This window comes from Phytophthora cinnamomi, assembly GCF_018691715.1.
Source record: "Phytophthora cinnamomi strain GKB4 chromosome Unknown Contig35, whole genome shotgun sequence".
Lineage (NCBI taxonomy): Eukaryota > Oomycota > Peronosporomycetes > Peronosporales > Peronosporaceae > Phytophthora > Phytophthora cinnamomi.
Window position 1 is genome coordinate 21,336 of NW_027150968.1, and position 67,627 is coordinate 88,962.

The window sequence follows — 67,627 nt, forward strand, 5'->3', positions numbered from 1 at the left end:
TGAGCGGCCGTTCTTGCAAGAATTTCAATTTGAGTGTTTTCTCGTCTCCATTAAAAATAGTGAACCACTATGCAGCGCAGTCATTGTTTCACACGATTTGCAAGGGTATTCCAGTTTTCTGATGATGTTGGAACGATTGCGAACTACCTTTTAGATAACTCCCGTTACAGCTTTGATGAGCTTAAGCTGCTCGTGCAAAATGCAATCACCGAAGAACAACTACAGCTGCTTTGGGAGTACGTCATTTTGTGCCGTTTTGCTTATACATGCACAAATTCACTCTCGGGCGAACTAGATTTATGCAGCAACACCATGGGCTTAATTAACAATGCAGTCCACCAGTCATGAAAACCTCTTTTTTTTATTCATTGAAATGATAAATCCTTATTTGCCAATCATTTGCTGCCTCTGTTTAACCTCAGTAGTACTACTAGGTATTGTGCGGATTCCACAGCAATCGTACAACTGCAAATCAACACTACGTAGTCTCGATGTGCATGTACTTCGTAAGCAGGATGATGTCTATTGTGGCCTTCACTGGTAACTACAGCGAAAATCGTCGCACTTTAGCAAGTTCCGTAGACAATACTGCGGATTGTCTTGACCATGACGTCACCCCACGCCATTATGCCAGTGGAGAGCTCTTGCAGCGCGTCATCCGGGACTGGGAACTGAGGTCGGTGAATTCGCAAGAATGCCGAGCCTCTCATGGTCACTACAAGCTCGTCTTCACAGCCGCTACATTTCGTCGATGGTTTTCTTCTCGCACTAAAGACGACAGTTGCTGAAATATCTTTACGGACACGCTTGGCTGGGTTGTACGGATAGAGTTTGTCTTCATCAACAGAATCGATCGCCACGATCCCATACTTCTCCTCCAGATCCATCTTTGGGAAAAGCAGCGAACTTGTTTCCATGGTGATACCATTTCGAACACTCGACAACACTCGTGCATTGTACATGCTACCGTCAACAGAATCGTAGTCATCCCTGACCGTAATGTGGCCCAGCCGCTCGGTTATACTGATCTCCATATTAGTCAGATAATACACGGCTGCGTCGTACACTTGTTTCAGTGACTTGACTCCAGGGAATTGCACAATTTCGAAGCGCACACCGCAGAAATCGCCCTCCTCAGACTCAAACAGTTCGTCCGAATACGTTGTCTTATCCACATCCACAAAGTGTCTGGGGTCCATAACGAAATTGTAGCCATTGCGAAGTTTCTCCTCTCGAATAGCCATGAGCTTGGCCCTGCGCTGGTTCACGTCCTTCGGGAGGCAAATGCGAGTGTAGAGCGGGTGGGTTCGCTGATTTCCCTATTGCAAAAGACATTGTGAATTCTAGATTCGAAGACAAGGTCTCCGTGTATACACTTACGAGACACCGACTCACAGCCGATTGTATTTCAGCCACCTGAAGGTGCTTCTTCCTGGCACTGCCGCGCAGCTTCGCGTTCTCCTCTTCGGTTTGCTTGAGCATGGCGTCAACGTCGGATTCTTGTCCAGGCTCTGGTGACCGGATCTTCAGCACGGCCACCTGCGATTCGAGCCTGCGAACCTCTTGGCGCAACTCTATGGCTTCCTCCTACATAGAGGCAAAAAGCAACAAACTTTGCCTGAAGCGATCGAGTTGCAGTATCCGCACCAATTTGTCGGCAGCTTACCCGTCGAACAGCGTATGTGCACTTGCGTCGTTTGTGTGCACTCTGCCCAGGCTCATTAGTTTGCCCTCCGGAGCTGTAGTCCTCGGCCACCATTGTTTTTTACCTGCTCAGGGAAATTGCGAAGTGAACACACGCGGCTTGTATCAATAAATACTCGTACCGCAACATTACGAATCACTATGACCCAATCAACCGATTACAGTATCGCTGGCCATCGGATGGTACTCCAGATGTTAAACGCCGCGTGGTCAACATGGACCGACAATCCAAGTTGACGCGCATGACTCGTAAGCGCTTATAAGGACCGAGCCAATTCACCATTGGCCCGACTAGATTTGATTACTACAGTAACTGAGCACTGAACGTAACGTAATACCATCGAATCTGATTACCTATCATTAACTGTGTAATAGTTTTACTTGAACTGGAGTACTACTACCGTCTTACTCCGCATACATGGCGTGTGCGTTGTAAATGAATATAACACTGCACATGTTTTGTATTCGTTTATTACACCTATGTGTTATACATTGAATTAATGTGTGAACTCGGACGAAAGTCGTGGGTCCAAGAATCTGACTTGGTTGTTTAGGCCTGACCCTCCTAATCAACTGGCCAGGGTTTAAACCCGCCTGTGTGCAGTTCACATGATATGTAGCTTTAGTAACGGGTCTTTCTTTCCTCGGTGGCTGCGTTGAAAACGCAGATTTTCTTTAATTAAATATATGTTTACTTAAGTGAAAGTTCTTTAGTAAAATGCGCGTATATTGCTATTAGACGATAAAGCCCTCCACCTTCACTTCAAAGTATGTCCCTAAGGGAGCTAAATACACCGTCTGTACTGGGTTGTCGACACTGTACTGAAATCTCGATACCAGTTTGTTCTGCTCGTCCACAGTACTTACCTCGATGTTCCAGTTATGCTTGTGAGCAGCAGCATAAAGCTCGAGTTCAGCGGGTTCTTGTGTGCCAGCTGGAATGCCTTCTATGTAGTCATCATCGAAACGACCATCTAGATCAGACAGCGTCTTCATGTAGTTCGTCAGGTCGTTCACGAATTCAGCAACATGTGTGCCAATATCGTGAAGAAGACGCAGGTCTTGCGATCATGTGGTAGATACCACAACGGAGCTGCGATATCGAGTCGCTCTCTATCATCTGCATCCGTTTAGATGCTTGTAGTGTTCATTCCAAACTTCCATGTCCACATCTGCAGCAAGCAGATGTGGACATGGAAGGTGCAAGGCATCGGGGGAAAAGTCTCGCTTCGGAACAAGTCCACATAGTGCAAAAGCCCGCTTGATGCTGTCTACACTTTTTGATGCCACCCAATCCAATGTCCACTGAGCTACAGTGGAGTAGCGAGGCACCTTGGGGTTGCCAGCTTTCGTTTGAAATGCAGGCTCCTTCAGTGCGCGACACAGATAGTCGTCGTACTGGTCTCTGTAGTACTCTTGATAACTTCTGTTGACAGCCACGTCGTGGGGTTGTAACATGATAGTCATGTTTGACGGTACTACCAGAACAAAGACGTTGTATGCCTCAAGTCGCTTGGAATCAGTAAGCTTCACATGACCGTCGTATGAGTCGATTATGTAAAGCACAGGTTCGTGGTACAGCTGCGTCTCCTTCCTACCACACACCACCCTCAGTGCGTGGTCAAGAAGAATGTCAGCGCTCCACATGACAGTGGCATTGACATCTTCCATGACACCAGGCGGGCACGTTGGCTCATTTTTCAACTTGGAGAACAGCAGATGAGGTGTCGGCACCTTCCCATCTCCCGTTAACGTGAACGTCGCAATGAATCGTCGATGACTGGAGCCACCTTCCGAAGGCGGACCTCACGTGAACCCCACGTCGTGATCATTGAGTTAGGTTCCGTCTCAAAGTAGCGAGGTACTTGTTCCATGTAACGGGGTTATACGCACAAGTGGCTACGAGCCACTTGTGATTTTAACATATAAAATACCTGTTAAAAGTTTTAGATACTTCCTCACCTTGGTGTAAGTCACACCAATGGATACATTGAAGTGGGCCACCACAATGAGTGGTCCACACCTACCCAAAGATCCTATTGTTAGAAAGCAGCATCTTTCTACCACTTAGAGACGTGCATATTGGTGGGGCTCTGACAGCCAGCCGCTGTTAACCCCTTTCATAGATGATAAACAGTTTTAGCAGATTTAGGAGGAAGATCAATTTACAAACAATACAGTTCTCATTTTACCTAACCTAAGTCACTTGGGGTCTTTATTTGATTTATATTATACTTGTGTACTCAAGTATAACTAACTCAAGTCATTATAAAGTACTTACGCTTCCTCATACACGTAGCGCTACGTGTAAGCTAAAGTAGTGAGTCAAGTTAGACCCACTACAGTCCATGTTGAAGATGTTGCTCGATTTGATGTTGTGAGTTTCGATGAGGTGTTGTACTTGCTGGATAAAATCACGGCAAGTCTGTGGCGCGTCATCGGGTAAGGTTCGCTCTGTTGTTTGACGTCGGGAGACAAGATTTCGGCGACGTTTAAATCTAGCCAGCTAGCCTGAAGACGCATGAAAATCCGGTGCGGCGTCATCACCACCGTGCAGAAGACGATAGATGTTTTTGGTTTGCAGTCGAATATAGGTGTCCTTGACTCGAAGTCCCTTTGCATTACGGGCTGTAACCCAACTGAATAGCTTTTCTTCCTGTTCACCGTGCGTCGGCTTGCAGCCTGCACCCGTAAGCCGAAGTCGTCGAGACACACGAGTCGCTACTCGGCGATTCTTTAGCGCTTCTTTCATCTTGTCCTCGATGTCATGCCAGCCACGTATTGTCTCCGCAGGAACGCCGTGCGTTGCACTAAGATCTTCAAATCAGTGGCCGTTTACACCTTTCTGGTAGTCAGTCTGCTAGGGTAGCAAGTTTTTGCGTGATGGTGTAGCTGCGTCGTTCGTTGCTCATGATGCTGCTTATTTAGAAATGAAAAGAAGTGAAGAGCAACGCGAACGATCAGATTGACTGCCACTAGAGACCGCTATTGCCGGTAGAGATGTTTTAATGGCTCTGAGCCTAGAGTGTTGAGGGTGGTCAGGAATTGTTCAACAACCATGTGTTCTATTAAGCAATGTGTTCAACACGGGGCTTTCGAGGTGCTTGTGTGATACTGATAATCTCTTTTGAACACATACGCCTTATATGCGGGGTAAGACGGTAGTTAGTACACGTGAATACTCAAGCGTTGACGAATGGCGACGAACCTAGCTTTCGCACGCTCTGTCGTTGAGGTGGGATCCCGCTTGCGAGCTCCTTTGGCTCGGTTTCTGCGTGCTGATTGGCGGAATCGTGAAGGATGCGAGGTGATTGGTTAAATGCATCTTACTAGACCAGTACATGTGGGTGCAACTCATGTTGTGAGTGGATCGGAGGCATAATTTACATCGTGGAGATACGAGTACATGTAGTGTTTCACTCGTCAGCTCGAGGTCAGTTTGACGTGACAGCCCGACTTCGTGGAGTACATGCAGTACTATGGTTCATCGGTCCTCGCAAACCACTCCGAGCTGCCCGACCTGACATCAGCTACGAGCCTATCCGCGCATTGGGAGCCCTTTTGGCCCGTGGGGTCCAAAATTTTCAATCTTGGTACACACTCGTGGTCGAGGTTGGGAAAGCGCGTGACTGGGGGAATAATGCAGGGATGCTGGACTGGAAGGCTCGTGAGTGGTCCAGACCTCCAGAGTGTGATTCATCTTGTGCGTGGCGGTTGCAGATCGTTTGGCAAGCGCCGAGTACAAACTGTAAACGGTGGAGCGGGACGACCCGAATCGAGCGCGTCAATTGTCCGTGTGCGTGTGGCTGCTCCTCGGACGGTGGTGACGATCGATTCACGCGAACTGTTGGGACTACTGCGAGCGGCCAATATTCCCTCAATCACTGTAGGTGAGTAACTACCGGATCCATCCATCGGCGTCAGCCTCTTCAAAGTGCTCGAGCGGGCCCGACGGAACTTCCCTTCTCTAACTCTCCCACCGACCCCGCATCGAATGAGTGATACATGTAGGTACGGGTTTAACACTGCAGGACATCTACTGTATCTACGCACCGCTGAAACTTCGCGAGTTGGGCATCCTGTACACAATCAGCAATTATCAATTGAGGGACGCAGTGGTTGGACAACAAAGTAAAAGCATCGCGAAGAACCTAACATGCAGGTTTACATCCCCATGTGTAGTGCAAGCACTTGGAAGTTGTGATCGACTGACAAGTTTAATCGTAATAATGAACTGCAAAATCTTTCCGAACCAACTATCGCTTTGAGCGTGTAGTAACCTGCATCAAGACTGCGTGAAGAACACGCATCGCTTCGGCTGCAGTTGGCCTCTTCATGGGATCCATGGACACACAGCTAAGACCCAGTGTCGCTATTTCTTGTGGGCCAGCCTCCGAGAACTCAACACTCAACGTCCCAGTCGCTACTCGATGAAGGACCACCAAAGGAGACAACTGTTGATTCGATCCTGGGCGCTGCTTCGCGTGGGAGTAAGGAATGCTATGTGTCGAAAGCTCGGACAACACGACACCAAATGAAAACAAGTCGGCCTTTTCATCATACGCACTTCCAACCATAACTTCAGGAGCCATCCACAGCGAAGTGCCCACGTCCGCCGTCATGGCTCTGTCGGCTCGTTCCCGAGAGACTCCAAAGTCGGTTAGCTTCGCTCCCAGCGCTTCATTCAGCAAGATATTCTTCGACTTGAGGTCGCGATGGATCACAGGAATCTCGCGGGAATGCAAGTACGCGAGCGCGTGCGCCACTTGCAGCGCGATCTTGAGTTTATCAGCGTCGAACCCGGTCGGACGCTTCTCCTCTTCATATCTGTCCATGAGTCCTCTCAAATCCCCTCCATCCATGTACTCCAAGACGGCGCAAAAGTCCTCGCGCGAGCTCCACGCCACGCCAATAAACTGCACAATGTTGGGGTGGCTCATGGTCGCGGCCATCTTGATCTCCTTCATGAAAGTCACCACGTCGCTCATCGTCTTCACAGCCACTGGCTGCCCATTGTAGGTACCTTTGTACACCTTACCAAATGCTCCACGACTAATAAACTCATGCACAACCACTTTCTCGCGGGGTATCCGTGCCTTGTTGATGACCTTATCGTCCGTGTAGAACTCAGTGAAGGAGGCCCCTGACAACGTCGAAGTCTCGGACCCCGGAGTGCTCACTACACTCTTCTCCGTGGCTGGTTCCTGCGAGTTGTAGTCGAAAGCCTCCATCAACTCTGTACCGTTCTCACTGCCCTGGTACTCCCCACTGAGCTTGTCACGTAGTGGACCCAGCATTTTCGGGACCCCGGGCTTCGACAGGAGGTGCGCCGCCTTCTCCGAGAGCTTCCGCTCCTGACTGTTGAGCTTGTCCTTGAGTCGCTCCTGCGTGTGTGTCAGGTGCTCCCCCACTGCGGTGTAGCTGTTGACGATGGCGGCTTCGCAGTGCTCGAAGTGGTTCGAGAGCTTCTGCTCGTGCGAGTTGAGCTTGTCCTTGACGCGCTCGTGTGTGCGGGTCAGCGACTCCCCCACGGCCGTGCAGTGGTCCACCACGTACTCGTCGAGCTTGTCGGAGATTTTGCGGACGACTTTGCCCACTCGCGTGTGGAATGGCGACGACGACTCCATGGCGAGTGGCGATGAGGTCACGTCGGACAGCGAGCAAGAGCGCGAATGAGAGTGTGGAGCCGACATACGACGCCGCAACATGCTGCGGGTCAGAGATTTGAGAAAAAAGAGCCTTCCTTCGTCATTTAGGGAGAGGCCATGCGGCTCCGTTCCGACGTGAAGCCACCAAGACGGAGGAAGCGGTCTCCTTCAGCTGGCAAATCCAATTCACGAAGGAGACTTTAGGTTCGCTGTTGACGGGCCTTGTCTGCAAATCCAGACACGACCAACAGTGACGCAAAGGAATGGATTCCTTCGGTTTGACTGTTTCCAATCTCGCGTTTTCCAGGTTGTCGTCACAGAGACAGTAAACGCGCATTTGAGGGTCTGGCGTCGCACGTAATCCTTTCAATCCATTCGAGTGCTTCTAAATCGCACTCGGGGTGTGGGTGTCGACCGGCTGCCGTTGCTTCCACGATAGCCTATCGTCGATCATCGACTCGATAGGGAGCGATGTAGCCATTTGCAGCGCGTTACACGCACTGCAGGAATACATGTCGTGCAGTACCGGTACAGTACCGTGTAATTGGCCTACCTAGTCAAAAATCCCAGCAGCGCCCGTAGTCCGAAGAGGTCGTTGAGGACTGCTGCCAGCTAATATAACGTCGCGGTTATTTGGTTCGACATCTTCAACTCGTATTGCTGCTTTCACCCATCACGCGCCTAGAGTGCGCAGTAAGCGTTTCATCTCTAGTTCTTGTTTGTTTCTTGACAAGTCCGCCGGTGCCAATCGCCGAAATGCCGATCGTTAATTCCAGTACACGCAGTGATGTTGGCAACGCTATCTCCAGGCTGTATTGAATAGACTGCAGCATCTTCGTCTCCGCCGTGCTTTTTCCTGTGGGCATCACACCATCGTACCGTTTTCCGGTACACCTCGCTGATTGCTCAAACCTACCATGTACCAATTCTCCGGTACAGTCTGTTAAAACACGGCGTGCGTGGTCGGTCGGTCGGTCATTTCCACCTGCACCACCCCACCACACCACCCCATCCACGGAAGCCATGCCCGTGCAGGCGCTGCTGCTGGACATGGACGGCGTGCTGGCCGAGGTGTCGCAGTCCTACCGCCAGGCCATCGTGGACACGGCGCGCCACTTCGGCGTGGGCGTCACGCACGAGGACATCGACCAGCAGAAGCTGGCGGGCAACGCCAACAACGACTGGCAGCTCACGCACCGCCTCGTGCTCGAGGGCCTGGGCGCCACTGCCAATACTGCGCCCTCGCTGGAGGCCGTGACGGCCCAGTTCGAGGCGCTCTACCAAGGCGAGGGCGCCACCCCGGGGCTCTGCGAGCTCGAGACGCTGCTCACGCCCAAGGGCCTGCTGCGCGAGCTGCACCGCCGCCTGCCCAAGGGCATGGCCGTGGTCACGGGCCGCCCGCGCAAGGACTGCGTCAAGTTCCTGCGCGCACACGGCGTCGAGGACCTGTTCCCCGTGCAGATCTGCATGGAGGACGGCCCGCCCAAGCCGTCGCCCGAGCCCGTGCTGCTGGCGCTCAAGGCGCTGGGCGTGAGCGCCGAGCACGCCGCCATGGTGGGCGACACCGTGGACGACATCATCGCCGGCCGCAAGGCCGGCACGCTCGCCTACGGCGTGCTGACGCCGCAGGTGTTCGCCAAGTCGGTGCTGGAGCAGACGCCCGCGGCCATCGGCAAGGTGCTCGAGCAGGTCGGCGCCTCCGTGGTGCTGAACCCCGGCCTCGCCGAGCTGCTGGACCTGATCCCGGCTCCGTCCGCCGACGCGGCCGTGAGTGGAGCTGTGACGACGAACGGGTCGAGCGGCGCACGCGAGGCCAACATCTCTCGAGTCACAAAGGAGACGTCCATCAACGTTAAGCTGTCGCTAGACGGCACTGGCAAGTCCAAGGTGAGGAGGCACTTGGTGTGTGCAGGAGTGTGTGAAGGAGTCACTTACATTGTCGCTACTTTTGTGCCGTGCTGTAGGTGAGCTCGGGTATTGGCTTTTTGGACCACATGCTGACGGCGCTGGCCAAGCACAGCCGCTTCGACCTGGAGCTCGAGTGCAAGGGCGACACGTGGATCGACGACCACCACACCACGGAGGACTGCGCGCTGACGCTGGGCGAGGCCTTTGACGCGGCGCTAGGCGACCGCGCGGGCATCGCTCGGTTCGGGTCGGCCTGCGTGCCCCTGGACGAGGCGCTGTCGCGCGCCATCGTGGACATCTCCAGCCGCGCGCACAGCGAGATCAACCTGCAGCTGGTGCGCCCGAGTGTGGGCGAGCTCTCGTGCGAGATGATCACGCACTTCTTCGAGTCGTTCGCGAGCGCCGCGCGGCTCACGCTGCACGTGGACGTGCTGCGCGGCCGCAACGACCACCACCGCGCCGAGGCGTCCTTCAAGGCGCTGGCGGTCGCGCTGCGCACTGCCGTCAAGCACGACGCCACCGCCGGCGTGCCGAGCACCAAGGGCGTCCTAGCATAAGTGGAGCGGCCCGGTCCTGGGCTGGACGCTGCATTAGTGTACGTTAGGGTCTCCATTCAGGACGTCAGGCCGAATCGAATATGCTGTTAGAAGGACACTTCAACGTCAACTGAAGAGTGCAGTACCTAGCAGGCTGAGTCAGTGTTGTGGGCAGGTACATGTACCCGTTGTCCTACGAACAGCTGAAAGGCGACTTGATCTGATGAACAATCGGCGCGTGAGCTCGATGACGCAGCCGCGGCCAACACGCTCCCGCAAGTTGCGGTACAGGAGCGTGTTGCGGGCTGCAACTCGAGACCAATTCAACAATTGCAGGGTTCAGCTGGTAAAGCGGGAAGCGGAGCCACTTGCATTGAGCGTCGTGCCCTCTTCGCCACCGGTTGACCATGTTGGCTCGGGCGCGATCGGGAGGCCCTGAGCGCGGCCATTTGACTTGCATCGCCGACTTGGAGACCGCCCCGCTCAAGTCACTTTCGAATCTGCGCTCTCGCCTTCACCTCAAGTTTGCCTATCGCAATGGTCTCGCTGCCCCGCTTCGCCTTCGCCGCCTCGACCCTGCTGCTTGCGTCGGTCGTCTCCGCCGCCGACGAGTGCTCGGCCAGCGTGAGCGAGTCCGTGATCGCTAAGATCGACAACAGCTCGTACTATGACACCTGCGCCGTGGCGGACGAGGGCGTGACCTTCAACGTGTCCACGCTCTTCGACGTGCTCAACTTCACCTCGTCCGAGTTCATCCAGTTCTGCAACTCGTCCACGTGCCTCGAGCCCGTGCACGAAATGGTGCACTCGATCCCAGTCGACTGCCTCATCCTGTACGAGGGCACCGAGCGCAACCTGTCGGAAGAGGTGAATGCGCTGCACGAGGAGTGCCACAAGGCCCTGGGCACGGACGACGACGGTGACGACACCACCGACAGCGACGACATGTCCATGTCGATGTCCATGAGCATGAGCGGGATGGACATGGGAGGCACCAGCACCACCACCAGCTCTAGCTCCAAGGCGAGCTCCTCCAGTGCGGCGTCGACCGTCACGGGCGCCTTCGTTGCGGCTGCGGTCGCCGGTTGTGCCACGCTGGTGGCGCTGCTGTAAAGCTACGGTATTTTTCCACCACGACGATCCCGCAGTAGCTTCGTAGACGGACCAAGTCGGCTTACATTAATATCAACGACGTTCTAGTAGCCTCAGTGTGGCGTTCGTTTGCAGCGTTTAGTTCGTAGGCAAAAGTCAAAGACAGGAGGGGGTCGGAATGGACTGCAATTCTTCGTTAACTAATTTTCTAATACCTATCAACTCGAAGTCTAGCAGCAATTTCCTGCTCGAGGATATCGACGAGTGTGGATCTACGCCAGGAAGACAGCGACGATGGCGGCCGAGACGATCGAGCCCGCCGCCATCACCACGGACGACGCACCGCTCGAAGAACCGGACGTAGCCGAGCTCGAGCCGTGAGTGTGTCCTCCCATGTCCATCCCACTCATCGACATGGCCATGCTGTGGGTCGTGCTGCCCTCCGCCGCCTCGAGGACCTCGTGGCACTCGTGGTGCAGCGCGTCGACCTCCTCCGACAGGTTGCGCGCCGAGCCTTCGTAGTTGACGAGGCAGTCCACAGAGCCCATGAGCTCGTGGAGCGGCTCGAGGCACGAGGACGAGTTGCAGAAGGCCAGGAACTCCGAGTCCGTGAAGTTGAGCACGTCGAAGACCGACGAGACATTAAAGGTGGTGCCCTCGGCGCACGTGTTGAAGTAGGTGCTGTTATCGATGGTGGAGATGAAGGTTTCGCTCACGTCGGCCGAGCACTCCTGGGCCGAGGCGACAGCAGCCGAAGCGACCAGCAGCGTCGAGGCAGCGAGCGCGAACTTGGAACCAGCCATTGTGAACGAGGGAGTCGTGTGCTGAAGGGGTCTTGCTTGCGAGGCGTGAGGAGAAATTGGAAGTGACCATCTCGGCGAGAGATTAAAGTCGCCGGTGGGGATTAACGCGGTGCCGGCATGGGTACTTTACCCGCTGGGAAGCGATTGTTGATTAGGCGGAACTCCAGCTGTCACTCGCTCGACTGCAACGCGATTGCAGCGTCCATTCCTTTGGCTGTAGAAGCCAGTCGCGTAACAATTCTTGTTGAATTGGCATGCCGGCTCCCTCAGGTTCGGTCGGTCGCAGTTCGAAGGCGTCGTTCACGTTGCTGAATCTCGATCAAACTGGTGCTGCAAGACTGCATCCAGCCCAGGTCAATTGTGCTGGCCTTCAGTCCCAATACCGGTACCAAAGCTCGCGGCCTTCGTTCAGGTAAGCAATCAGGGAAGCCGGAAAATATATTTATTGAAAATATATTTAATTTTTTCCGTTCTGATAATTTATTCGGCGTATGAACTGATTTCCATCACGATATTTATTTTCTCGCATGACAGTTTGTCTTGCGTTTTATATGGTGATCTTTTCGATGTTTACAATATTCCAGCAAGGCATTTTGAAATGTCGCAACAGGTATTTATTTAACGAAACGACAAAAATAGGTCGTATAAATATAATTGTCGGCTTCCCTGGGGGTAATGCATGGTCAATTGTCGGGATAGGCACAACATCGTTGGCAAAAGTACATCATGGACTGGTGCATGCTCGTTAACTACGGCGTCGGCCTTTGCTCAATTTTCTCTTCACCAATAATGTGGTTGTCAGCCAACGCATCTTCAATTAAAAACGTGAACGAAATGCCACCTTCCTCGATTGTCCTCTTTCCAACCAAACAAACAATGGCTTGACACCGTTGATGCCGAGCATGTCGGTCTTGACAACGGGTTGCGAGCAGATGGGCAAACTGTAGAAAACCTTCTTCCTACCTCCCTTCTCGCCACCGAGCGTACTCCCCTGTATGAATTTCACACTGCGCGTACTGTACACGAACACCAAGCCGATCCCGAGCGCGATCCCATGAATGCCGTGTTTGAAATTTCCCCGTGTCGGCCGAGCTCTTGATCGAGCATGTGTACTGTCTCCAACAGTTTAGACACGGAGCTTTTTGGTTTCTACAGTCATGCCTGAGGAGCAGCCACCGTTTGTGGTCTTTCCAGCACTAGGATAGCGGTTGCGCTGCTTGGCCGATCACGTCGTTCCTTAATCACGCGGACCCTGCGGTCGGGACACCATTTGTCGGAGAATTCAGGCAGAACGCCCTTGAGCCAGGAAGCGCATTCCAGCCGACTGCGATGTGTCTTTAGGTGATGGTCACCTTGGTCATGAACAACTTTGTAGTCGAGAAATTCTAATTGATGACCAGCTTGCCCATCAGCAACTACTACAGTAGTCGCAGTATCTGGGGCGACAAGTCTGTGGCGAAAAATACTTGTGAGTTGTTTGCCATCTTCACACTGGACAGCAGCAGCCACGACGCCGACTAGTACAATAGAGCTCTGCTTCCTCTTTCGTCGTCGCAGCCTGTTGAATGATGGTTCAAGTACCATCAGGCCAGGCATCCATGGCGGCGTGAGAACTTATCTCCGATAAGGTCGTTTACGGCGAAGAATACTCGACTCGGTACCAGTTGCTTGCCATCTCCCGCGCTGCCTGACGGACATGACCAGCACGCGGACTAATACATTATAGAGCCCTTCCACCTCTTTCGTCTGCTGGGCGATGGCCGAGGTGCCATCGGGCAGCGTATCTTTGGCGGCGCGATAGCTTCTCGGACGATAAGGTCCTCCGCATGCTGGACCAGGAAAAGACCTTACCAAGAGATGGTTGCCGTTTTCTGCTTCGTCGGGAGTCGCACGCCCTGGACTATAAGAGCTCCCGTTATAATAAGGTCTCCTATACAAACACCAAGATGTCCACACGCCCTTTCACTGTTCGTCGTCGCGTCGTACCACCGGAGCAAGACGGGCAACTTCAACGCCAGCTTGCCAGCGACAAGCTCCAGCAATCGACGGACTCGACAGAAGCTCGCTGTCAGGCGCCTTCGACCGCGCGAGCTCGGCTCGCAATGCAACGTGCGTGTCCCTTAGCAGAACTCCCGCGCACGCAGTCTTCCGTCTCTTAATTGTATGTAGCAGGCGATGATGATGCTCAGCGCCTGACCTGGGCCGTCGGCCAGTGCTTGGCAGGCTTGCAGCGCGGCGCGCCAGTCCTGGCACAAACGGCAAATCGCAGACGCGCCGTCTTCGGATCGCGAGGTGCGACTCGCGCTATGTTGGAGTTGCAATTGCACCCCTCAAATGGAATGTGGCTGCGAACATGGATACGTATTTCTTGGGATGGCGGTTTCCGTGTCTAGCCTAGGTTGGCTTACTAACCGCCAGGAAGATACCGTACGCGGAGACGTCCGTCCGTATCCAGTAAGCTTAGGGGGTCTTTACTGTTCGCAGGCGTGTTGGTTGCCGCCAGCACGCGCGCGCTTCTCGCCTCCTGTTTGTCATCGAGTGCAACCGCCGGAGGCTATCCACGATGTTTGTTCTCCGCGCGGGGAGCTGCAGGCTATGCAAGGGCAACATACAGAGCGCGGTGCAAAGATTCTTCATGCCACGGGGTCCAGATGTTCCTCCAGCGGCTTCCGCACCTGGAATATTCACACGCACCTGTTAACGTTGGCGAGGTGATGGCATCAGCAGACCCGGGTGCGCGGCACAGTTGGATGGCGGCGAAGCCACCTTCCAACAGACGCACGCTGGGACGCGGGGATATACGGCGCTGGACACAATCAGTGGCGATCCCCTCGATCCCACGGGTGCGTCAAGACATCCCCTGCATTCTGCGCCTATGTGGGCATACGGAGCCGCCAGCGGAGACCGTTGCATACTTAGCGCCGGATGTCGATGGCGTGAAGCATCCTCGACCACCTTAGCCATGTGATGAGTCCTGCATAAGAACCCCACTTGTCCGCACTGTCGGCATGGTGTCGGTTGAGTTGACGAGCAACGGAGACCTAGGGCGGTCATGAAACCTTGGGCGGTCATGATCGCTAGCCGCTATGCGCTCACGAAGTGTAGTTTGGTCGATTAGATGGAGGGAAGCTAGGAAGCATGTTGAGTTGGGTTTAAGAGAAAATAGATATACAACGCTCCACTGTTTATAAACTAATGCATACAGCTCTATCACTCACGATAACAAGTCCTATCGAGGTTAAAGCTCGATGATTACAGGTACAGCAAAACAGGTTGGTCGTTCTGGATGCGGTACTGGTCCTGGGACTGGTCCGCGGGCGCGGCCGATGCGGAGGGGTTCTCGTCGACAAACAGGCACTGCAGCACGTCGAGGATCTCGTGGTCCGACACGTTGGCGGCCTGCGGGACGCTCACGTGCTGCTCGGTGGCGCTGGTCGAGGTGGTGGAGCTGATGCTGCTGGTGACGCTGCTGCTGCTGCTAACCGTGCTCATCGACCACGGGGCGTACTCGGCCACCGACAGCGGGCTCGGGCGGGTGAGCGGCGCGCGGAGCTGCGGCGGGGCAGCGGCGCGGGCGGCGGCCACGGCTCCGGGCGGGTGCTGCGTGCGCAGGTGGCGCGTGAGGTTGCCGGCAGTGCTGAAGGTCTTGCCACAGCCTTCGACGACGCAGATGTGCGCGACGCTGCCGAGGTGGTTCTGCAGGTGGCGCGCGAGCTTCTCCGACTTGGTGAAGATGCGCGTGCAGCCCTCGACGGGGCACTCGAGCTTCTTGAGCAGGTGGAGGCGGCGGTGGCGCGCCAGGTTGCCCGACGTGCTGAAGCGCTTGGCGCACGAGCGGATCGCGCACTGGTAGGGCTTCTCGCCCGTGTGGGTCTTCATGTGCTCGCGCAGCGTGAACTTGCGCTGGAAGCGGCCGTTGCACGAGGGCACGGGGCACTGGAACGGGCGCTCGCGCTCCTGCGCCGAGGCAGGCGCGGCCGCGGGGGCGGCGGAGGGGACGGCGGCGGCAGTGGTAGCGTCAGTCTTGAGGTGGTCCATGATGACGAGAAGGGTGTTTTCAATTGCTTTTTGCTAGTGCAGGCGGTCACGGACGCGGTGGTCGCTGTGAGGTGGAAGGCAAGTTTGAAAGTGAGCTCACCCAGAGGCGCTCCGTATCCGCCAGCTCGCGCTACCCTGCCCTGCCCTGGCCTGCCGCTGCCCGGTCCATCGGGCCGAGCAGTGTACAGTGTACCGCTGCTGTGGTCCGCTGTGACTTGCCCTGGCAGCAGGCCGCGGCCAGCCGGTTTGCCCAGGTTTGTCTCGTCCGTGTCCGTCGCCATGGCTTGAATGGTCTCCAGGCGGGATGCCAGGCTGTACGCGGGTCGCCGAGCAGAGACGGCGGCCTCGTGGTGTTGTCAAGCAAGTCGCAGCGAGGATAAACGCGCCCCGCGAACTTGAATCTCGCGAGTCCACCGAGAAAGCAAAGGCAACCGTAGTGCAGAGCAGCGAGGCGCACGTCCCCCTCCGTTCGCGAAAGCCATGTGGGCCACAGGGTAGACAGGGGCTCCACCATCTTCGTGGAAACCTTGGCGCGTTGACTTGCCGATTGGAAGAGCTGCCGATCTCTATGGTGAAATACACTGTCGAACCCCGAGGAAGTGGGCGGACAGCAAATGTGCCCTACTCAAACTGTATAACCCGGGAAGGTGGGAGTAGCTGGCACTGGCAGGCGGCGAGACCGCTTCAACGAGTGAGCCAGTGCTTGGTCTCCGCTGTTGGCTGCCTGCCAACATCCAGCTCGTAGCCATCGGAGAAAAGGCCGCAACACGAGCGTGGCTGTCGTTACCAACAGCAGCGACCAAGCCTACAGAAAAGTAGAGAAGGGCCCGCGTCGACATGGTCGCCGAAGAAGCCTATGCACGAACGTGGCTACACGTCGAGCAGATGACGTTCCACACCGTTGCCACGAACTCACGCGTCTATCCAAGGTAGGCGAGAGCTTTTCCCTCGGCGCGCCGCCCTGGGAAAAATATCGTGACGTTGCTGCTCGCAGAACCTCCAACCCTCGCTTACGGGCACCACCTTTGCCATTTGCGGCTGTATGTGTACACATCCCAACCTGTAATAGCGCTCGAACACGCGTGAAATTCGCCCCAAAGTTTGCGCGCCTAGCAAGATGCCGCAGCCTTTGCATTCACTTCGCTTAGCTTCTCAACCGATGGGCAAACCATAAAATTGAACCGGTGCGGCTGTAATTTCGTAACGCGCTTTACATGTAACTGCGACCCCTTTGAAGCTATGCGCGCGCAGCTCGACTACCGGTGATACCGTGGCATCACTACCAATTCCAACCTTGGTTGCAGCTGGAATGGTGACTTCCAGCCGACGTGCTGGTGTGAATTGGTCAGTGGTACGAAAGCTCGCAAGATACAGCTCAGCGCCCCTCACACAGTGTGCGAGGGGCGCAGCCTCCAGCCGAACGCCAAAATGTTGATGCTACATGTGTACTGCGTGCGGCGGCCCTGCAGCAGACCAGGCTGCGAAAGCCGGTTAGGCTCACCTTGCATCCCAGCAGCGGCGGTCCGTGAGATGCGCCGCCCGCCGCGTTAGCTGAAGCGGTCTTTCCGCTGGTTCTCTTGACTCACCCGCTTGGCTACACGAGCGCTTTGTCAGCACGGTGGACAGGCCCGTATGTAACCTGCCCCCGCGCGGGGGTAACGTGAGATGCTCGCTCGCTCACTCACCACAGCACGCGTCCCGCGTCGCGCGGTGAATCCGCCGCCACCGCGCGTGTGGACGACGGCCTCCCAGAATCATCGGGCGTGTCCGGTTGCCCTTGATGAAGCAGCGTCGCGCCCTTCTATTGGAAGGGAACCGAAGGCCAACGCGCTGCTTTGCCGCTGCATCCCGCTGATTACATGCTGCGAGGTCACCGCGGACGCAAACCGAGGCCCGCTCCCACTGAAGAAGGCATCTGTTTTCAAATACACGCCAAGCAGCGTGAAACAGCTTTCGGAGCCCGGTGGACAGGTACCATTAGGTGTACACAGCGCAAACGGTATCCGAAGTATCCGCTCGCTCGACAAGTCGCAGTAGCGACACTCCCTTGGGTGGATATCTTCCATGTCGACTCCAACACATGTGTCGAGACGGTAACTTCGACGGCGCTACGAACACCTGCCTGTACTGCAAGCTGCAGGTCGCAGCGTGAAGGCGCGCGCCATCGTGTTGACTCGCTGCAGCGATGCAGCTCGCATAATCAGCGCCAAGAGGCCGCCAGGCCCACACAAGCGCCGCGCTCTCTGGGCTGTTCAAACGTGACCAGCTGCAGCTGGAGCGATGTGTGCCTTCACCTCCAAGTTGAGTGTGCTGAGGTTGCCCGTGTTGCAGCCTCAACACGGCTTGAACAGCCCCATTCCTGCCCAGCAGAGGGGAAGGGGGAGCCTTCTTGGCCAGCAGCGCCCTCGGACAGGAGATCCACCTGCCGATCGCAAGCGGCCAATGGAGGCGCTGATTGCCGAGCCAAAAATTTGTCCCATGTATTACTCAGTGAGCGAGTGATGGCCTTTCGCATTATGGTATTGTCGATTATCGATTACGTCCGCCGTCTGGTCGTAGCGGCATTCAAATCGCCGGCTGGGTGCTGCAGCTACGTTGCCACGCTCGACTTGATCCCTTCAACACCGCTCGGATAGCCGCGCCGAGGTGCTTTTGCTCGGCTTTTTTCGCCTTGCAGGGCCGATTTGCTACAACCGCGCGAAAGCTGGATTACCCGGCGGCGAAAGCTCAGCGAGGCAGCGAGGAAAGGCGAGCTGAGCCACTCGCCTTCAACGTGAGCCTTCTGCCTGTATGGTTTCGGGGAGGCGGGCGCCACCCGAGCGAGCCAACGCGGCGCTCGGCTCGAGTTTCTTTGGCGCGTTCAACGTCAGACATCCCAACTGCGAGCTAGATTTGCAAGGCCTCGCTCGCTTGCTCGCTCGCCGCGGGCCTGCCAAATGAAACTCGGCGTCCATCGCTTGAAACCTTCACGCTGTAATTAAACAATCGGCGCCGCTCAACGCGGGAGCGTCACTTGAAGCGCTCAGGTTACATACAAATAGCGAGCAAAGCTGCGCGGAGGTTGCTCTGTCCGCGCAAAAAGCCAACATGGATCGAACAGCGTGTTTGAACTGCAAAGCTAGCATAGCGTGCACGCTTCGACTCAAAACGCGGGGCGCGGCGAGTCAACTCTGACAGTACTTCTTGGCTCTGCAAGTCCTCTCGGTTGAGAATCGCTGACAAAAAAAAGATCTGTATTTGCTTCCACAAGCAAGATCTGGTCTTCATAACGCGGCGTGGATTGATAGTTTACGAATAATGCTTGGCATAACGCTGCCACCGATCTCTTTACATCCTACACAGCCTAAAACTCGTACGTGGCGGCAAGGTACGGCGCCTGCGCCTGCTGCTGGGGCGGCTTGTTCATGCGCGTGGGCGGTTCCAGCTTGGGCAGTCGGTCTCTAATCACTGCGACGTTGTGGTGGCCCTGGGCCGCCGCAGCGGCAGCCGCCTGCGCGTTCTCCACGAACAAGCAGTCGAACAGGTCCTGCACGTCTGACTCCAAAATGCGCTGTTGCTGCGGAGGATGATGTTGGGTCTGGTGGTTTTCCACAGGCTGGTGCGACGGCCACAGCAGACCGCGCATCGGCAGCGATCCGGTCGGGGGAGGTGCGCGGCCAGGGAACTCGAACTTCGGCCGCGGCAGTGACGGCATCCCTGACACGGGGACAGGAACCGGGACGGCGTCCTGGCGAGTCGACGGACCGGCGCGGTGCTGCGTGCGACGATGCCGGGTCAAGTTGCCAGCGGTACTAAACGTCTTGCCACAACCAGCGAAGTCGCACGTGTGCGGGGTGCGCGCGAGGTGCACCTTGAGGTGCGGCACCAGCTTCTCGCGACTCGTGAAGACGCGCGTGCAGTGCGCGGCGGGACAGCTGATCTTGCGCATGGCGTGCAGCTTGCGGTGGCGCGCCAGGTTGCCCGAGGTGCTGAAGCGCTTGCCGCACTCGGCCACGGGGCACTGGTGCGGCTGCTCGCCCGTGTGCGTCTTGAGGTGCTCGTGCAGCGTGAACTTGCGGTGGAAGCGGCCGCCGCAGTTTGGCACGGGGCAGGCGAACGGCCGGTCCTCGGAGGGCGCCGCGCGGCGCGAGGTGCCCGGGCGGCGGGGCGCGGCGGGCGGTGGCGGTGGTGGGGCGCTGGCATTGACGTTGACGTTGGCACCGGGGCCAAGATTGGCAACGGCACCACCGCCGAGATTGGCATGGTGCGTGTTCGGATCCTGGTGCTGGTGCTGGCCGGAAGAACTGCGTTGCAGGTAGAACGGCGGGTCCCGCGTCGTCTCACTTAGCATGGCTTGCATGGTCGGTCGTTGGGGGGGAGGTCAGGATAAGATCGAGGGGCTGGTTGGAAGCGGACACGTCACGCCGCTTGGGCTTTTTCCACAGTGGCTCTCCTCGCCTCAAGCTGGTACTTTCGAGAATACAACCGAGGCCGCCGCTGTGTTCGGCTCTGTGCCTGTCGCCGCGCCTCTGCGTCTGGTTTGGCGGGCTGGCGGGGCCATCAATGGACTCGTCCAGAGCCATTCCTGCGGCGGATAGGGCCCCGGGTCACCAGCGCATGAATTCGGCATGGATAGGACACATCATATGCTTGCGTGATTATGGCGGCTGGCTGTTTGTCAGCAACGCGCGCGCAGTCCTGCGCTGGAAGCTCGCTCTGCACGAGCGCAGCCATCTGCCGCAGACGCTGGTGCTGGACGGGGTTTGCCGCCTATGCGATGCCCCTCAACTTGACGTTGCAAGCCCCGCATGGTCGCTGGCACAGTCTCGCTCGTTTTTCGCACGCAGGAGAAGCCCGCCAGCCGGGAACTGTGGATAGCCCCGCCGGCTACTTTTTATCGCGAGGGATTTGCAGCGCGCGCGGTGAATCTGCAGCGGCGAGCAGCGCGGCGGGCGGGCGGACCCCGTTGGTCCCGCCGTCTTCGGACAAACGAACTCAGACCGCCGCGCTGCAACCGCTGGGACGTTGCTCGCGCGACGACGCGCTTCAATTGTTCCAGGTCTTCGGCCGTTCGGCTCGGCGCCGGGCGGCTCGGGTCGCTGCACTCGAGTTGAACTGATACCGTTCACCATCGGCGGCAATTCCTCGAGGCTCATGATCACCTCGCGCGTGTTTGACGCCCCGAGAATCATTCGCGGTCACCCCGGTGCCGGCGAGCATTGAAGCCGATCCGATCTTCAGTTGTCAAAGCGCGCTCGCTTCGAAGCGCCGATGCGTTTCCTGGTCCAATGTGTACCACAGCCCATGAAGGGAGGTTCCGTGACGTGACCCAATCTCGTGACAAGCTAGAGTACTGTACAAGTCCACCTGACGACTTCGATCCCTTCCGTGCGGGTACTGTACGGTACCGAAGACGTCCTCCGTCCTCCTCGGAGGAACGCGTCAACAGAAGGCGAGGCGGGCCCTGTCAGACTTCGGGCGATGACGCCTGACGGTGGTGCTGCTCGCGCGTGCAGGTGGATCGCCTAAAGCAAAGAAGCGCACTGCGGAGACTAATGATGACCGTGACTGACGGACGGACGCAAAAGAGTGGAGGACGCTTTTGGATTGACGGGTACACTAGAGGGGTCCATTGAACAACTTGGCCATTATACTTACTGGTAACTTCATCAACACAACTCTCGAGGCCAGCCTACTGGTGGTAGGCTCCGCGGAGGAACGGCTCGCTGCGGATGATGCCGCCCATATTGTTCACGTGCGCCACCGCGGGGTTCTCCACGAACAGGCAGTCCAGCAGGTCTCGCACGTCTTGGTCGGAGATGCCTCGGTTGTAGTCGGGTCTTGCCACCGCGACGGCCGCAGACACCGCTTCTTGCATTGGACCGGCAGACCACACGGGGCCCTTGACGAGCATCGCTCCTGGGACGACTGGGTACTGCATCACCCTACCGGGCATCCCCTGCATGGGGAACTGGCGCTGCTCCGGGAATGGAAAGCTCTTGAGCATCGGTGGCTGCCTCGGGGGCTCCATGCCGTTCACGCGGTTGACTGGCGGGGCGTTGTGTCGCGTTCGTCGGTGTCGTGTCAAGTTCCCGGCTGTGCTGAAGGTCTTGCCGCAGCCTTCGATGTTGCAGGTGTGCGGCGTGCCCGCGAGGTGGACCTTGAGGTGTCTCATGAGCTTTTCGCGGCTCGTGAACTCTCGGGAGCAGTGCGGCGTGGGGCAGTTGAGCTTGTGCACCGAGTGCAGCTTTCGGTGGCGCGCCAGGTTGCCCGAGGTGCTGAAGCGCTTGCCACAACCCGCTATGGGGCACTGGTGGGGCTGCTCGCCCGTGTGCGTCTTCATATGTTCGTGCAGCGTGAACTTGCGGTGGAACCGGCCGCCGCAGGTCGGGATCGGACATGCGAACGGTCGATCCTGTGACGGCGGAGCGCGACGCGACTCGGTGGGTCGAGAACTCGGCACGAAGACGCCCCGGTCGTTCGACTGCGGCTGCTGCTGGTTGAGCTCGGCTTGCATCGCGGACCTCGGTTTAACTTCGTGGATGGCAGGCAATTTGAATTGTTCAGTAGGCGGACAGGGCAGCGGCGCCGAAAGCGCAAAAGTGCAGCGTCGTGCAGAGAGCGGAAGGTGGATCTCCTCACGGCACGAAACTCAGGATGGGGAGGCAATGCAGCCAGGTCTGCAGCGACAACTGGACAGGGCCGGCCACCACTTGCACTTGGTCGCGGTGCGTCTCGACCCGTCAGAGCTGATGTCATCACGGTCTCACTTGGCGCTGCAGATGCGCTGGACTTGCAACGCGGCGATCAAAGTCCTATGTGTCGCGATGCCATTGCCAGAACTGATCGGCGTGGAAGCCGAACTCGCACTCGAAGCGGGAGGCTTGCCCCTTTTTGGCAAAGTGTAGCTGCGCCGAGCCGCTAAGCAAACAAGTGAATTGTCAGCGCCCGTGTCACGCTTCGCGCGCCCCGCCCCGTCCACTGCTTCAACACAAACCAATGATGACTACCGGCCGGGCCTCTCGGCGCTCGAGTGGCATCCGCCGCGGAGGCAAGAGGGGCAGTGTCAAAGGAGCTGGTGCACGACGTCCGGTTGGCAACCCGTGGTCATCTGCTACCGAGGACGGATCGGATCGGGTTTGAAGAGCTTCTCCAGGATTGGCGTTCCAGTTGACACGGCTTCCGGCGGGTCATGCACAACGAGTCTGCATTGCAGCTCGAACAATCGATCGGGACAGCTCCGTGTACGAGTTTCCACGTGTGATTATGTGGCTTTTGCTGTGATGGTGAGGCGATGGCGAAGCTCGTCATCTCCGCCCAAAAACGTCACGGCGGGGGCGACAGCGCCAACGTCGGGGTGAAACGACTCGTTTCAAACGAGGGAAGCGGACAGACTTGGCCGTACGAAATGCGGCCACAGAAGCGGCGAGCGAGACGCATCGGCTGTTGACACTTGATGCTCTGGGCTCGCCTTCAACTGCTCGCACTGCCACGAACCGAACCACACTGCGCGGGAGCGTGGGTGAGCTCCCGCGTCTTCCTGCACGCCGGTCCCGGTGCGGCATTGTGCTCAATCGTGCGTCTCAAAGTCGGTTGAGCATGGTGCCGGCTTGCCGACATGAACGTGCCGCTTGCGAGAAACGCGGCCCTTGCCGCCTTCATCCACCACGGCATGGTGTCCTCCGGATAGCCCACATTGAAGACCCCAGGACGAGGCAGATTTGCAGTTGCACCCGTTGAAGTTTCGCGTATGGTACGCGAGAAAAAATGGTTGCTTGGTGGCAGCGCGGCCTCCTCGACCTGGTTTGATCGGTGTAGATCCATGTTCAACATGCTGGTTCGAGTCTCTAGCCCAGTGCTGCTCACACTTGCGTCGTTTATCTCTGTCAAATTGGCATTGCCAAATCCGCCTAAGCAGTTCTTAGCAACTCTGACCCGCAAATGCACATGTCCAGCATGTCGACCACCTTAGTCGAATCACATTGCCGGTGCCAGTCGCGCATCGAACCAAAGCTTTTTGCTCGATCTGGACAACACTTCCCCCCCCACCCCCCTCAAATCTTTCCTCCATCTCCAGTGACTTTCGCTCCAGCTCACCTCGGAATTGCGTCGCTAAAACGATTCCAGCACCATCTTCTTGCGCATCGAGGTCTCCCCTCCCCTTCACAGGGCGGAGGTGGCGGTCCGTAGGCAAATCCGAGCTTCGGTTCATCGCGTGTACAACTTCTCAACAAGAGAGCAATGGCGAGCGTCGCTACGAAGCCACGTGCTTGCTACATGAGATTTCAGGGAAAAACTGTTCGATTCGAGCTGCCCTTGCGTGGTGGGCGCTATCCTATCTATACATTGTTCGTGGTGCTGCGAGGGTCCTTTGCAGCCTTGACAACGTCGTCCGCCGGGTCGACACCGGTTGTCTGCACCTGCTTGGCGTGCTCCATCTTGAGTGTCTGGTCGCGCAAACGGGCACCGATGCGCTTGGCCTGGGTCACCTTGTACAGAATGGTGAAAAAGGTGACGACGCACGCGATGGCAGCGATGATGAGTGCAACGAGGATAGGGGGGCCGTACAGGTTGTCACCATCCTCGTTGCTGGCAGTCGTTGTGCATCGCGGTCCGGTCCACGAGTCCGAAGAGCACTCGCAACGCTTATCTGAGTTGCACGCGCCGGTTCTCACAGCCGAGGAACCCGTCGTGGAAATGGTGCAATCGTCGTCGGAATTGCAGAACGCCATGCCCGACACCTCCACCACCAAGTTGTCGTCATCCTGGTAGTCATCGATGTTGTCCTCGATCCACTGCTTGGTCGGGTGGGTGGACGGATCGCACCCCACAGCCATCGACGATCCGTCGGACACGTCCTGGTACACGCGGATGTAGTCGATCTTCATGTACATCGGGAACGAGTCGCAAATAGCGTTCGTCGTGTTGTCGGTGCCGTCACCATAGCAGCCACTGGAACCAGCATTAGGCGGCTTCGAACCCCAGGAGCTCGAAAGAGCCACGTTGAAAATGAAGTACATCGGTTCCTCGATCATGAGCTTCTTGGGGTTCATGCGCGCCGTGTCCTGCGGCGGGCTGGTGACCGATTCCGCCGGAATCTCAAAGATAACCTGTCCTTCCACCTCCCAGCGAATGTAGCCCGAGTCGCCCATGACCCACTCCAGCGAGTACGTGACCCAGTCCAAGTACGCAGCCATGTGTACTTCCCAGTTCGAAGAAATAGCGTCCATTTGGTACGTGAATTCCGATCCAGTGCTCGTGGAGCCGCCAGACTGTGTACACTCCGACGCAGTGTTACCAGCGTTACACAAGTACGCGCCCGTGTAGGCGTTCTGCTTGGGGAAGCACGTGCCGTTGGTGTTCACGCCCCAGTGCACCGTGCTGTTGTCCTTGAAGTCCAGGTCGGCGTTCACATCGTACGAAGCCGGGCACAAAGCCATCGTACACGCGTTCTCCGTGATTCCCTTGGTCACCGAGGCGTTGATCGTCGCGAAGCTCTGCACGTCGTCTTTCTCGACGTCGCACAAATTATTGGCGGCGTACCGCAGTCCTTGGTACCACGATTTGTGTCCGCGCAGGTTCCAGTAGTACTTGGTGGGGACGTCCTGGTTGTTAGCGCCCTCCGTCGTACAGTCATAGCTGTACATGCAGTACGCCGACGAGTTGTCCGCGATGGTGCGGAAGTCGTCGGGCATGCCCGGTCCGACCTGAATCGAGGACGAGATAGCGGTGCCACCACCCTCCAGGATATCAATCTCAGGGGCGCCGCGGCCTTGGTTGGCGTTCATGCCCGAGCCGGGGTTGTCGTCGCACGCGCTGATGCGCTGGTTCTGCGAGTCGAAGATGGTGTCGTTGCACTCGTTGTAGGAGAACGGCCACATGCGCGCCGTGGAGCCCGAGAAGATGGCGCGACCCAGGTTCCCCATGAGCCAGATGCCGGGCCAGGTTGGGTAGTAGTCGATGTTGGCGGCGCGCACGCTGGTGGAGCCCGTCTCGACGTCTGGGTTGCCCGAGGCGTTGCTGACGGCGCCCGGCAGCTGCGCGCGCACGGTGACGAGGCCTCCTTGGAAGCAGAACTTGTTCCAGCCCTGCACCATGGCCGAGCGGTAGTAGAAGGTGACGTCCTCGTAGCCCGGGGGCGAGATGTACTCGTTCCAGACCGTGAGGTTGGTCTCGTGGATGTCCGACTCGATGTAGAAGTAGCAGTTGTCGTCGTCGTCGCAGGCCGTGCCCGTCATGTTGGGGTAGTAGATCTCGAGCGCGGCGTTCACGCCGTCGGGCTTGTCGATGGCCGTCCAGAGGTGGTCCTCGCCGGCGTCGAAGCTGCGGCCCTCCACGTTGAACTCGTCGCTCATGACGAGCGTCCACGTCTCGCCGCGCGACGACTTGTGCGTCTGCGCCTTGCTGGGCGTGTCCACGTCCACCCACGGGCGCACGCCCGACTTGGTCCCGTACGTCGTGGTGGACGCCATTGCCACGGCGGACGAGGCCGCCGCCAACGCGACGCTGGTCCAGCGTGACAGCATCTCTCCAGTCGAACTCTACTCTGCTTGGTGACTAAGGTCTCGACCACTATCCGCGGGCTCCACTATCCGCGGGCTTTGAGTCGCCGATCGCCTGCGTGGAGAGAAACCTGAACTGGCTGGGACGATGCCTAGCCAAACTGGCGAAGAGCGACCGTCACATCTTCGGGAACCAGCGGCTGGTTAGCACCATACTCGACGCGAGTCTGATTGCATAGCCGGGCCTGCAAATTCAAGCGGATCGATGAATGTCACACGCGACTTTGAAACCAGATTGTGCCCCGCGGACACCGAAGTCACGCATAGCGAAACGCCCATATGCGGGTTGTTGTTGTATGGCGGGCGACGGCCGGTCGATTGTCGGGGCTGGAGCTGCGTTGTTGGGGATCGAGGTGGCTGGTGTTCGGACGGCGACCGCGCGGATTAAAATCATTTGTTATCCTGGGAAGCAAAAATTCCCTCGGAATTTTCGAACAACGCGGACTGTGAGACCCGATACGAATTACTTCTGGAAGGACATCACAGATGGAGGCGCCATAAACGTTACTATGCATTTTAATACTGAAATGACATGATACATAATGAATGAGGTTTAAGAGGATCAGTATTCAGAGGGAAACTGGCAAAATTCGAGAATGGAGGACACAGAAAGGCAAAAATCAAAGTTCGGCAGGCGCAGGAATCCATGCAGCCTGCCTTCGAGTTGCCGGCAATGCAGCCTTCCTGGATTGGTGGGGGCTTCACACTGCAGCAATGCCATGCCATTGTGCGGATTGTGGCGCGGATTGCAAGTTCTGGCCTGGATTTACCGGTATAATAGCAGCGCCGAAAAAGTTTAGGGGATCTGCCATGCATCAATGGCAGGCACGTGCTCTTCACATTCGTGGCTGGTCAAGCAAGCGCACAAGTCGACCAAGCAACTGAGTGTGCCGGCGCTGCGAGGATGAATATGTAAATGGGGATCACGTTGTTGTCCATGATCTGCGTGCACTGACGTGGCACGGGTGAGTAGAGAATGACCAGGGACCTCGAATTACTGGATCAGGGCACTTCAACTTGAAGCGAGCAGATACCTTATCAAGAACACGTTATGTATATACTTATTGGCCGCGTTTACACAAAGTTCGTGCTGTAATCCTCTCGCTTACTGCTCTTGGCGGCGTTGGTCTCTGGGAGCGACACCACGGACGTTCCTCTCTCGACCTTGCTAGCGCCGACTTCGACCATGGACCCCATGGACGCAGCCTGTTTCAGTTCCCTCAACTGCTCCACTTTATGTTCCTGATCCTGCTGCACCTTGTGGATGTCCCGCTTGTTTTCCCGCCACTTGTAAATGATGGCAAAGACCATAACTGCTAACAGTGCCAGGGCCACCAGCACCGAAACGTACATCGGAGGACCATACAGCTCGTCGTCAGTGCTGCTCGAGCTGGCTGGTTCAGTGCAGCGAGGTCCTGTCCAAGAGTCCGTAGAGCATTCGCAACGGCCATTCGAGTTGCATGTACCGGTGGACACCGCTGTAGAACTGTCAATGGTGCAGTCGTCGTCCGAATTGCAGAATGCCATACCCGATACGACAATGTAGGGGTTGTCGGAGCCCGTGTAGTCGTCGATGTTGTCCTCGATCCATTGCTTCGTCGGATGAGAAGACGGATCACAGCCGATCGCCATGCCAGTTCCACTGGATGTATCCTGGTACAAGCGGATGTAGTCGATCTTCATGTACATCGGGAATGAGTCGCAGATAGCGTTGTCTTTGGAGCTGGAACCATCTCCACGACAGCTTCCTTCGCCTGCATGAGGTGGTGAAGAGCCCCAGGAGCTTGACAGGGCGACGTTGAAGATGATGTACATGGGCTCCTCGACCATGATTTTCTTGGGGTTCATCTGAGCTGTGTCCTGTGGAGGATTCGTCAGGGCTTCGGCGGGGATTTCAAAGATTACCTGGTTCTCCACTTCCCAGCGCACATATCCCGAGGCGCCCATGACCCACTCAACGCTGTACGTTACCCAGTCCAAATACGCCGCCATGTGCACTTCCCAATTCGACGAGATCGCGTCCATTTGATATGCGAATTCCGATCCAGCACTCGTAGAGCCACTTGAGGATGTGCATTCCGTTGCATTGTTGCCAGCATTGCACAGGTACGCACCCGTGTACGCGTTCTGGAGGGGGAAGCAAGTGCCGTTCGTATTGATTCCCCAATGCACCGTGCCGTTATCCTTCAAACCCAAGTCTCCATTTACATCGTACGAAGCAGGACACAAGTCCATTGTGCAAGCATTTTCCGTGATTCCCTTCGTCAACGACGCGTTAATCGTAGCAAAACTCTGGACATCCGCGCTTTTGACGTCGCACAAGTTGTTCGCGCCATAGCGAAGCCCCTGATACCACGATTTATGGCCACGCAGATTCCAGTAGTAATTAGTTGGGACGTCCTGGTTGTTCGCACCCTTGGTGGTGCACTCGTAGGTGTAAAAGCAGTAGGAGGATGCAGTATCTTCGATAAGCCTGAAATCCGCTGGCATCCCTGGCCCGACCTGAATCGATGATGAAATGGCAGTGCCACCACCCTCAAGGATATCGATCTCAGGGGCTCCACGGCCTTGATTTGCCTTCATGCCTGAACCAGGATTGTCGTCACAAGCACTGATGCGCTGGTTCTGCGAGTCGAAAATGGTATCATTGCACTCGTTGTAGGAGAACGGCCACATTCGAGCGGTGGAGCCCGTGAACAGAGCGCGCCCCAAATTCCCCATCATCCAAATTCCTGGCCAGGTTGGATAGTAGTCGATGTTGGCGGCGCGCACAGTTGTGGAGCCCGTCTTGACGTCCGGGTTGCCAGACGCGCTGGAAACTGCACCGGGGAGGCGAGCGCGCACCTCGATCATGCCGCCCTGAAAGCAAAACTTGTTCCAGGTCTGCACCATGCCGGAACGATAGTAGAAGTACACCGTCTGATACCCTGGAGGCGAGATGTAGTTATTCCAAACAGTTTTCTCGATGGTTTCGTCCGTGGTGTTGATGTAGAAGTAGCAATTCCCGTCCGTATCGCACTCGGTGCCCGTCATATTCGTCGAGTATACCTCAAGTGCTGCATTGACGCCGTCAGGGAGTTCCAGAGCCGTCCACAGATGATCGTCACCCGCGTCGAAACTGCGGCCTTCCGTGTTGAACTCGTCGCTCATCGTCAAGGTCCAGGTATCTCCTCTCGACGAAGTATACGTCTGCGCGCTGGAAGGGGTGTCGACATCCACCCATGGCAAGACGCCGGACTTGGTGGTGTATGATGCACTTGATGCAGCTGTTGAAGTCGTAGCCAACGCAAGTGCCAGTATTGCTCCGACGCTCCGCTCGCTGATTTTCCGGCTGCACATGTTGGTCTCGTACGAAGCAGAGCTACTGCGATGGAAGCGGTGAAAGCTTAAGTGAGTGGCGAGCTCAAACGCCGCAGCGAGCATTTTCGTTGGCGTCCATCAAGATCACCTAGTACCTGTCCGTGACAATCCTGCCGAACGTCGAGGGTGGTGAATTTCGCCGTCTAGGAGAGCGAAAGATATTGCATCTGGCGCTCCGTGTGTGGCAATCGGCCGCTCTCACTTGCATGCATCTAACCAGCAGTGGACACTTGATCGTAAGCAGATGCTGGTATCGGGTCTGAAGTGACAGCCCCGGGTGATACCAGTACCTCTTGGAAGCCCATTGTGGATTTTTCAGCATCGCCTTGCTGTCCGTGCGTCAACCTCGAGTCTCAACACGGGAACGCCTTGGATGGGAATGAGACGCCGCGCACTGTTTGAACACTAGAACACTTCATTTATTTCGCCGTCCGCGCGGAGCCGATCTGTTCGTCTGCCTTGGCAGCTCTTTCGAGCAGGTCTTCTCGTGTGTAAGATGGCCGCTGGCATTGCCCAGCGCCGCAATTCTTGACCAACGGTGGGAAGCCTTGCAATCGTGTACGATTCTTGCGTGGCACATTCATCGATCCCTTAACGCGGGTGAAGCTGACAATGCTACTCGCCATACTGCCACCCGGTGGCTATGCTCATTCCTGTGCAGTAAATGTCAGTTTGATCGCGATTGGAGCGTTAACAATCTCTGTTGAAGTGTCCTTGGTGGTCGACAGTTGACTCGAACATCCGATACAAACTGGCGAAAAGCAAATCGCTCGCCACCATCAACTTGTCAACACCAACCCCGCCTCACTTGACATGACTTTCATGTAGGAATCGGCAGCAATGCCGACAATACCTAGGTAGGCAGCAGCCATGCAAGTACTAGTACATGTACCGTCGTAATGCACCCTCGCTCAGCGAGGGTGCGTGTGCTCAGCGTCCGAGCGCCACATTGCGGTGATCGAATCGGAGCCGGGCGCCCCCGCTATGCAGGCTTGGTGCTCGGCGTATCCGCAGCGTCGACTAGCGAGCGGGCAGACCACGTCAAAGCGCGGCCAGCTGGGATGCGGACGGAATGGCACGGGATGCGACCTGATCGACTCGCGCGCAATGGAGACTTGGCTCGACCTCGTCGTTAGAGGACGGACAGCGCGTGCGTGCGGTATTATAGCGCGGTCCTGCGTGGTGACGGCCACAGTCTCGGACAGCGGACCACTTCCTCTTCTAACGCCTGCCGGACGGACACCATGCTCGTGCGGAATCGGACATTGGCCATCGCGGTCGCCATGGCAATGGCGGCGGTGCAGGCGACGAGCGAGTACTCAACCAAGTCTGGGATTCTACCGTGGGTAGACCCCGCCACACCCAGTGACCGCCAGACGTACACGTCGTCGCGCGGCGGCACGTGGGACTTGGTCATGAGCGACGAGTTCAACACGGAAGGCCGCAGCTTCGAGCCGGGCGACGACCACCTCTGGACGTCCATGGAGAAGGCCGACGGCGTCAACTCGGCCCTGGAGATCTACATGCACAACATGACGGGCACCGAGTGCGACGACGACGACAACTGCTACTTCTACATCGAGGCCACCACGGGCGAGACCACGCTCAAGCTCTGGAACGACTACCTGTCGCCCGCCGGCTACGAGGACGTCACCTTCTACTACAAGGCCGGCATGGTGCAGAGTTGGAACAAGTTCTGCATGCAGGGCGGCATGGTCGAGGTGCGCGCGCAGCTCCCCGGAGCCGTGACCAACGCGTCGGGCAATCCGGACGTCGAGACCGGGTCCAGTAGCGTCCGCGCAGCCACCATCGACTACTACCCGACCTGGCCCGGCATCTGGATGATGGGGAACCTGGGTCGTGCTATCTTCTCCGCGTCCACGGCGCGCATGTGGCCGTTCTCCTACAACGAGTGCAACGAGACCGTCTTCTCCTCGCAGAACCAGCGGATCAGCGCGTGTGACGACGACCCTGGATCGGGCATGAACGCCAACCAAGGCCGTGGCGCCCCTGAGATTGACATTCTCGAGGGTGGTGGCACTGCGATCTCGTCATCGGTTCAGGTTGGTCCAGGCATGCCGGAGCAGTTCCGCCTGCTCGCAGACAACACGTCGTACTCGTGCATCTACACGTACGACTGCACCACCGAAGGTGCCAACAACCAGGATGTGCCCACGGCTTACTACGAGAAGCTTCGCGGCTACAAGTCCTGGTATCAGGGACTCCGGTACGGCGCCAACAACTTCTGCGACTCGGATTCGACGCTTGTTCAATCATACAAGACGATCGCTGCTTCGCTGGAGAAGGGGATCACCGAAAATGCTTGTACGATGGCCTTGTGCCCGGCTTCATATGACGTCAACGCTGACTTGGACTACATCGACAACGGCACGGAGCATTGGGGGATCAACACCAACGGCACGTGCTTCCCAAAGCAGAACGCATACACGGGAGCGTTCCTGTGTAGTGCAGGCAACAACGACACGAGTTGCACCGCCTCCAGTGGCTCCACCGACGCCATGTCCGAGTTCGCGTACCAAATGGACGCCATCTCGTCCAACTGGGAGATCCAGGTAGGCGCGTACACCGACTGGCTAACGTACCAGCTCGAATGGGTCATGGGAGACGAAGGGTATATCCGCTGGATGCTCGCAGGCGAGCCGCTGTTCGAGATCACGGCCGATGTATTGACGAATCCGCCGCAGGACGAGGCGCACATGAACCCCAAGAAGATCATGCTGGAGGAGCCCATGTATCTCATCTTTAACGTCGCCTTGTCCAGTACCTGGGGCACAACGCCGCCCAACGCTGGCAAAGGTGGCTGCTACGGCGACGGCAGTGACGCGACCACAAACGCCATTTGCGACGCGTTCCCCATGTACCTGAAGATCGACTACATCCGTGTTTACCAGGACAAGTCGGACGACTCGAGCATGGCCGTGGGGTGCGATCCGTCCACCCACCCGACCAAGCAGTGGATCGAGGACAACATTGACTCGTACGTGGACGACGACAACCCGTGGACTGAAGTAGCTGGCAAGGCTTTCTGCGACTCCAACAACGACTGCACGATCGAGACCAATTCGTCCACTGCTATCACCACGGGCACCTGTGTCAGTGGTCGCTGCAAGTGCTCGGCTACCACCTGGACGGGACCACGCTGCACTGTTGCGACCACCGCGTCCACCGATAGCAGCAGCGACGGCCTGTTCTCCAGCAACTCGTATGGACCCCCGATGTACGTGTCCGGTGTCTTCATGGCCATCACCGTCCTCACCACCTTCGTGTCCGTGTACCTGTCCATCCTGACTGCTCGCAAGACCGACGAAACTCTGCAAAAAGAGATTATGGGGAAGCACGGAGGCGCCGCGATGTCCCCCGCGTCGCTGGGTGACTCCATCGCGAAGCCCCCCAAAGACAACTACAGCACCAATTTTGTATAGCTGGTAAAATGTGAATCAAATGCATGTTATTAGTGCCCACACCTCTGCGAATGGTGGAGCATTGCCCCACCAGGCATTCGCAGTCTTGCACCAATCGAACCTTGTCTGACGCCTTGGTGCTGCAATGAGAAGTGAACTCACTCGAAGCTCTAAGACCGACCAAGTCCCCGTTGTTGCTTTCGTCTTCCTGGACAACTCGGAACCGATCTCACCTCGGCTCGATCTCTGCAACATCCCAGGCGACCGGCGATGTGAGAGGATCACTGGTGCCGCGCGGATCCGGCTCGAGTCGATAGTAGCGACTCAATCCATCGTCAATTAACAGCACCAGCAGCTCGATCCTAAGATCTGCAGCGCTGTCATCAGCGTGACGGAAGTGGTATGCTGAGATCGGTTCTGCTTGGAGAATCCGCCTTCTGAAGCTTCGCGAGGTCTCTGCACAGCGACCTTGAGATCGATACCAACCCCGCCACGACCACGACACTTTCCTCGCTTCACCGAGTGTACGCGTACATGTATGAATGAACACCTCGCCACGCAGCTATCATAAACTGCAGCCGTGCAGGCCTTCCTCGCGCATCATAACTGACGCCGACGGCTTCTGCCGTCGTGGCGAAAGTCTTCGCTGCCGAAATTTCGCTTGTGCTGCTCCACCCACGTGGATGCGTCGAGAAGCGCGGGTGTGACAGGCCACACTCCCGGCCATCTTTGCGGCGTGATACAGCGCAGGTATCTGAGCGGGGGCACGCCAGGGGTCAAGTGCATTTTGGTTTTTCCGGCCTCCCGAGCGTGTGAAGTAGTGTAGCAGTGCAGGGACCTCAATAGTAGTTTGACAGACACAGCATGACGCTCGGCAGGCTGAGTGTCGCGGCCGGCGTGGCATTGGTGCTGGCCTCCACGACCACGTGGGCCAGCTCCTCCAGCAGCAGCACCTCGTACTCGACCAAGTCGGGGATTCTACCGTGGGTGGACCCAGACACACCCAGCAACCGACAGACGTACACCACGTCGAGAGGAGACACCTGGACGCTCACCATGAGCGACGAATTCAACACCGCAGGCCGCAGCTTTGACGCGGGCGACGACCACCTCTGGACTGCACTGGAGAAGGCCGACGGCGTCAACTCGGCTCTCGAGGTCTACTCCAAGAACATGACGGGCACCGAGTGCGACGACGACGGTCGCTGCTACTTCTTCATCAACACCACGGACGAGGTCATCGAGGAGACGGTCTGGAACAACTACATCTCGCCGCCGGGCTACGAGACCGTGTACTTCTACTACCGCTCGGGCATGGTGCAGAGCTGGAACAAGTTTTGCTTCCAGGGCGGCATGATCGAGGTCAAGGTGCAGCTCCCCGGAGCCGTGACGAACGAGTCTGGTAATCCGGATGTCGAGACGGGGTCGACAACAGTGCGCGCCGCCAACATCGACTACTACCCGACCTGGCCAGGCATTTGGCTCATGGGGAATCTAGGTCGCGCCATCTTCTCCGCTTCCACCAGCAGGATGTGGCCATTCACGTACAACGAGTGCAACGAGACCATCTTCTCGTCGCAGAACCAGAGAATCAGCGCGTGTGATGACGACCCAGGCTCGGGCTTGAACGCCAACCAGGGTCGCGGCGCTCCTGAGATCGACATCCTCGAAGGTGGCGGCACTGCTATCTCGTCGTCCATCCAGGTTGGGCCTGGCATGCCCGAAGACTTCCGCATGTTCACGGACAACTCGTCCGAGTATTGCTTCTACAACTATGACTGCACCACCGAAGGCGCCAACAACCAGGACGTCCCCACCAAGTACTACTGGAACATTCGTGGCCATAAGTCGTGGTACCAGGGCCTCCGATACGGCGCCAACAACATTTGCGACGTCGAGGAAGACGACATCCAGAGCTTCGCCACCATCAACGCGTCGCTGACCAAGGGAATCACGGAAAATGCGTGTACCATGGAGCTGTGTCCGGCCTCGTACGACGTTAACGCCGACATGGGCTACAAGGACAACGGTACGGTTCACTGGGGCATTAATGCAAACGGCACATGCTTCCCCAAGCAGAACGCCTACATGGGCGCGTACCTGTGCAATGCTGGCAACACCAACTCGGAGTGTACTGCTTCGAGTGGTTCCACGAGCGCAGGGTCGGAATTCGCGTATCAAATGGACGCTATCTCCACGGACTGGGAAGTGCACATGGCCGCGTACTTGGACTGGGTCACGTACAGCGTTGAGTGGGTCATGGGCGACTACGGCTACATCCGCTGGGAAGTAGAGAACCAGGTGATCTTTGAAATCCCGGCCGAGTCGATTATCAATCCGCCGCAAGACACGGCGCAAATGAACCCCAAGAAAATCATGGTCGAGGAGCCCATGTACCTAATCTTCAACGTCGCCCTCTCCAGTTCTTGGGGATCGAAGCCTCCTAATGCCGGCTCAGGAAGCTGCCGCGGCGACGGCTCCAGCTCCGAAGACAACGCTATCTGCGACTCGTTCCCCATGTACATGAAGATCGACTACATCCGTCTGTACCAGGATACGTCGGATAACACCGATATGGCAATCGGTTGTGACCCTGACACGCACCCGACGAAGAAATTCATCGAGGACAACATCGACGACTACGTCGATGACGACAATCCGGACACGGCCGTGTCGGGCATGGCGTTCTGCACGTCCAACGACGACTGCACCATCGACAGCTCCACGTCGGTCACCACAGGTTCCTGCAACTCGGACGGCCGTTGCGAGTGCTCTTCAGACTCCTGGACAGGTCCTCGTTGCACCGAGGCCGCCAGCGAGAGTGGCAGCGGCAGCGACGACAACCTGTATGGCCCCCCGATGTACGTCTCGATCCTGATCGGAATTGCCGCTATCGTGGTGACGCTGTGCGTCATCGCGTATCAAGTGACCCAGCGCAAGAAGAATCTGGCTCGCCTGCGTGAGAACGACCTGAAGGTGGAGCAGCAGAAGGACCTGGGTGCTTCGTCCTTTTCGTCCATGGGCGAAGCTGCTGTTGTCGCCAAAACTGGCAAGGAGAGGACGAGCTTTGTATGAGTATACATGTAGATGAGTGTCCATCCTCGGATCGTCCTAACTAATCAAAAACAGCAGCACAACACTTACTTGACTTGCTGTCGTGTTCAATTCGTCGGATGCGGAGAACGGAGACAAATCCTAAATGCTGCGTGGCTTCGGCTCTCGAGTTGGGAATCGCGAGAGCAGCGAGTGCAGCTGAGGCGCCTGGGCGTCTCACGTTCCTCCCGTGCCGAATCAAATCCGGCGGGACGCGCAGTGGCCACACACGAACAACACCTTCATCGAGAGACTGAGGCCCGATGAACTGGGTAAAGCGCGACTAGCGATGCATTCGGGGCGCGTAATCTCTGTGACGCGCGTCGCGGAAGATTATTCCCCATACAAAAATCCAAACTTGGGAGCGGCATGGATGCCCGGATTTGCACCCGTAGTGTCCACTGCTCTGCTCGGAACGGCATGAGCACGGCCAATTCCCGGGTGTCCCACCAGCTCGGGCCATCATTAGCGCTCATGCCTCGGCCTTTCCAGCGCCGAACGCCTCACTGTCAGCTGCCGGACATTCGGATGGATTGTCACCGCATGCGTGGAGGGAACCACCTCGGCTTGCGCCGTTGGCGCTGTGGTAGCTGTCCAACACACTGCTGTCTCGAACGCTCGACCCATTTCCGATCCCTCTCTCGCACTTTGATATCGGCGTGAGACCGACCACACTGCAACGGTAATGCCCACCCGGAAGCTATTAACCACGTGGGCTGCGGTGGCTCTTGCCTTCGCGTCCACCTCAAATGCAGCAACACCAAAATCGTACACTACCAAGTCGGGTCTGTTGCCGTGGGTGGATGTCAACACCCCTTCGAGCGCGCAGACGTATACCTCGTCGAGAGGAGATACCTGGACCTTGACAATGAGCGACGAGTTCACCACGGAAGGCCGCAGCTTTGATGCCGGTGACGACCATCTGTGGACGGCCATGGAGATCGCCGATGGTGTCAATTCGGCGTTAGAGGTCTACTCCAAGAACATGACGGGCACCGAGTGCGATACCGACGGAAACTGCTACTTCTACATCAACACCACGGACGAGACCATCGAGGAGACGGTCTGGAACAGCTACATGTCACCTCCAGGCTACGAGACCGTATATTTCTACTACCGCTCGGGAATGGTTCAAAGCTGGAACAAGTTTTGCTTCCAGGGCGGCATGGTCGAGGTCCGAGTTCAATTACCAGGAGCCGTGACGAACGCGTCGGGCAACCCGGACGTCAAGACGGGCTCCACGACAGTGCGTGCCGCCAACATCGACTATTATCCGACGTGGCCTGGTATTTGGCTCATGGGGAATCTAGGCAGGTCTTTATTCTCCGCGTCCACGAGCCGCATGTGGCCGTACACGTACAACGAGTGCAACGAAACCATCTTCTCGTCGCAGAACCAACGTATCAGTGCATGTGACGACAATCCTGGATCCGGTATGAACGCGAACCAAGGACGAGGAGCTCCTGAGATCGATATCCTCGAAGGCGGTGGTACTGCCATCTCTTCGTCAATTCAGGTCGGTCCAGGCATGCCGGACGACTTTCGGATGCTCGAGGATAACACGACGGCGTCCTCCTACTGTTTCTACAACTACGACTGCACCACCGAAGGCGCCAATAACCAGGATGTCCCCACCAAGTACTACTGGAATCTGCGTGGCCACAAGTCGTGGTACCAAGGTCTTCGCTACGGCGCCAACAACATCTGCGATGTTGAAGAAGACGACATCCAGAGCTTCGCCACCATCAACGCGTCACTCGCCAAGGGAATCACGGAGAATGCTTGCACCATGGAGCTGTGTCCGGCCTCGTACGACGTTAACGCCGACATGGGCTACAAGGACAACGGTACGGTGCACTGGGGCATTAATGCAAACGGCACATGCTTCCCCAAGCAGAACGCCTACATGGGCGCGTACCTGTGCAGCCCCGGCAACACCAACTCGGAATGTACGGCATCAAGCGGCTCCACCAGTTCCAGTTCCGAGTTCGCCTATCAGATGGATGCCATCTCCACGGACTGGGAGATTCACATGGCGGCGTACTTGGACTGGGTCACGTACACTGTCGAGTGGGTCATGGGCGACTCGGGATATGTGCGCTGGGAAGTGGAGAACCAGGTAATCTTTGAAATCCCCGCCGAAGCCCTGACGAATCCTCCACAGGACACGGCACAGATGAACCCCAAGAAAATCATGGTCGAGGAGCCCATGTACATCATCTTTAACGTCGCCCTGTCGAGCTCCTGGGGTTCTTCACCGCCTCATGCAGGCGAAGGAAGCTGTCGTGGAGATGGTTCCAGCTCCGAAGACAACGCTATCTGCGACTCATTCCCGATGTACCTGAAGATCGACTACATCCGTCTGTACCAAGACACCTCCTCCAACACGGCCATGGCCATCGGTTGCGATCCGTCTTCTCATCCGACGAAGCAATGGATCGAGGACAACATCGACGACTACACGGACACCGACAATCCGTACACCGCCGTGTCGGGTATGGCGTTCTGCAAGTCGGACGACGACTGCACTGTCGGCACCTCGTCGGTGATCACCGGCAGCTGTGGCTCGGACGGCCGTTGCGAGTGCTCTTCGGACTCGTGGACAGGCCCTCGCTGCACGGAGGTGGCCAGCACGAGCGACGACGACACCATGTTTGGCCCGCCCATTCTCGTGTCGATCCTGGTGGCGGTGGTGATCATCACCATCGCGGTCTGCATCATCCTCTACAAGCGCTGGGAGGCGAAGCGCCTCAGCGCCAGAATCCAAGCGCAGGAACAGGCTGCCGAGCGCGTGAAGGAGCTCAACAAGACCGCGTCCATGCTGTCCGCCACTGAAGCCAGCGCCAGCAAGGGCGAGAAGTCCGCGGCTGTACTATTCAACGGCGATGCCAGCGGCAGCAAGATGGACAAGAAGGAAGACTACGCCACCAACTTCGTATAATAGCTAGGACCCCCCCCCCATTTAACTCGAAATCCATCCATGTTGAAGTGCACTTCAACTAGCGAAACATTGTCGCTCGAATGTCGCACGAACGTTCCCAAAATCTCTTCGAAACACGTACCCTCGCCAACCCGATCCAAGTTGAACCTCCCACCTTCGATGTTGCCTTTCCCACTGATGACCCCAGACTCGAACCCACAACAGGTCAATAAGCTTATTCGCCTACTGCCGCCGCCAGTCAATGGAAGATCGCCATGCCATGCCATCGCCTCCACCACCAGCCGCCAACCAGTTGCAGTCGCAGCAGCATGAGCCGCTTCGTGGCCGGGCCGGACTTCTACAACTACGACATGTACGGCGGGCTGCGTCCGGGCGGCGTGGTGCGCTTCTTCTCGCTCGAGTTCATCGGGCTGGTGGCCGCCACCTTCACGTCCGCGTTCGTCTACATCGGCGCGCGCTACGGGCTGCTGCCCATGGTGAGCAGCCAGCTGCAGCTGTCCGAGACGCAGACCGAGGCCATGGACCGCCTCGTGGAGGTGCCCGCCGCCTTGGCCTTCTTCGTGGGGCTCTACGCCGACGCCGTGCCCGTGTGGGGCTCGCGCCGCAAGGCGTACATGGTGCTGGGCATGCTGCTGAGTCTGCTGTGCCTGGCCGCCATCGGCCTGGGCTGCCTCTTCGCCCAGGACATGAGAGAGGCCATTGGCAGCAGCTTCAGCTACATCATGATGCTGCTCATGGGCGGCGTGAGCTTCGGCTCCATGATCAACTTCTGCTCGGTGCACACGGCGGCCGTGACGCTGTCGCAGCGAGAAAGCCTCGAGCGCAGAGGCGTGTTCCAGGCAGACTACTTGGTGGCCAGGGCGGCGGGGCAGATCTCCGCCAGGCTGCTGGTGTACGTGATCCAGAACGTGGTCGTGGCGCACGAGATCGCCTTGATCTTGCTGGTGCTGGTGTCGCTGTCGGTCATGGCCATCGTCGTGGTGGTCGGGGGGCTTGACGAGCCACCGGCGTACAGGAAGGAGAGCTTGAGGTGCAAGTGCGAGAGCTACTGGAAGCTCACCAAGCAGAAGGCGGTGTGGCGCATCTTGCTGATCGTCGCGAGCTTCGCCTTCTTCCTCAACTTCGGCTTCCCGCTGGTGACGCAGGCGCTGAGGCAGTGGACGGACACGACGGACAGCGCGTCGGCGCTGCTGAGCAACAGCCTGAACGACCTGGTCATGATCCTGACCGTGCTGGCGTGGAGGTGGAGACTGCGCAACATGCTGTGGAAGAAGTTCTTCCCTCTAGCGCCGACCATGACGATCGTGCCGCAAGTCGTGATGGCCGTGCTGGTCGTCCCCGCGCTGTATCGGAGCCCGGCCGTGTACGTCGTGCTGACTGGCGTGGCGGGCGTCTCGACCGGCGTCATGGCGCTGGTGCTGCTGGTCCCCGTGACCGAGATCATCGAGGAAGGCTCCGAGGGCGGCGTCGTCGGCCTCGCGCTGTCGTTCAACACCATCTTCAAGGTGTTCGTGAGCACGCTGCTCACGTCCATCCAGCGCGCGTCGTACTTCCCGTCGGGCGCCGACGCCCGCGCCGACACGACGCAGTACCGCTGGTCCATCGCCATCCTGGAGGCCGTCACCTGCGCCGTCAACAGCCTGGCCTTCGCCGTGGTCCCCATCCTGCCGCTGCAGAAGCTGGACGCGCAGCTCGTGCGCATGTACGGAGGCTTCACGGACCACGCCGGCGCGCTCACCGCCGCCGCCTTCCTCACGTCGCTCGCCTACTGCGTCGCGTACAACATCTACATCTTCAGCCAGGCCTTGCACTGACCGGTACAGTACAGTACTCGTCGGCACTCAGCCAGTATGATAGCATCCGTACAACAACAACCCTATGCCGTCGAGGACGAGGACGAGGACGCCGCAGTAGCTGCTGGAGACAGTAATCCACCGAGACACCGCGCTTCTTTGCATTTCGTTTTCCAGGCTGTCAAATGACATCCGTCCCATGTCGCAGACCCCAGTAACTGCTATACCGGTAATATCAACCGTCGTCGTCGCATTCCAGCTCTCGCCCGCCATGAGTCCAAGCATCGAGCCCCACGCCTCCGCCCCTGCAGATGCAGACGCAGGCTGCGTGACGCCCAAGCCCAATACCGACGCCAGTACCGATTGCAACCCCGAGCCGGACGCCGAGCTGCCGCCCAACCTGGCGGTGCACCCGAGCTCGAAGCTCGAGAGTCCCGGGACGTGGTCGGGGTTCGTCCTCGGCTGCAGCTACGTGCTGCTGCTCGTGGCCTGCGCGTTCCTGCACGCGGCGTTCGTGCTGTGGCCGCTGACGCTGCTGCGTCGCGCGTGCCGCCTGTCGATCCGCAGCTGCCGCCCCGTGTTCCGCTTCCTGGAGGACAAGTACTTCGCCATGCTCAGCGGCCTGCTGGAGCTCGTGGGCGGCGTGCGGCTCGTGTTCTCGGCCGACGAGCCGCTGCGCTTCGAGCCGCGCGAGCACGTGCTGCTGCTGTGCAACCACCGCAGCGAGGTGGACTGGATCTTCTTCTGGAGCCTGGCGGCGCGCCTCGGCGTGCACGACCGCGTGCGCGTCATGATGAAGAGCGTGCTGCGCTACGCGCCCGGCGTGGGCTGGACCATGCTGCTGCTCGAGTACCCGTTCGTCAACCGCAACTGGGCCACGGACCAGGCGCGGCTGGCAGACGCCATCGCGTCCTACAAGCAGGCGGACGTGGGCTCGTGGCTCGCCATGTTCCCGGAGGGCACGGCGCTGTATGACAAGACGCTGCAGAAGAGTCACGAGTTCGCCGAGAAGCAGGGCGAGCCCAGATGGGACTACGTGCTGCAGCCGAGAGTCAAGGGCTTCGAGCTGTGCGTGGAGAAATTGGACCCCGAGTACGTGGTGGACCTCACGGTCGCCTACCCAGAGCTCATGCACGGCGTCAGGCCGTCACCGGTGAGTTGTTGAACCGGTTTCTGGAGGGTTTAGAGATGCTGATACTTTTTGGTGTGTTGGTGCGTTGGTGCGTGCAGATTCGATTCGTGCGGGGACAGTTCCCGACGGAGGTACACATGCACGTGAAGCGGTATCACCGGTCGACGTTGGTGAAGCACAGGGAGCACATGGATCAGTGGTGCGCTCTTGCGTTGCGTTGATAGTTTTTGTGGCCTTGCGTTGAGCTGACGTGTATGACTTCCTGTGGATGTTAGGCTGAAGGACCGGTTTGCGGAGAAGGAGGAACGACTTCGGCGATTCTACGAGACTGGCGCGTTTGAGGGCAAGCCGTGCGTGCGCGAGGATCTCCCGTTCTGGAGCTTGGTGGTGCCGGGCATCGCGTTCAACCTCGGGCTGTGCTGCTTGGCGCTGTACTTGCTCGTTACCTACCCTGTCACCACGTGCACGTGGTTCGCACTCTGCACGGCGCTGTCGGTGCTCCAAGCTCGCCGATTTGGCAACTAGACAGATCCCTGCGGCGATACGCCGCGCAGTATTGAACGGAACTCCATTTATGACCTCAGCATGTACTTCCCATTTAGCGATGAGTAGCCTAGGAGGAGCTGAGCCAGGAGCAGGCAGCGCATTAGCATGCAGCTTGCGGGTTGTCGTGGACTGGACAGGCACTTGACCTGACCCGCAGCCTCGCTCCGTCGGTATCAATCAAGCTCGGGTGCGAGGCGACGTCCGCCACTTCTCGGACTTGCGCTCGGGCGCTTTGGCGTCTCCGCCGCAGCGCAGCCCCAGCTGAATGCAGCGCTTCTGGACGTCGAACGGCGTTTTCCCCGGCAGACGCGCCGCCAGCATGTGGGCCGTGTCGCTCTGCTGGCCACGAAGCAGGCTCTCTTCCTCGTTGCTGAAGACCACCTCGGACACTTGTGGGCGCGACGGCGCCTGGCGATACGCCTGCGTGCCCTCCAGCTTGCTGGTGCGCGCGTCGACCAGGACAAGCAGCAGCGTCAGGATGACCAGCGTGTTCGACACCTTCATAGTCGCCTGGATGATCTTGAAACGACGCCCCTAGCGATGACGATAACGGAGATCGATGGACACCGGTGAAGTTGACCCGTGTCCATTGACTGTCAATGGATCAGACGATGCGCCAAGACAGCCAAAGCAGCCACGACTGCATGCTCCCGCTCTCCACACCGGACACAAGGCGAAACATTCAGGTGGACGGTAGGTGCAGTCTCAGCACCGGCCGACATGTATGCCAACTTCAAGGGATGCAATGGCCACTTTGACTCGCCTGACTGCCCCTGCACACCGGGAGGCAGACAGATGGATCGCGGGCATGCTAATGGCACGTACTGACCTCAGGCCAGGCGTTGTATTCCTTCCTCGCCCCCCTCGAGTTGCGTCTCCATTCTCCACTTCTCGCACCTGACCTGCTACGCGGACGAGTCTTCGTGGATGGCTCATACTCCGCGATTCTTTCTGCCGGGCCGTTGCATATTCCAGCGCGTGGCAAGTCGATTCGGGCGACTTAACAATGCAGTTCGAGGACGACGGCTTCACCAACTCACTGGGCTTCCGGCCCATTGTGCTCTACGACGCACACCTCGACATGGCCGACGAATCGCTGACGCTTTCGCGGTCGAGGAAGGAGCAGCAGCTCCCGCACTTCTCCACGCTCTCGAGTTGCGAGCTCGACGACATCGACGCCAGTTGCTCGTTGCAACGACCGTCACGGGATCTACAGCAGCCCACGACGCCCAACACACAGCCACTTCCTCTTCAGACGGAAGAGTACTCGCCACCGCCTCGGTCTCGGGAGCGGGGGTTCGCAATGGGTGACATGATGTTCAATTATCGAGCACTTGGCAGTCTGCGGAGCGGGCTCGCTCCGATCGCGCTATTCAGTCGATGGCACTTCGGTCTTGCAGTCACTGCGTTGGTGTTAGGTGCGGCGGAGGGCTTCGTGCGCGCAGCATATCGACCATTGCTGTTGACGACCTTGAATGCAAAGTTCAACAAGAAGTACGACGCAGATACTGCTCTGCTGGACTGGTCCGGTATTCTCTCGGTGCTGCTCGGACTCTTTTCGGACTGCATGCCGATTTACGGTACTCGACGCAAGGCCTACATCGCGCTGGGATGGATCTTGAGCGCGGCGAGCTACGCCAGCGTGTGTGCGATTTATACAAGTCAGGTCCGGGACGTTCAGAAGCCTGACAGGATCTTCGGGTGTTTGCTTGAGGCATGGAGTGTTGCAGGCTCCTTTGCGCTTCAACTGTCGTGGGTCACAGCACTAGCACTCGTTGTGGGCTTTGGACAACGGGAGACTCTCAGTGAACGAGGTGGGCTGGCCATGCTCTTCTTAATTCTTTGGCAGGGAGGGAATCTCGTGGCTTATGTCACCGTTGCGGGGCTACAGGCAACGCTGACTCTGGTAAATGCTAGTGTTTGTCTCGCCTCGGCTTCATTGCTCGCACTGGTTTTTGTGGTTTGCTTTCTGCACGACGACGACGAGCTGGAATCGACAGCAACGCTGGTGGCGTCAACGAAGCGGTTTGGAGTGGTGCCAGCACTGCGAACGGGGATCATCCAGTTGTGGGAGGTCTGCCAGGAGAAGGTGACGTATCGTGTACTGTTCTTCTTACTGACCTACGGAGTGCTGCTCAAGGCCTGCGACCCTGGTGTGCATAAAGCTCTTGTAGATTGGAGTGGATTTGCCCCTGATGGTGACGATAACGTTCAGGCGGAGAACCCATGGGTGCTCGTTATAGAAAGTGGTGCGGCGCTCGCAGCTCTCCTTCACGCGAAGTGGAGATTGCTGAATACGGCCTGGAGGCCCCTGGCCATTACCGGGGCTGGTATCGTAGCGACAAGCACCCTCATTCAAGCCACGCTTATAGCAACGAATGCTGCTCGGAGCAAGTGGTTCTTCTCGTTGTTCATGGCCTTCATCGTTTGGCCCAAGACGTGGATTCTACTCTTCGTTGTGCTGACTACGACGGAAGTGACGCACGTCGGGTGTGAGGGCGTCACGATGGGACTTGTGCTCTCAGGTCAGGGGCTCGGCACCGCAGTATTGAACGCAATTACCGAATGGATCAGCCACGCCACTAGCGCCAAAGTCACGCAGAAGCTCATTGAAGAAGACTCTCACTCCACACGAACGAGGATTGTGTTTGCTGCAGTCGCTTACGCGGCTGTAAACTTACTGGCGGTATTTACTGTGCCGTGGCTCCCACGATCCAAGCTTGAAACTCAGCAGCTTCGAGCGTTTGGAGGCTATAGCAAAAGAGGAGCTGCACTGATTGTGCTGTTGCTTGTGGTCCTGCTAGCCGTCGCGATCGTTGCGAACTGTCAAAAAGTTTAGTCCCCACTCTCATAGAGTGAGAGTACCATATCAACCGTATCAAAACTGCTTTTGGTGCAAATTATCGCTGGACTTGTTGCCTCCTTTGCGCGTAAGATTGCGCTGGCTTTGAGTGTTGGAGCCTTCTCCACCTCGCTTTGCCTGAGCAATTCGCTTGACTGCTTGTTCTTCTTTGCGTAGCTCGTCGTCTTTTTTCAGCCTAATGTCACGCATTGTCATCCTTTGGCGTTCAAGCAGCCCACCGCGGTTCAATCCCCTGGTGATTCTCTGGCTAGATCCGTTTTGTGTCCGTCCGCGCGGCGCAACGATCACAATTTTCTGCTGGCTATCAGAGCTAGCACCTCTCGCACTATTCAATTCATCATCGATGTCAACCACCAAGTCGTCTGGCTGTTCGATGTCTTGTTGATTCTTAGGATTAACTGGAGCTGGGGGTTCTGGATCGGGCAGCAACGACCTCCAATAGCTCCCGATCGAATGCAACCAGTACAAATGACGGAAGACGGCGCCCAACTTCCGCCGGATGTATTTCTTGCGGTACAGCGCAGTGATCAGATCGCTTTCCGTGTCCTCCACGCCCATAGCTTTTCGCCACTGTGCCTCTACTTGCAGGTTGTGCCCCACACGCGTAAGTAGCTCAGCGTGAGAAAGTTCATGTCGTTCACGCACCCCTCGTAGGCCTCGTAACACCTTCCGGTACAACACTCGCGACTTCTTTCGTGTCTCCTCCCGACGGCGATAAAACTCTCGAAACTTGCGTTGGATTCGCAGTACAGAGCGCACAACCACAGCCTGACGGAACAATCGACGACCGATATGTCCTCGAAAGCAGCGCTGAATCTGCCTAGCACTAAAGTCTAAAAGGCTGGCATACATTCCAGCGAGGTAGCGCTGCTCGGCCTCGAGAAAATTCACGATTCGGGAAGTGTCGTCCAAGTCCAACTCGAATAGTTCATGCGTCTGGTTCATCCGCGCGAAACTATCCCGTACGCGTGCTTTGGTACGCTGTAATTCATCGATGGATTTCTCCAGCGGGGTCTTAGTGAAGTCCTCAGGATGCAGTGACCGACCGGGAGAATGGATCGTTGTCGTAGTGGCATTGGAACTCGAAAAATGTGGCAACAATGTGCGAGGTCGAGGCGACGCCGTCTCTCGATGACTGAATGGCAAATGTGATGGCGGGGGTCGAGGCAGCACCGTCTTAGCCAACAGCGGCAGTGGCGGTCGCGCCATCTCGACGGGGCTTTGATCGAGCTCGTTGCAAGAAGTACCTGTCCCTCGTAGCACTTCTAAAGATGGCTACAGCAAAACGGGCGAGTGCACTTCAACTTCAGAAGACAGGCAGCTATTTTCTTACAGCGAGGTCGCTGGCGAACGGAGAAAAGAGAGATCACGTCTATGTAGTTTTCAAAACACTCACGGATGATCAATGCTACTTCGAAGTACTATATTGTGAGAAATTGGTGGCTAGACGAAGTTTTGGCTGTAGTTGTCTGGAATACGTCGGTTCGAGCGCCGGTCTGAAGGGCGTCTGACCTGTTGCAAGTACACGTCTTCGGAGAGACTAGGCCGCAATCCCTCCGTGGTCTTCACCTGCTTTATGAGCTCCAGTGCTCCCTTCACCTCCTTCTTGGCCGACCACACCACGGAGACGATGCTCAAGAAGATTATCACTGCGGCCACGCCGATCGACACTTCCATCGGAGGACCGTACGAGCTCGTGGACGCGTAAGTCTGGGTGGTGGTGGCAGCGCTCGACGAAATGGCCGTCGTGCATCGCGGACCGCCCCATGAAGACGCGTACGTGCACTGGCAGCGCGACTTCACGCACTTGCCTGTTTTCAACGTCGTTCTACCCAAGTCGCCACCGATTGTGCAGTCACCATCGACAGTGCAGAACGCCTTGCCAGCAACTTCTTTGTGATAGTTATTGTCGTCCTGGTACTCGTCGATGTGAGCCTCGATCCACTTCTTGGTAGGGTGGCTGCCCGGATCACAGCCAACGTGCATGTAGTTGTCGTCATCGAGATCGTCGCCCAAATCTTGGTACAGACGGATGTAGTCGACCTTCATGTACATGGGGAACGAGTCGCAGATCTTGTTGACTGTTGGATCGGAGCTATCGCCACGACACGGTTTGCTAGGATTCGGGGGAGTAGCACCCCACGAACTCGAGATTGCCACATTCATGATGACGTACATTGGTTCTTCCAGCATGATCTTTTGAGGATTCGTCTTGTTGGAATTTTGAGGCACATTCGAGATGGACTCGGACGGGACCTCGAACAGGGGACTGCCTTGGAGCATCCAACGCACGTAGCCCTTCTTCCCAGTGACCCACTCGAGCTGGTACACCACGAAGTCCGTGTAGGCTCCGAGGTGAACAGGCCAGTTGGCCGAGATGGCGTCCATCTGGTAGTTGAACGTGCCCATTGCGTTCGACTTCGGCGTGCTCGAGTTTCGCGGAGATGAACATTTGTAGAAGGTGTTGTCAGGGTCACAGAGGTAGGCACCCGTGTAGACGTTCCAGAGCGGGTAGCAGGTGCCGTTGGAATTGATACCCCAGTGATCAGTTCCTGTACCGTCGATCAATCCCAAGTCGCCATTGGCATCGTTTGAAGCTGGGCAAGTGTCCGCCGAGCACGTATTCTCCGTAATTCCAGCTTTTACAGACGCGGCGATGGTGGCGTAGCTCTGTTTCTCCTCTGAACTTGCTGCACAGTAGTTGTTGGCGCTGTAACGAAGGCCTTGATACCAGGATTTGTGGCCCCGTTTGGCGTAGTACGCTGTAGGGACATCGATATAGTTCGCTCCTTTGGTCTTGCAGTTAGCACCGTAGATACACGAGTACGAATCTCCGGTGGAGTAGTCGATCGCAAAGGTGCGATACTCGTCCGGCATTCCTGGACCAATCTGCAGCGATGACGAGATCAGGGTTCCACCTCCTTCCAGCAGATCAATCTCAGGAGCGCCGCGTCCTTGGCTCGGGTTGAGGTCGTAGCCAGGATTGTCGTTGCAGGCACTGATACGCTGATAGCTCGGCTCGAACACGTCGGGGTCACATCGATCGTAGGAAAACGGCCACATGCGGTTCGTCGACGCTGAGAAGATAGCGCGTCCTAGATTTCCCATCATCCAGATTCCGGGCCAGGTCGGATAGTATTTTCCTGCCTCGACCTTTGCATTCTTCCCCTTTGCAAGATCCGGATTGCCCGAGTCCGAGCCGACTGCTCCAGGAAGCTGAACTCGAGCTTCGATCATCCCGCCCTGGTAGCAGAACTTGTTCCATGACTGCACCATCGCCGACCGGTAGAAGAAGTAGTCTTCTTCGTAGCGCGTAGGATGCGTGTACATGTTGTAGACGCGAATCTTATTGACTTCGTCCACAGATTTGATGAAGAAGTAGCAGGTGCCGTCGTCGTCGCATTTGGTCGAAGTCATGTTGTGCGAGTAGACCTGAAGCGCACCGTTGACACCATCGGGCTTTTCGAGAGACGTCCAAATGTGGTCATCACCAGGATGGAAGCTGCGATTCGGCGTATTGAACTCGTCGCTCATGACGAGGTCCCAATGCCGACCACGCGAGCTGGTGTATGTTTGACGATCCTTGGGCGTGTCAGGGTCGACCCAAATCTTCATGCCGGATCTAGTGGGGTACGTGGAGTCCACAATGGTTACATTCGTGTCGGCGGAGACCGTTGTAGAAGCCGTAAAAGCTGCAGCTAGAATACTCGCTGCAACCGGTCGAAGCCGCATCGGCGCGCAATGAACCCCACTCGAAAAGTATGGTAGTGTGCGCAGCTAGTGAACTTGAGGCGGAAAATCGGTAAATGCAGGATTCGCTGTGACCGAAATTGAAAAACTAAGAAAAGCCACTCAGGTGTCGAGGTTGAGGGGATCAGCTCACGAAGTAATTGCCATTTATTCTTCTCGCATCAACGACATTGGTGGCGACACCAAATTCCAGGAAGAAAATGCATCCAACAGTCAGAGTACGGTAAATAAAATAGTGAGTGACTAGCTTACAGAAAGTTTTGACTGTAATTGTCTTTGGGCTGCGGCGTGTCGTACTCGTCTATCGATAGATTCATGCACGTTGGAAATGACGGTCTCACTTGCTCCAGCTTCTTTCGCTCTGCCGCCATAATAGCCGCTTCAGCTTGCTTCTTCAGTGTTCGGACCGACATCCAAGCAGCAATGATAGTAGATAGAAGCGTGACAACAGCCACGCTGAGTGAGATTGCCATCGGAGGACCGAACGTGCGCTGGGTCACAGAAATACTGGTGTTACTGCTGTCTTCTTCGGATAAGGCGAGTGTGCATCGTGGGCCACCCCAAGAGTCTGGGTGCGAGCAAACGCAGCGGGATTTCACACACTTGCCGGTGATCAGCTTCTGCGTGCCATTGTTGCTAATGGTGCAGTCGCCGTCACTCTCGCAGAAGGCCTTGCCGCTGACCTCCGTCCAGAGGTTGTCGCTATCCTCATACTCATCTAAATGGCCTTCAATCCATTGTTTCGTCGGGTGGCTGTCAGGATCACAGCCCAGCTGCATGTAGTCGTCGTCACCGCGATTCCCCTTCGGGTCTTGGTACAACCGAATGTAGTCGACCTTCAGATACAGAGGGAAATCGTCGCAAATTCGGTTGACAGTCTCGTTGGACCCGTCCCCGCGACATTCGCTGCCAGGATTTGGCGGTGCCGTGCTCCATGAACGCGACAGAGCGACATTTAACACGATGGACATGGGCTCCTCCAGCATGAGCTTCTGCGGATTGGTTTTGTTGGCGTTCTGAGGGACAACCGAGAACGCATCGGCCGTGACTTCGAATAAGGGCTGGCCAGCACCCATCCAGCGCACGTAGCCATTCTTCCCAGTGACCCACTCAACTTGGTAGATGAAGTAATCCGTGTAAGCGCCGAGATGAACGGGCCAATTTGCCGAGATGGCATCCATTTGGTAGGCGAACGGATCCATGATGTTGGTTTTCGGCGTGGTGGAATTGCGGGGATCGGGACACAGTTCGTCCGTGTTGTCCGGGTCGCACAAGTACGCCCCCATGTACGAATTCATGACTGGGAAGCACGTTCCGTTGCTGTTGATGCCCCAGTAGTCCGGTCCGACCCCGTCAACCAGATCCAGATCACTGTTTACATCGCTGGAGGCAGGGCAGGTGTCGGCACTACAAGTGTTATCCGTGATCCCAGCTTTGAGCGACGCCTTGACAGTGTCGGTATCCTGTACTTCGTCTTTTGAAGATTCGCAGAAGTTGTTTGCTGCGTAGCGAAGGCCTTGGTACCATGACTTATGACCTCGCTTCTTCTCGTAGTACGCGGTGGGGACGTCGATGTAATTTGCGCCGGGCGTTTTGCAGTCATACTTGTAAACGCAGTACATGTTGCTTGGATCGTAGTTTTCTTGCGCCGGAAAGAGCCTAAACTCGCTCGGCATCCCAGGCGCAATCTGCAGCGACGACGAGATACCCGCACCACCTCCCTCAAAGATATCAATCTCCGGAGCTCCACGACCCTGGTTCTTGTTGAGACCGTAGCCTGGGTTGTCATCGCACGCGCTGATGCGCTGGTTACTCGGGTCGAAGACGTCCGGCTCGCATCTGTTGTAGGAGAATGGCCACATCCTGCTCGTGGACGCCGAGAAGATCGCACGCCCTAGGTTCCCCATCATCCAAATTCCAGGCCAGGTCGGATAGTAGCTGCTGCTGGCAACGCGGCCCGACTTTCCGAGCGAAATGTCGGGGTTTCCCGACTTCTTCGAGACGGCGCCTGGGAGCTGGGCCCGCACTTCGATGAGGCCGCCCTGGTAGCAGAACTTGTTCCACGACTGAACCATGCCTGCTCGGTAGTAGAAAGTTACGTTTTGGTACCTCGCTGGATTGAGGTAGGCGTTGTAGACGGTGAGCTTCGACACATCATCGATGGCCTTGATGTAGAAGTAGCACGTTCCGTCGTCGTCGCACTTGGTTGAGGTCATGTTGTGCGAGTACACTTCCAGAGCGCCGTTCACGCCGTCCGGTTTCTCTATCGACGTCCAGAGATGGTCGTCCCCCGGTCGGAAGCTGCGGTTTGCGCTGTTGAACTCGTCACTCATTACCAGCTTCCAGGTCTCACCTCGCGACGTAGTGACCTGCCGTGCGCTGTCTGGAGTCGCGGGGTCTACCCACGACTTGATACCGGACTTGGTCGGGTACTCCTTTGTGCTTGCAGCTGCTACTACAGGGAGATCACGCGACCAAGCCAGGCTTAACGCCACGAAGAAGAGGACGAGAGCTCGCATCACGTTGAAACGCGAATAAAATACGCGCAGACTCGACGCGTGCGGCGTTGCAGGCTAATTTACAAATGGGAGCGCCATCCCGCGTTGGCACTCTCTCGCCAGTCGGTGGGTAGCGCTTCAGCCACACTGTACGCAAATTGCTTGCGTACGGCGACAGCCTGGGAGTTACTGCGGCACAAGACATCATGGCTGCAAGAAATGCCTCTCGGTGCAGTTCCGCTGACTACAAAGTATAGGGCTGTGCGGCTACGAGGTCTTTCGAACAGAAGACAACCGCCGTCTTGGTGGAGCGCACTTGTTGTAGCCGGAGAAGTTGAAGCGACAAAACACTACAAGCTTATGGTTTCCTACCGTGCCTTCGAGGTTTCGGTGGACCGCGTCGGTCTCGGAGATATCCGCGAGACGCTACATGCAGTCCGGGCGATCGCAGTATTAATAGTGCGTTTTTTTTTTTCTAGAACTAGAACAGCCTCCTGCTGCAACGGCTGCAGTCCTGTGGTATCGTCGCCCGCCTCTCAAGGGAACAACTACACGAAATCTGTGTCTATGACTGATCCGAGGCTCGCATCTTGGGCTTTGTCGCTCTAAAGTGGCTCCCTTGCATACAGTATCCTTGGCATAAACGACCTGTGGCGTCACCTCCCTTGCTCACACGACCTAAAACACGCCTTACCATTGCGACTCTGGGGAACTCGTCTTTTACGTATTGGTGCACTATGATGATCCCAATACATGAAGAAAATACATGAAGAATATACTGTAGAAGGACTCCGTTGCTTGGGTGCCACCAGATCTTAGAGACGACGCGAAAATATGCTCTTTGACGCTAGATAAAAGTGCGCTTGGCAGTGACGAACGGTACACAAACGAAGGAACGACATGGACATGTGGATTTGATTCACTGAAGTGCCGATGATTGGTACGAGTGCTGACTCTTTGCCCGATCAAGTCAGGATACACGATCAGACTATAATAAGTACAAAGAATCAACAAGCCGGTTTAGAAGCCGGCGCGAATGTGTACGGGACGCAAACCATAACGTTTCGAATGTACTTATTGTGCATGTGTACGGGACGAACCATCTACATGTAACGTTTCGAATGTATTACTGATTGTGCATGTGTACGGGACGAACCATCTACATGTAACGTTTCGAATGTACTTATTGAATCGGGACTACAGTATAAATTATACTTCTCAAAATTAGGCAGAAATACCTACCTACCTAATTTGACCTTGATTAGGCATTTTGGGAAAAGTCGGAATAGGTAGTTCTTAAGTAGTTCGATACAAATGGCTCAAAATCCAAATTAGGCATGCAGGTGGTATACTTTACTCAAGTGAATTGTCTTAGCTACGTGGACTCCTAGCGACGCGTTCAGCTAGATCGACCAAGAAGAAGTACTGCAGCGACTGGAGTTGGCCTTCCATTGAATAGTTGGTTAGAGCTGTTCTCTGCGGGTTCTTGACTTGCTTCAAGACGCTGAACTCACTCTCAACTGAGTGAGTGTCGGGCGATATCGCCGCCACTCCAGTGACGAATGCGAACAGTAACGTGTAATTGCCCTCGCAGTCCACATCCGACCACGCATCAAGAAACGAAGATCGATCAACACTGTCAACGCGGTGATGAAAAGAAGTGTCGACCTTGTATCGCTCGATCATATCATGTCTCTGCTTCCAAATGTCATGACTTGCTGTCGGACCAGCCTCGTAAATGCAGTGCGCTCTTCAGCTGGTGCAATTTCGCGGCCAAACGCTTGACAGAATTTGCTCCATGCCTCGGTAATTTCACCATCAACAACACTTGCACTCAAAGGCTGAAGGCCAAGCTCAGCCTCGTATTTGGGGATCCATTTTTGTCGCTGCTGCAGAGGGGTGATTTTAGTTTGCACAAGGTCAGTGTTGACAAAGCGGTTTGCACCAGTGACTTTAGGCTGTGGTGCGGTCTGTTGGTCTCCACGAGCACCCTTCTTAGACCCTCGCCTTGATCCTTCTGTCTTCCCCATTCGTGCTAGGAGGTGGAGAGCGCCGAAAGGTGGAATGCATAGGCAGCGACGCGAATAGACTGCGAGCTAGTGTGGTTTCAGGCTTAGGTATTTTGAAAAAATAGGATTAGACATTTTGCACTTTCCCTTCACACACTACCTAATTTTTGAGAGGCCTGAGTATAATGCTAGATCGCTAGGGTTTCCCAAGTACAAATGCAAGCGTCTTGATGCAAGCCCACGAAGTGACTTTAGTAATATGTTGTCAGTACGGTACAGTGCGCCACGGGGGAAATTCAGGACGCTTGCATTAATAGTGCTGCTCATTGTGCAGTGCACAGAAGTTACAGTCCCCGGAACTGCCAGCAGTGCTGACCCTAACAATGCTCGGGTAAAATCGGATCGATTACATCTACACCCATTCGGACACTGCGTGGTAAACATACAATGGTGATGCGTATCGCGATTTGTGTCGTTGAATTGTGCCAAATGAACTTGAAGTTGTGCTTGTCAGGGGCGTCGCTTTTCGACGGATATGCTCCTTATGATTCTTTCAATTCGATACATTCTAAATAAATACATGTACATGTAGTTTATGCTACCCTATGTGTTCGCTACGGAGGTAGACTTCCACCCACCGTTTGGTTCGGTCTCAGGGATTATGCATTACAGCAGATCCAGTCCCCCCTTTGTGAGATACATGTAACCAAGTCGTTTATCCTCTGGATTTGGCCGATTCGAGGCCAGCAAGCGTCAGGTCTATCCACGAATCTCCAGCACGCGCTTCTAGCTCTCGCTTGTGGTAATGAACTGTATTCGGTGCGTACCAGAAAGCCATTCCCGCAGGAAATGCGGCGATGCTGTGCTTGGATAGACTCTTGTTGCGTAGCACGGTACATGAGGACCACTGCAGCCATGATGACTCGACGGCAGGATAAGCAGCGAGCTGCGCTACAGCTTGCGGCCTGCAAGTCGGCCCCGAAAACAGCAGTTGATTACGCTGGTAGCGAACGGGTGGTCCCAGGCGATGGCGAGAAGTCCAGCGAGCACTTCCCGTGAGAACCGACTGTCGATCCAACCGAGCATCAAAGCTTCATGTCGGTCATGGCCGTCCGCTCGAGCCTCACTCGGCAAAGTGCCGTCGCGAGCTCACAATCCTGTAGTGGACGCAGTTAAACCAACTCGACACACCATGAGGCTTCAGCATTACGCTGCGTGGGCTCTCAGCCTGTCGTGGTTGTTCCCCAAGGACTTCGTCACTGCGAAGAACAGTACGACGGCAGACACCACGTTCCCGACCAAGTCGGGCATTAGGACATGGGTCGACCCGGATACGCCGGAAGACCACCAGATATACACCAGCTCGCGCGGTCGCCAATGGGACCTTGTCATGAGCGACGAGTTCAACATGCCAAACCGGAGCTTCCGTCCTGGTGATGATCACATCTGGACCTCTCTCGAAAAGCCCGACGGTGTCAACGGTGCTCTGGAGCTCTACTCGCACAACATGACTTCGACCAAGTGTGACAAAGATGGAACCTGTTACTTCTACATAAAGTCCATCGACGAGCTCAACGTGATCCACGTCTACAACATGTACACGCACCCTCCGGGCTACGTGGACGCGTACTTCTTCTACCGGTCGGCGATGGTGCAGTCGTGGAACAAGTTCTGTTACCAAGGCGGTATGATCGAGACGCGTGTGCAGCTGCCTGGTGTTGTCACGCCCGAATCGGGCAACCCCGACCTTGCAAACGGGAAAACCACCAAGGTCTCGGCAACCAAATACTATCCGACCTGGCCCGGAGTCTGGATGATGGGGAACCTGGGGCGTGCTATCTTCTCCGCGTCGACGAACCGCATGTGGCCGTTCTCCTACGACAAGTGTGAGCCTGACCTGTTCGACCCAACCTACCAACGTATTAGCGCGTGCAATGCCAACCCTGGCTATGGTATGAACCCGAATCAAGGTCGCGGTGCGCCCGAGATCGATGTGTTGGAAGGTGGCGCTACGCTTGTGTCGTCGTCGCTGCAGATTGGCCCGGGTATGCCGGACGACTATCGTATTATTGGACTTGACTACTCGAGAGACCCAGCTTCGTGTATCTACGGTGGAACGTGCACGTCGCCCGGTGCAAATTACATCGGCGTCCCGTCAGCCGTGTATGCAAAACGTGGTCACAAATCCTGGTACCAGGGCCTGCGCTACTCGGCCAACAATTTGTGTAAGCAGGACCCCAAGGCGAAGCAGTCGTACAACAAGGTTGCTGCCTCTATCAAGGCCGGAATCACCGAAAACTCGTGCTCGTTGGATATTTGCCCCGCTTCGAACGATGTCGACGGTGATATCGGTCTCATTGACGGCAAGGGGGAGGATCACTGGGGAATCAACTCGAACGGCACATGCTATCCCTTGTGGAACGTCTACACGGGTGCCTACCTCTGTGACCCCGACAACACGTTCTACAAGTGTGCCCAGCCGCGAAATGCAAGCAGCACCCCCAAGTCGAATGCCATGAGCTCATTCAACTACCAAATGGATGCTATCTCAGCGAATTGGCCCGTGCAACTTGGCGCGTACACCGATTACGTCACGTACCAGCTCGAGTGGGTTACCGGCAAGAACGGCTACGTGCGATGGATGCTGGAGGGCAACGCACTTTTCGAGGTGCCGTCCGAGTCCATTTGGGACGTGCCTCAAAATGTGAACAAAACCAACCCGCAAAAGATCATGCTGGAGGAGCCCATGTACCTCATCTTCAACGTCGCTCTGTCGAGTTCGTGGGGTGCCACGCCTCCGAACGCTGGTAAGGAATGCCGCGGCGATGGCTCCGACCCTGTGGCCACCAAGATCTGCGACGCCTTCCCACTGTACCTGAAGATCGACTACATTCGTCTGTACCAAGACCTTGGCGATGACTTGGACGATGACAACTACATGCAAGTTGGCTGCGATCCTAAAAGCCACCCGACGAAGAAGTGGATCGACGGTCACATCGACGAGTACCAGGACGACGACAATCATCATAAGGAGGTGGCGGGCAAAGCGTTCTGCAAAACCAACCACGACTGCACAATTGGTGGCACCTTGGGAAAAACGATGCTCAAGACGGGCAAGTGCGTGAATTCGCGCTGCCAGTGTTCGTACTCGTCGTCTTGGGGTGGTCCGCGGTGCACGACTGCCGTCGCAGGTTCTACCAGCTCCGCTCTTGGGAGCACTCTCGCTACTGGCTCGTACGGCCCTCCGATGGGACTGTCGATCGGAGTCGCGGCGATCATGGTGTTCCTCAGCTTTGCCTCTGTGGCGTGGTCCATCGTGAGAGAAAACAATGCGGCGGCAGCTTTGGCGAAGCAAAAGAAGAAGGCAGCAGCTGACGTGGGGCAGTCGTACCAAAGCAACCGAGACGATGCGCGCCTAGAGCAGGTCCGGTACGTCGCTGGCAATGATAACGGAAACGTCCACGGTCAAGGCCACGGCCAAGATGTCCACCACCGACCAAGGGACAACTACAGCCAGAACTTTGTATAACGCGTAAATTCCGTAATAATAACGATGAAGTTGATTGTCTTGCGTTGGGAGAAGTACTCGTCGTAATGTATCATCTCGAGCCGCTCGGGGACCGGCAGGCGAGGGAGAGGCAACAACGGCAAGCGGAGGTGGAGGAGCACAGGCATGGCCACGGCCGGTCGATCCCGATCCCCGAGCGGCTCGAGATCATTCAACGACCGGTACGCCTCGACGATGTTGGGGACGAAACAGAAGAAAAATAGAACGTTCTCGCTCTGTCGGGCTAATACGTCAAGCATTGTTCTCGTTCGGAGTCGTGCTGTCCGAGCCGGATTATCACACGTTGCCGTACATACCAAGTCCTTTTCAGATCGCACTTTCATGCGTGCACATCGCACTTTCGAGCGTACGAGGCGAAATGTTACCCTAATTTATTCGGCGGATGACTTCTATTTTGTCGAGAGGCTTATCGTTGTGTCGCGACCTGGGCGCTCCATTTGTACTGCAGAATTCTGATTCCACTTCCAGAATTTATATTCCGTCTAAACCGGATCGTAACCCGAAATTAGCCGAACAGGCGAATGGCCTATTTTCGAGATTTGATAATCTACGAAACCAAACAGCGTTTCCGAAATTAGGCCGGGAATAACCCCCTGCAAGAATCGATACCACGTCGAATCGAATCGTCCGAAATTAGCAACGAAATTAGCCTAAGGGAAAATGGCTCGGCTTTGAACATAGATAGTCGGCGAAACCGCATCAGGCACCCTAAATTAGGAATTAGCAAATGGCTCGGTTTCGAAACTCGAAATCTAAATTCCCGAAAATCAGAAATCCGAAATTAGGCCTGAAACAACCCATGTTGCAAGAACGCATACCCAGACTGCCAAACAGGCGGACACAAGATCTCGCGATAGATCCTTCTGGATCCGGAAGAAACTGTTTGGCATACTCCCACTGATATACAAATTTGTGCGTAGCACAAAACAGGACAGTTTTGTACTTTTGTGCACAAAACTGTACTTTTTTAACTCAGAAGCTTTCGCGGGCGCGTTGGCGCCGCTGTCGAGACAGCGACACCTCCAGATAGAACTCACGATGTTGGTAGGTTATTTACTGGTGATAGGATACTTAGATGTTGCCCTGGCTGTTCTCTTTCGTCAGCTGGAGCGACTGCGAGGGACTCTCGTCCGCAATCTTCTGCACGTGCGCGTACCGCATCGCCGCCTTCTTCCGCTGCATTGCTCGGACGGTCGACACGTAAATGGAGATCGTTGCGAGCACGATCACGGCGGCGGTGACCGCAATCGAGGCCCACAGCGGCGGGCCGTAGGTCGTGCTGGTCGAGCTCGAAGCCCCCGAGATCGCGGTCGTGCACCGCGGCCCGCCCCACGACTTGTACAGACACTCGCAGCGCTTGTTCACGCACCTCCCTGTCTTCACGGGCGTTCTAGCCACGCTGCCGCCGATGGTGCAGTCGTCGTGGGTCTTGCAGAACGCCAGGCCCGTCACTTCCTGCCACTTGTTGTCGTTGTCTTCGTACTCGTCGATGTGGCCCTCGATCCACTCCTTCGTCGGGTGGGTCTTGGGATCGCACCCAACGTACATGTAGTTGTCGGCGTCCAGGTCGTCGGCCAGGTCCTGGTACAGGCGGATGTAGTCCATCTTGAGGTACAGCGGGAACGCGTCGCAGATCTTGTTGACGGTCGCATCGGTGCCGTTGCCGCGGCATTTGTTGCCTGGATTCGGCGGTGTGGCGCCCCACGAACTCGACAGCGCCACGTTGGCGATGATGTACATGGGCTCCTCCAGCATCGTCTTATGCGGATTCGTGTTGTTGGCGTTCTGTGGCACGTCCGAGATGGACGCGGACGGCACCTCAAAGAGAGGGTTACCCGCCAGCATCCACCGCGCGTAGCCGTTCTTGCCGGTGACCCACTCGACCTGGTACACGACGTAATCGGTGTACGCCCCCAAGTGCACGGGCCAGTTGGACGAGATGGCATCCATTTGGTAGTTGAACGAGTCCATGGCGTTCGACTTGGGCGTTGTGGTGGCATTTCGCGGCATGGCACACTTGTAGAACGTGTTGTCGGGGTCACACAAGTACGAGCCGGTGTAGACGTTGAAAAGCGGGTAGCACGTGCCGTTCGAGTTAATGCCCCAGTGGTCCTCTCCAACGCCGTCGATCAGATCCAAGTCAGCGTGGATATCGTTGGAAGCAGGACAGGTGCTCAAGGTGCATGTGTTGTTGGTGATTCCAGCCTGGACAGACGCCGCAATGGTCTTGTAGCTCTGCTTCAGGGTGGAATCAGCCTTGCAGAAGTTGTTGGCCGCGTAACGGAGACCTTGGTACCAGGACTTGTGGCCGCGCTGGTTCTTGTAGTACGCGGTCGGTACGTCAATGTAGTTGGCACCAGGCGTCATGCACGAAGCAGTGTAGATGCAGCCAGTTTGATCTCCAGTCGAATAGTTGACGCCGATAATGCGGTACTCGTCAGGCATTCCGGGGCCAATCTGCAGCGACGACGAGATAAGAGACGCACTGCCTTCAAGCACATCGATCTCGGGCGCACCGCGGCCTTGATTGGGGTTCAAACCATAGCCCGGATTGTCGTTACACGCGCTAATCCGCTGGTTGCTGGGGTCGAACAGGTCTGGTTCGCACTTGTCGTAGGAGAATGGCCACATGCGGTTCGTCGACCCCGAGAAGATAGCGCGTCCTAGGTTGCCCATCATCCAGATTCCAGGCCAGGTCGGATAGTACTTGCCCGTCTTGACCCTTGAGTTGTTACCGAGCGCCAGGTCGGGATTTCCCGACTCCTTCGTCACGGCTCCGGGAAGTTGGACGCGCACCTCAACCATGCCGCCCTGGTAGCAGAACTTGTTCCACGACTGCACCATCGCCGACCGGTAGAAGAAGTACGCGTCCACGTAGCCCGGCGGGTGCGTGTACATGTTGTAGACGTTGATGACGTTCACCTCGTCAATGGACTTGATGTAGAAGTAGCAAGTTCCGTCGTCATCGCACTGTGTAGAAGTCATGTTGTGCGAGTAGAGTTCCATCGCTCCGTTGACACCGTCCGGTTTCTCGACAGACGTCCAGATGTGGTCGTCACCAGGTCGGAAGCTGCGGTTGGCCACGTTGAACTCGTCGCTCATGACGAGGTCCCATTTCCTGCCCCTCGAGCTGGTATACACGTGATTGCTCTTCGGTGTATCGGGATCGACCCAGATTTTGATGCCCGACTTGGTCGGGTACGTTACGTTCTTGACCGAGGACACCACCCCCATCAGGGTCAAAGCAAACACGGCATAGAACTGCTGAACCCACATTGCTATGTCTGGGGTGAGAACTCTTTGATCACGGACAGTCTCGCGAGCCCAAGGCGGCAATTTGCCGAGTGGGAGCTCGATTTTCCTACCTGAACCCCGTTCTGGATATAATTTTACGCCATTTTAACGCTTACTTGGTCGTCCTCACGCCATTCGTTTGCGCTGCTCCGGTAATCCTCGACCCGTAGCGTACCTACGGTGTTGTTCAGCTCCATTTGCTCGGGAAAGCCAAGCCAAACCCATGCTTTGTCGCAAGGATGTCTGGATAGCCTTGAGCCAGAGTAATCATTGGCCATGTGAGATCGAGAAAAAGACAAGCCGAGCAGAGCCGTGGCCCGAATCCTGGTAAAGACAGAGCCTCCCTCAGCGACGCGCTGTCCGCCCAACCCTCGACGCACTGTTCAAAGAGTGCTATTAAATTATTAGGTCCTTCGTGCTTGTTACTCAAGCTACATACCGGTACATGAGTGTACTTCGTGCAAATCTAACGCGCCGCAGAATTGTGTGAAGACACGCAGTGTACGGTACATCCCTGCTCCGCAAAGGAGCAGCACGTCCAGCCGCTTCGAAGCAGATATTGACTCAATGATTTCGATCGAGCAAATCCCGTGCCACGTCAACATCAGTGCCGTCAAGTCTCAGGAAATTCGGCTGCAGGTTCGCACCCAAGCGTAGTGGGAGCAATTTGGGATAAATCGTGCCATACGAAGCTGAATGGCGAGGCTCATGGACCAGGTAAGTACACCCGCTCAAAATGCACTTCAGGCTCACTTTTGGTTCACATTTTGCGGCACCCTCACGGGTTCCACAATACGACGACGCAAATCGCATGGACTGTACATAACGTTTACCTCTCGTCAAAAGACTGGGTAAAATGGCAGCCGTTATCATTGACCCTTTTTCCAGACACAGAATGTACGGGAGGATACTTTAGAGCTGAGTCCTCGATCTTCCGCTTCAAGGCAACCATGGTAGACTCAGAATCGGTAGCTGCTCCGATCTTTTCTTAAAGATCCCGTGTACACGTAGTTAACTCGGGCAGCGAGATTTCCGCGACTGACACAAACCTCGACTGGCCCGAAATTCGACTGGATCGAACTTCGACTGGCATTTATTGCCACGTCTCACTTCTCGCCTCGGATCTTGGAGCTTGAAAGCAATTACATGTACATGTACAAGTGCATGTATTGTGCACGCAGTTCCTATTTCTTACCGGACTATCAGTTGAAGGATACATGTAAACAAAGTACCGACAAAAATATTGATCTGAGCACAATTGGGACTTCTGAGCAATACATGTATTATACATGTACACGTACCACTACACACATGACGCATTTTGTGAAGTTTCATGATAATGTAAACATAGCATGTATTATTTGGTAAGCTTTCTCTGCAACCTACTGACCTAAGATTTTATGGAAGATAACCACCACCAAAATATGACACCAGGCTGTCTACCGTCATACATGTATGCATTTTGTATTGCCCAGACATTTTCTTCGAAGCAAGTGCACAACAACCTCACGAAAAGGTTGATCAAACGGGGCCAAAAACGTTATTTATTCTCTGGTGCATACTCGATGTACTTAAGCTTATACTTAACTTCTCCTCCGAAGCCATGCCAGTGAGATCTCTTAATTAAATGGGGAAAAGAACTCGTCGATCCATATCTTACAGGGCTGTCCAGAATTGTAGGCATTGCTTTTTCGACGGAGAAGGCGGATCGCCAACAGCAGCTGTACAAGTACTGTACCGAACATCACTTCAAATTAAAAAAACACCAATACATGACGGTGTGCAAGTTTTAAGCCCCGGGAAAAGCTATCCGCGTGCCCGATCGCAGATCTACATTTGCGATTTGCGTCGCTGCGTTGTGTAACCTCGAGAGGTGCGTTATTGCGCTTGAAGTTGGCAGGTACAGTGTCTCCGAGGCACATCACTTCCCGTTTGATAGACTTCCTGACTTCTCTTGGGTTAAGTTCCAAGTGTTTGCTTTTAGTTAGTCAACGTTGTCAATATCGCCGGCGGTTGTGCTAGCATGGGTGATGCCGGTCTTGTGCTAGGCCTGAACTTGAGTCACCTCGTCCGTCTCAACGGGGTGGGTCACCAACAGTACCGCACAGTTTCCCCACTGGCATAATCATTCGTATGGCTTTTTTTTTATGCAGGGACGACGACAACGGACAGCAGAAGGGCTTGAAGCCTATCCCGGGTCGCTCTCGCAATTGGTCTGCCGAGGCCACACCTTTAGCAGGTCGGAGCCCCTCCTCACAAAGTTTGCCAAAAGGCCGAGTACGGAGTTGGAGCGCAATGCGGCCAGGTAGATGCAGATCTCGACGTAGCACTGTACATGAAGGTAGCCAGATTCATGTACATGTCCTGAACGCGGTGCCAACTGGCGAGCCTACCGCAAAAAGAGCAGGTGGCGCTGTGCTGTCCGTGCATGGACTCGTTCCCGCACGAGCAGGAAGTTGGTCCCTTTTGTGAGCCGCAGCAGCCATCTGACTCTGCGCTTTTGTGGGCATTCGGCCCCCACGACACGCTTCAAGTCGGATGCATTAGAGACAAGAGACAGCCGCCGATTACGCAGGCAACGACTGGCTGCTGGTGCCAACAAACAGACCTCGCGAAACTCGCGATGCCGTGCCAGCAGAGCCTACAAAGCCTCCGCGACGCCCGCAACAAACAACAAACGCGTACAGTAAAATCACCACTCGGCAATTTGCCGCCTCAAGCTCGCAAGCCTGGCAGGAGGTAGTTTAACCGACTCATTCCAGTTTTTATAATGCGGTTCCAACAATATGCGGTATGGGCACTCGCTCTTGCGTGGGCTGTGACTATGGCGTTCGTCACAGCTAAGAACGATACGACGGCGGGCACAACATACCCAACCAAGTCAGGCATCAAGATCTGGGTGGACCCTGCGACGCCCGAAGACCACTTGACATACACCAGCTCGCGCGGCCGACAATGGGACCTCGTCATGAGCGACGAGTTCAACACTCCGAACCGGAGCTTCCGACCTGGTGACGACCACATCTGGACCTCTCTCGAGAAGCCCGACGGTGTCAATGGTGCTCTGGAGCTCTACTCGCACAACATGACTTCGACCAAGTGCGAGGGTGACACGTGCTACTTCTTTATCAAGGCCATCGACGAGCTCAACGTGATCCACGTCTACAACATGTACACGCACCCGCCGGGCTACGTGGACGCGTACTTCTTTTACCGTGCGGCGATGGTGCAGTCGTGGAACAAGTTCTGTTACCAAGGCGGTATGATCGAGGCGCGCGTGCAGCTGCCTGGTGTTGTCACTCCCGAGTCGGGTAACCCCGACCTCGCCAAGGGCGACAGCACCAAGGTGGCTGCAACCAAATACTATCCGACCTGGCCCGGTATTTGGATGATGGGGAACCTGGGGCGTGCCATCTTCTCCGCGTCGACGAACCGCATGTGGCCGTTCTCCTACGACAAGTGTGAGCCTGACCTGTTCGACCCAACCTACCAACGTATTAGCGCGTGCAATGCCAACCCTGGCTATGGTATGAACCCGAATCAAGGTCGCGGTGCGCCCGAGATCGATGTGTTGGAAGGTGGCGCTACACTTGTGTCGTCGTCGCTGCAGATTGGCCCGGGTATGCCAGACGACTACCGCATCATGGGGATCAACTATGGGAAGGACGATCCTTCGTGCATTTACGCCGGTACTTGTAATTCTCCTGGTGCCAACTACATCGACGTCCCGACCGCAGTCTATCAGAAGGAGCGTGGGCACAAGTCCTGGTACCAGGGCCTGCGCTACTCCGCCAACAACTTTTGCCAATCTGATCCCAAAGCGAAGCAGTCCTACAGCACGGTCGCTGCCTCTGTCAAGGCTGGCATCACCAAAAACACGTGCTCGTTGGATATTTGCCCGGCGTCGAATGATGTCAACGGTGATATCGGTCCCATCGACAACAAGGGAGAAAACTATTGGGGAATCAACACGAACGGCACGTGCTACCCGCTCTTCAACGTATACACGGGTGCCTACCTCTGTGACCCCGACAACACGTTCTACAAGTGTGCCCAGCCGCGAAATGCAAGCACCACCCCCAAGTCGAATGCCATGAGCCAATTCAACTACCAAATGGACGCTATCTCGGCAAACTGGCCCGTGCATCTCGGCGCTTACACCGGTTTCGTTACTTACCAGCTCGAGTGGGTCACTGGCAAGAATGGATACGTGCGGTGGATGCTGCAGGGCAGCCCACTGTTCGAGGTGCCGTCCGAGTCCATTTGGGACGTGCCTCAAAACAAGAATAAGACGAACCCACAGAAGTCGATGCTGGAGGAGCCCATGTACCTCATCTTCAACGTCGCTTTGTCGAGTTCGTGGGGTGCCACGCCTCCGAACGCTGGTAAGGAATGCCGCGGCGATGGCTCCGACCCTGTGGCCACCAAGATCTGCGACGCCTTCCCACTGTACCTGAAGATCGACTACATTCGTCTGTACCAAGACCTTGGCGATGACTTGGACGACGACAACTACATGCAAGTTGGCTGCGATCCCAAAAGCCACCCGACGAAGAAGTGGATCGACGCTCACATTGACGAATACGAGGATGACGATAACCAGCACAAGGAAGTCGCTGGTAAGGCCTTCTGTTCCACGAACGATGACTGCACGATTGGTGGCGATATGGGCAAGACGCTGCTGAAAACGGGCAAGTGTGTGAAGTCGCGCTGCCAGTGTTCGTACCCGTCTTCGTGGGGTGGTCCGCGATGCACGACGGCGATTTCCGGTTCATCTTCCACCACTGTCACGACGACTAGCACGACAAACTCGTATGGCCCTCCGTTCGGAATGTCGGTCGGAATTGCGGGAATCATGGTTTTCATGAGCTTCATCTCCGTCATGTACGCGTCGACGAAGGAGAAGAAGGCAGCAGTGCTGCTCCAGAAGCAGCTCAAAACCGCGGCTGACCAACGCAGCCAGGAGCAAGCCAAGGTTGAGGCCGAGAGACAATCGTACGGCGGCCACGGCACCGACCCTCGACAGAGACCGAGGGACAACTACAGTCAAAACTTCGTCTAACTCTCGAATGTATTACACCTAAGAACTGCTATTTCCCCTCGTGAGTCCAAGAACTGCGACAGAGCAGACGCTTCACGGATCGTGGACCTAGCGATGTCCTCAACGAATTCAAGCCCAAATGGAGACATAGCGACTGGGGCGTTGTGCCGTCGTCCGACTTGGTCATCACACTCTATGCGGTCGGCTGCCCAAAGTATCGACCTTCCGACGGTCATCTATGCACTTTACTTCATGCGAGCAGAGAACAACTGATGGCGCGAATGGAGCTCAACAGGCATGTGGCCAGAGTGGGCTTAACATATTTGCAATGGAGACCATGCTGTCAAGCGTCTGGCGGCGCCAGTGTAAACAAAACGACGGAGAGAACACAGATTGTCGATTTCCAGGAAGGACGTGTAGCTGAGCTCGGTGGCACCCCTCAAACTACACAGTCTGCACTCATACCGACCGATCAGGAGCGAAGACAACCCTGCAGGGTGAAAGCGCGAGGTGTTTGGGCTCGTCGTCGGGTCTCCAAGTTCGGGAGCTGTTGTTCGGCGCGCGCAGACTCAGACGTCGGGATTTGTGTTGTCTTCTCGTGGTCGGGCAAAACATCAGGAGGGGGAAGCCGGTGGCGACTTTGAAGTTGTCGAGCGTGTACTGTCCGTACAGACCAAAGGAATGCCAACAAGCGCTGATAAAACCTGAGAGACGCTTCTCACTCGGATGCGGGATGAATGCAGGATTTCATTTCGCGCAGATACGATGCTTAGCATCGTCCCGCGTCGCGCTGAGGTTCGCCAACCACGACGCCGAGTGCGCCATGAAGAACGCGGGGCAGGAGCAGATCCCATCGGTTGTGCTTGACCATCGTCCAAGCCTTGCAAGTTATCATCCAGCGAACATCCGCAACGGCGGATAGACCCGCCCGCATTACGAACGGCTGGTCCGATTCGGCTGTTCCACCAGTACTGCGGGCCTCGTCTTTCCTGCGCTCAAGATGCTGGACACCCAGAGGCTCTGGGCCAGAGCGTTGGTGGAGCTGTTCGCGATGCCTTTGACTACGCGGAATGTTGCACACAGACATCGACATGTCGTCGCGAGTTCAACCAATCTGGCAATGACCAAAAACGGCCCCAGTTTATGGTGTCTGCGAGTGCTTGGACCAGGTGCTATCATGCGGACACGGGCAGCTTGCCTGAGCATCTCAAAATGTCTAGGGCTTGTCGTCCTTACTCAGGGGGAGGACCGTCCAACTACTCGGCAAATTCGCGACTGAAATTCACCAGAAGAACATTTCGATGCGGCTCCAGCAGATTTCGGCATGGGCTCTTGCCCTGGCTTGGGTGACGGCGTTTGTCGCCGCTAAGAATGCGACTACGTCGGGCACCACCTACCCAACCAAGTCGGGAATCAAAGCCTGGGTCGACCCCGACACACCTGACGACCGCCAGACGTACACCAGCTCGAGAGGCAGAAAATGGGACCTCGTCATGAGCGACGAGTTCAACGTGGCGAACCGCAGCTTCCGACCCGGTGACGACCACGTTTGGACTTCGCTCGAGAAGCCTGACGGAGTCAACGGTGCTCTGGAGCTCTACTCGCACAACATGACGTCCACCATGTGCGACGACGATGGAACCTGCTACTTCTACATCAAGGCTATCGACGAGGTGAATGTTATCCACGTCTACAACATGTACACGCACCCTCCAGGATACGTGGACTCGTACTTCTTCTATCGCGCTGCGATGGTGCAGTCGTGGAACAAGTTCTGTTTCCAAGGCGGCATGCTCGAGGTCCGAGCGCAGCTTCCGGGCGCTGTGTCGGAGGCGTCGGGGAACCCCGATTTGGCGCTGGGGAAGAATGCGAAGGTGGCGACAACCAAGTACTATCCGACCTGGCCTGGAATCTGGATGATGGGGAACCTAGGTCGTGCTATCTTCTCGGCGTCGACAAACCGCATGTGGCCATTCTCCTATGATCGCTGCGAGCCAGACGTGTTTAACCCCGAGAATCAGCGAATTAGTGCATGCGACGACAACCC

The 67,627-nt window shown here is 56.3% G+C and overlaps 18 protein-coding genes across 20 annotated transcripts in view; 10 read left to right on the forward strand and 8 right to left on the reverse strand.

Moving 5' to 3' along the window:
* Positions 1-566: 566 nt before the first annotated feature.
* On the reverse strand, positions 567-7,331 carry IUM83_16932 (TKL/MLK protein kinase; the record flags this gene model as incomplete). The annotated part of the gene is made up of 3 exons (XM_067941850.1): positions 567-1,319; positions 1,396-1,587; positions 6,279-7,331. The coding sequence occupies 3 exons, from the start codon at positions 7,329-7,331 to the stop codon at positions 567-569; spliced, it is 1,998 nt and encodes a 665-aa protein (XP_067792403.1).
* Positions 7,332-8,375: 1,044 nt separating this feature from the next.
* Positions 8,376-9,817, forward strand: IUM83_16933 (imidazoleglycerol-phosphate dehydratase; the record flags this gene model as incomplete). Its single annotated transcript, XM_067941851.1, has 2 exons — positions 8,376-9,239; positions 9,317-9,817. The coding sequence occupies 2 exons, from the start codon at positions 8,376-8,378 to the stop codon at positions 9,815-9,817; spliced, it is 1,365 nt and encodes a 454-aa protein (XP_067792414.1).
* A 516-nt stretch (positions 9,818-10,333) lies between these two features.
* On the forward strand, positions 10,334-10,909 carry IUM83_16934 (elicitin-like protein; the record flags this gene model as incomplete). Its single annotated transcript, XM_067941852.1, has 1 exon — positions 10,334-10,909. The coding sequence occupies one exon, from the start codon at positions 10,334-10,336 to the stop codon at positions 10,907-10,909; it is 576 nt and encodes a 191-aa protein (XP_067792413.1).
* Positions 10,910-11,160: 251 nt separating this feature from the next.
* On the reverse strand, positions 11,161-11,691 carry IUM83_16935 (putative GPI-anchored elicitin INL11b-like protein; the record flags this gene model as incomplete). Its single annotated transcript, XM_067941853.1, has 1 exon — positions 11,161-11,691. The coding sequence occupies one exon, from the start codon at positions 11,689-11,691 to the stop codon at positions 11,161-11,163; it is 531 nt and encodes a 176-aa protein (XP_067792412.1).
* A 3,252-nt stretch (positions 11,692-14,943) lies between these two features.
* Positions 14,944-15,729, reverse strand: IUM83_16936 (Zinc finger protein; the record flags this gene model as incomplete). The annotated part of the gene is made up of 1 exon (XM_067941854.1): positions 14,944-15,729. The coding sequence occupies one exon, from the start codon at positions 15,727-15,729 to the stop codon at positions 14,944-14,946; it is 786 nt and encodes a 261-aa protein (XP_067792335.1).
* Positions 15,730-19,072: 3,343 nt separating this feature from the next.
* On the reverse strand, positions 19,073-20,068 carry IUM83_16937 (Zinc finger protein; the record flags this gene model as incomplete). The annotated part of the gene is made up of 1 exon (XM_067941855.1): positions 19,073-20,068. The coding sequence occupies one exon, from the start codon at positions 20,066-20,068 to the stop codon at positions 19,073-19,075; it is 996 nt and encodes a 331-aa protein (XP_067792379.1).
* A 1,332-nt stretch (positions 20,069-21,400) lies between these two features.
* On the reverse strand, positions 21,401-22,225 carry IUM83_16938 (Zinc finger protein; the record flags this gene model as incomplete). Of its 2 annotated transcripts, none has more annotated exons than XM_067941857.1 (1): positions 21,401-22,225. In XM_067941857.1, the coding sequence occupies one exon, from the start codon at positions 22,223-22,225 to the stop codon at positions 21,401-21,403; it is 825 nt and encodes a 274-aa protein (XP_067792404.1). The 2 variants fall into 2 exon arrangements, with proteins under 2 accessions (XP_067792404.1, XP_067792405.1); XM_067941856.1 differs by having other exon boundaries at positions 21,401-22,051.
* Positions 22,226-24,047: 1,822 nt separating this feature from the next.
* IUM83_16939 (Beta-glucan synthesis-associated protein) lies at positions 24,048-26,234 on the reverse strand (the record flags this gene model as incomplete). Of its 2 annotated transcripts, XM_067941858.1 has the most annotated exons (2): positions 24,048-24,188; positions 24,384-26,234. In XM_067941858.1, the coding sequence occupies 2 exons, from the start codon at positions 26,232-26,234 to the stop codon at positions 24,048-24,050; spliced, it is 1,992 nt and encodes a 663-aa protein (XP_067792415.1). The 2 variants fall into 2 exon arrangements, with proteins under 2 accessions (XP_067792415.1, XP_067792416.1); XM_067941859.1 differs by having other exon boundaries at positions 24,048-26,234.
* Positions 26,235-27,344: 1,110 nt separating this feature from the next.
* IUM83_16940 (Beta-glucan synthesis-associated protein) lies at positions 27,345-29,420 on the reverse strand (the record flags this gene model as incomplete). The annotated part of the gene is made up of 1 exon (XM_067941860.1): positions 27,345-29,420. One exon carries the CDS (start codon positions 29,418-29,420, stop codon positions 27,345-27,347), a length of 2,076 nt encoding a protein of 691 aa, XP_067792442.1.
* A 1,493-nt stretch (positions 29,421-30,913) lies between these two features.
* On the forward strand, positions 30,914-32,516 carry IUM83_16941 (Beta-glucan synthesis-associated protein; the record flags this gene model as incomplete). Its single annotated transcript, XM_067941861.1, has 2 exons — positions 30,914-32,411; positions 32,470-32,516. The coding sequence occupies 2 exons, from the start codon at positions 30,914-30,916 to the stop codon at positions 32,514-32,516; spliced, it is 1,545 nt and encodes a 514-aa protein (XP_067792345.1).
* A 1,709-nt stretch (positions 32,517-34,225) lies between these two features.
* IUM83_16942 (Beta-glucan synthesis-associated protein) lies at positions 34,226-35,619 on the forward strand (the record flags this gene model as incomplete). Its single annotated transcript, XM_067941862.1, has 3 exons — positions 34,226-34,331; positions 34,551-35,324; positions 35,606-35,619. The coding sequence occupies 3 exons, from the start codon at positions 34,226-34,228 to the stop codon at positions 35,617-35,619; spliced, it is 894 nt and encodes a 297-aa protein (XP_067792371.1).
* Positions 35,620-35,731: 112 nt separating this feature from the next.
* Positions 35,732-36,127, forward strand: IUM83_16943 (Beta-glucan synthesis-associated protein; the record flags this gene model as incomplete). Its single annotated transcript, XM_067941863.1, has 1 exon — positions 35,732-36,127. One exon carries the CDS (start codon positions 35,732-35,734, stop codon positions 36,125-36,127), a length of 396 nt encoding a protein of 131 aa, XP_067792372.1.
* Positions 36,128-38,642: 2,515 nt separating this feature from the next.
* IUM83_16944 (Beta-glucan synthesis-associated protein) lies at positions 38,643-39,086 on the forward strand (the record flags this gene model as incomplete). Its single annotated transcript, XM_067941864.1, has 1 exon — positions 38,643-39,086. The coding sequence occupies one exon, from the start codon at positions 38,643-38,645 to the stop codon at positions 39,084-39,086; it is 444 nt and encodes a 147-aa protein (XP_067792368.1).
* Positions 39,087-39,394: 308 nt separating this feature from the next.
* IUM83_16945 (putative transmembrane protein) lies at positions 39,395-40,900 on the forward strand (the record flags this gene model as incomplete). The annotated part of the gene is made up of 1 exon (XM_067941865.1): positions 39,395-40,900. One exon carries the CDS (start codon positions 39,395-39,397, stop codon positions 40,898-40,900), a length of 1,506 nt encoding a protein of 501 aa, XP_067792369.1.
* Positions 40,901-41,150: 250 nt separating this feature from the next.
* IUM83_16946 (Lysocardiolipin acyltransferase) lies at positions 41,151-42,536 on the forward strand (the record flags this gene model as incomplete). Its single annotated transcript, XM_067941866.1, has 3 exons — positions 41,151-42,032; positions 42,110-42,210; positions 42,287-42,536. The coding sequence occupies 3 exons, from the start codon at positions 41,151-41,153 to the stop codon at positions 42,534-42,536; spliced, it is 1,233 nt and encodes a 410-aa protein (XP_067792370.1).
* A 198-nt stretch (positions 42,537-42,734) lies between these two features.
* Positions 42,735-43,061, reverse strand: IUM83_16947 (uncharacterized protein; the record flags this gene model as incomplete). The annotated part of the gene is made up of 1 exon (XM_067941867.1): positions 42,735-43,061. One exon carries the CDS (start codon positions 43,059-43,061, stop codon positions 42,735-42,737), a length of 327 nt encoding a protein of 108 aa, XP_067792361.1.
* Positions 43,062-43,563: 502 nt separating this feature from the next.
* On the forward strand, positions 43,564-47,128 carry IUM83_16948 (putative transmembrane protein; the record flags this gene model as incomplete). Its single annotated transcript, XM_067941868.1, has 2 exons — positions 43,564-45,082; positions 46,965-47,128. 2 exons carry the CDS (start codon positions 43,564-43,566, stop codon positions 47,126-47,128), a joined length of 1,683 nt encoding a protein of 560 aa, XP_067792367.1.
* A 19,753-nt stretch (positions 47,129-66,881) lies between these two features.
* Positions 66,882-67,627, forward strand: part of IUM83_16949 (Beta-glucan synthesis-associated protein SKN1) — a gene marked incomplete at both ends in the record, with an annotated part of 2,271 nt that continues 1,525 nt past the window's right edge. The window contains one exon of the mRNA XM_067941869.1: positions 66,882-67,627. This exon is cut by the window's right edge and continues 1,336 nt beyond it. Coding sequence (XP_067792440.1) covers positions 66,882-67,627 — 746 coding nt within the window.